General features: G+C 50.9%; 3 protein-coding genes across 4 annotated transcripts; 1 reads left to right on the top strand and 2 right to left on the bottom strand.

Moving 5' to 3' along the window:
- Window positions 1-13965: 13965 nt before the first annotated feature.
- On the bottom strand, window positions 13966-26423 carry Matn4 (matrilin 4). Its single transcript, XM_027954275.2, has 10 exons — window positions 26256-26423; window positions 23847-23956; window positions 22540-23109; window positions 19959-20081; window positions 19735-19857; window positions 19526-19648; window positions 16560-16973; window positions 16325-16477; window positions 14105-14212; window positions 13966-14024 (listed from the first exon to the last, which is right to left on the bottom strand). The coding sequence occupies exons 2-10, from the start codon at window positions 23923-23925 to the stop codon at window positions 13966-13968; spliced, it is 1752 nt and encodes a 583-aa protein (XP_027810076.2). The 5' UTR covers window positions 23926-23956; window positions 26256-26423.
- Window positions 25011-34614, top strand: Rbpjl (recombination signal binding protein for immunoglobulin kappa J region like). 2 transcript variants are annotated; one of them, XM_027954276.2, is made up of 12 exons: window positions 25011-25032; window positions 26224-26332; window positions 27606-27731; window positions 28786-28856; window positions 29041-29156; window positions 29401-29575; window positions 31931-32068; window positions 32454-32563; window positions 32812-32964; window positions 33887-34042; window positions 34137-34240; window positions 34344-34614. In XM_027954276.2, the coding sequence occupies exons 1-12, from the start codon at window positions 25011-25013 to the stop codon at window positions 34612-34614; spliced, it is 1551 nt and encodes a 516-aa protein (XP_027810077.2). The 2 variants fall into 2 exon arrangements, with proteins under 2 accessions (XP_027810077.2, XP_027810078.2); XM_027954277.2 differs by having other exon boundaries at window positions 34341-34614.
- Window positions 34615-42238: 7624 nt separating this feature from the next.
- On the bottom strand, window positions 42239-60868 carry Sdc4 (syndecan 4). The gene is made up of 5 exons (XM_027954345.2): window positions 60782-60868; window positions 48884-49022; window positions 47670-47716; window positions 46698-46890; window positions 42239-44317 (listed from the first exon to the last, which is right to left on the bottom strand). The coding sequence occupies exons 1-5, from the start codon at window positions 60851-60853 to the stop codon at window positions 44166-44168; spliced, it is 603 nt and encodes a 200-aa protein (XP_027810146.2). The 5' UTR covers window positions 60854-60868; the 3' UTR covers window positions 42239-44165.
- Between the last annotated feature and the right edge of the window lie 8706 nt (window positions 60869-69574).

Genomic DNA, 69574 nt, shown 5'->3' with positions numbered 1-69574 from the left:
CTGCTCTGCCCCTACTCCAAATGGGGTGACGTGTCTGTCGTGCCGGCAGGCCACTGGGCCTGTTCCGCTGGTCGGTCGCAGGTCTGCCTACCTTGCGGGCACGGGTGGCGGCTCTGCTCTGCCCCTACTCCAATTGGGGTGACGTGTGTACCACGCCGGCAGGCCGCTGGGTCTGATCCGCTGGTCTGTCGCAGGTCTGCCTACCTTGCGGGCGCGGGTGGCGGCTCTGCTCTGCCCCTACTCCAATTGGGGTTACGTGACTACCACGCCAGCGGGCCACTGGGCCTGTTCTGGGCACGGGTGGCGGCTCTACTCTGCCCCTCTGGCTTGATGACAAAGTGAGAGAGACTCGGGTGTTTGTGATTCACTTTCTTTACCAGGAGAACAACTGTTTCTGTCGCCGCTGGTATCGATGAAGTTCTCTCCTCCGCCGCTTTCTGATGACATCAGATCTCTGCCATGTTGGTATCCCATGTGAATGGCAGCATTTCGTTCCCTTTGCTGGGTGACCAAAGCAACGGGTGAGTCCTGACTGGCCCTCACAAGCCCCGTCTCAGTCCTGTTGCCACTGCCTATGAAGGCTCGGTTGGTATTTACCTCCACATTATTCAGCAGGACCCGGACCTAGAAGCAGTTTCCGCGGGTTCTTTATCCCTGGGCCAGAGCAGTTCCAGGAGCCGGAATTCGGCCGCTCTGTGCTCGGTGTATGTTCTGATAGGAGCAGGCTCCAAGAAGCAGTTTCCGCGGGTTATTTAGCACTGAGCCTGAGTAATTTGTCTGCGAGCCGCAGGCGAATGGCAGCCTGAAATTACCTGTTCTATGGCTGAATGAGCTGTGATCAGTTGAAAACAGGGATGGTGACGTCAGCTCTCCAAGATGGTGGCCGCTGGCTTCCTCTGTGGTCTGACCGGTGTGGGAGAACCGAATTGGACCGCTTCCTTCCCCCATCTCAAACCCAGAATTCAGCACTGAGTACGGTGATTGCACAGCTGGCAGAAGCCCACAGAAACTGCAGCGCTGTATGTTTGCGTTGCTATCTCCTCTCCTAGCTATTGTTTTAAGAGGGTCTTTTTGCAAGTGCTCTACTGCTGGGTTACATCCTCAGCCCTTTTTATATTTTTATTTTGAGACAGGGTCTCACTAAGTTGACCAGACTTACCTTGAACTTGCGATTTTCCTTCCACATCTTCCCCAATAGCTAGGATTACAGATAGCATGTGCCACCATTCCCAGCTTCAAGGAATTCTTAAAATGACATTTCTAAGTCTGCAACCTCCTAACACAATAAAATTATTTTTCTCTCTATTGGCTTCAATATAAAATTAATGGAGTATGATAATTAAGCAACTTATACCAAGATCAGAGCACATTTCCCAGAAACATAAAACCATTGCAATAAATAGAACATGAAATGATTACAAAGTACCCATGAGAAGTTTCTCTCTGGGCAGACATCATACTCCAGGGACTGTTTTGTTAAACACCCCAGAACAGAGAAGGACGCTTAGAGGATTAAGTGGCATTAAAGTAGGTTTCACCCCGAGAATCATTCATACTTCAAAGGAGATCAGGAGAGGGCACAGAAGAGTTCCCTTCTAAAAAATGAAGGTATAAGAAAAACCCTCTGTGCTCCCTCCCACCATTGCTATCCTCTCCCATAAATGTGGATATGTGTTTGGATTTTTGGAAAATAAAGAGAAATCAAACAGAGGATTGGAACCAATATGGTGTTGATTGAATAATGTTTGGGGAACAGACTTCAGGGCAGCAGAAAACTTTGTGATTAAACTTTAGGTATCTTGATTTCCTAAAACTTCAGCTTCCTGGCTTGTATTAAATTAACCAGAATTAGCTCTAGCTTGAGAAAAGAGAGACTCCCTTGTTTTTGTCAAATGGCTAAAATAGCCTGCCTTCCTTGTTCTGTATTATTTCTATGTGTATGCTTTCCCATTTTAGTTTGCAGGCTTACCTAGAATGGAAGTTAGTTTTGTTTTTTTTTCCTTGTCTCCTATTTCTGTGTCCACCCTCCCTGGGCCACCCATGGTTTAGTGGTCACCTCCCTCCAGTCCCCAAACACCCTCCAGACTAGAACCAGGTTTTATATGAGTAGCTCAGAGCCTTGCTGAGCAGGTTGTAATTGGTTTTAAAACTTTAGTACACTAGATGGGGCCTTGAAGATCCTCCAGGTCAAACCAACCATCTCTCAGAGGAGGAAAACCCAGACCCTGAGAGGAGAGCCTGCCCAAGTCACCTGCCAGGTTGTCACCCTGGGCACTTCCTGGGGTCTGTCCGGTGCTTCCATGCCCCTCCCGGAATCCAACTGAGCCTTCTCTAACCGGCCTCCATCACTTCCTCCTAAGTCTTGCTTAACTCACCGGATCCTGCAAAACTGTCCACTATGTCCCCAGCCCTGCGCTTGACACTGGTGACATCACGGGAATAAGAAACATGTACATGCATTCGCAGTTAAGGGGGAGACTGGGCTAAGCATGACCTGAACCAAAGCCCAAATCTGCACTTTGTTTCCTGAGTGACCTTGGCTCAAAATCAGGAGACCTCTGTTTTATTTGGGTCATCCATGTAAAGTAGAAGTGATCATGCGTGCCTTTGTGGGTGGGGTGGGGGGACTACCAGCAGGATTAAATGTCAGGACAGTCATAAAGCACCCAGCTCAGAGTCTGGCATTCAGTAAGTCTTAAACAGCACTTATCATTAGTTCAATTCCCTTCCCGCTCACCTGGAACTCAAGAGCAACATCAGAGTCTTCTGTCAACTCAGATCCTTATCTTTGGGGAGTTCTTGCTCAGGGTAGGTGACCACCATCCCCATCTGGTCCCATCCTTCTCTATCTAAGTCTACATTCTCTCTTGACTGGCCTCTACGCTGTGCCCCATCCTCTCTGAACTGGCTGCTCAGAGACCTCAGTGCTTAGAACCTTGCCCCTGACTCACTGTAGAATCCCCACCAGGCATTTCCCCCGTTTGAGCATCAGTTTCTCTATCTGTACAGAGTGTGTGCTGGGTTAGGTAAAGGTGAAGGTCTCCTCCTAGCACGGATATTCCTGGGATTTCAGGAAATAACCATGTTTTCTGTGTCCCTCCCCAAGTCCTAGAATCAGTCTGTGTATCTATTAATAAGAATAAGCCCTCCGTTGCTGGGTCTGTGCTAGCCAGCTCTGGGCAGGTTTCTCAGGGAGGGAGGATTCCTTCTCAGAGGGGGCATGATAGCTCTCCTGTGGTTCCACTTAACTCTAAGGCTGAGTCAAGCTCTGTACCTGAGGTCCATGGATCCTGCTGGATCACCAAATCCCAGGAAATGACGTGTGCATTTTTTTTTCAGAGGCGTGAATTCATCAATCTCCAAATGGTTTGGACCCCAAAAAGGTTAAGGCTCATTGCTGGGAGTCTCGTCCGTGCCTCTCTCTCTCTTAACCTCTCATCTCTTGTTCTGTATTGGATGCTCCTCTGCCATTCCCCAGCCTATCCCTTCTTTTTGGTTATAATCCCCTGTAAACCCATATCCCTCTACACTGGAATGAGAGCCCTTGAGAATAGGGACTGTGTCAGGTCCCAGCAACCTAACTCTGCACACAGGAAGCCCTCCATGGCTGTGGATGCTAGCTAGCCTGGTGAGTGCAGGAAATACTTACGCTTGCTCCATTAACTTTATCTTAAGTGCAAAGCACAGGAGATGACACATGGGCAGTGCTCAATAAACACTGGACACAGAAAATCATTGTGGAATGAATGAATGAATGAGAGAATCATAGCACTCAGAAAAGAGCCACCCCTTCTCCATGTCTGCCCACCCCTGGGGCCACTAGAATCTGTCTAGGGATTTATGGTTGTTCTTGTTCTTAATCAGAGAGGGTCCTTTACAATTTGTAACACACTAAGCTGGGCTAATGGATTGGAGGATCCCCAGGCTGAGTCAAGAGACCCAGTGAGCAGCCAGAGGTGCCCCTTTGACTGGGCCACAGTAGGCGAACCTCTGCAAACCGGATGAGAAAGGTGAGGAAAGGAGCAAGGAGCGGGAGCAAGGGAGATCAGGCTACTCAAACCCTCCCTGACAACCAGGGGTGGCAGGTGTGGCACAACTTCTCCTCCCACACAGACGGCCACGGGGTGGCCCTGCCACTCTCCCACTGGGGAAATCCCCACCCAAGCCTTCCTTCCAATTTGGCACTTTTGATCCCCCCCCCACACACACACACACACACACTCTGGTGAGACTTCCCAGGATGTGACTCTGGGTGAGCTGGTGAGGAGGGGCTTCTCCTCAGCTGGAAATCCCTACAGAGGGGGGCTTTGGTTTTCAGGAAGATGAGAATCTGGGGTGAAGGTAGCAAAGACCCACCTCTGTGGGAGAAGATGGGGAAGCAGACTGAGAATGGAACAGCTAGAACGCCTTCCCATCACCAGCGACCCCAGAAATGACGTGAAGTCGTCAGAGGTGCCCACGCATTTCTCAGTCCCTCCAGGGTGTTGTCAGAAAGAAGCAAGACCCGATCAAGCTTCCACAGTGACTCAGTGACAAGACACCGAGCACAGGACAAGACACCGAGCTGCCAGTGCAGATAGGAAGGGCCGGAGAGCAGAGGCACTCCAGCCAAAGTTAAAGACAGCATCTGCCAATCAGTGAAGAGTTCCTCCACCATCCACAGGGACTGAGAACACTTTCCCCCGAGTCTCAGGGACTGACTTTCATTTTCTTAACAGTTTCCTTTGGAAGCTCAGAAGTTTGAAATCATTCTTGAGGCTCCACTGCAGCCCAAAATATGAAAGCTCCTGAGACCATTTCACTGGCTTTCTACCCTAGTTTCAAAAACAAGACAGGCTCTAGCATCAGGCCAGGCTGGGGGCAGGGGACAATTCCCATGCTGACTCATTTCATCAAAGTGACCTTACGGATTAGGTTCTTTTACAGTCTCGTTACACAGACCAGAAACCTGAGGTGTGAGAGGTGTTCCCATGCCACGCTCCAAGATACCTCAGACTTTGAAGAAGTGAAGCTTTTGTGGCTTCATCTACAGTCAAAGGAGAGGACCACAGGGAGGACATGACTGGAGACTTCTGGAAGCCAATTGTGGAGAGCCATACCTGCCAGGTGTATTGTGCCGGAAAGAGCAACGGTGACAATAGTGGTCATCGGGGTCTGAGCGCTTGAGAGGTCCAAAGGAGCTTTAGATTCTTGTAGAATCCAGTGGAAATAGGAGAGTGGCTCAGCGATGTAAATTATTTATATCACACCAGCAAGAGGGGCGGGGTAAAATACCAGATTTAATTTAATTTAAAAAAAATAAGCAAATGAAACATTTCTTACACCCAGATATTCTAGGAAAAAAATTGTTATAAGTACTTTCCAAGTTAGGAACTCTTCATAAGCATCGTATCGGGTGAAAACGAGGGCTATGGTCTACTTAGCCAGTCTCCAATGTTGAAGGCCCAGGTTGTCTTCTGGTCTCTGTAATAAATCGCCCTGACATGAATGTCATCCCATGGCATACAAACATCCCCCATGTTTTATGTATTTCCATCAGTTCACATTTCCTGGGGAAGATGTTCAGAGTTGTGATCATGTCAGTAAATACCAAGAGATGTAAATTTCTTTGTTCTTATTGCAAGCTTCCTTTCCAGGAGTCATGTACTGATTTTTGCTCCCACCAGCATGTCTGAAAGGGACTGAGCAACATTCTCAGTGACTAATTGGGTTTTCCATCTGCTTAAATAGCAGGAAGGGCAGAGAATGAGCTCCAGACATCATACCTGAGTGCTGAGAATCTGGACAGGAAGAAACTCCCTGACATAAATGATCCCATTATCACCCAGACCGAGATCTGAATAGTAAGAGGGAAACTTCGAGGACTTGACTTAGACTGACCTTGATTCTAAGTCCTACTTTGTCACTGGCTAGTTGCGCACCTGAGCAAGTCACCTCCCACTCTTTCCACCTCTCTCATTTAGCTGCAAATTGGAGACAAGGCTACCTGTTTCTGCAGAGGATCATGAGAATCAGATGATCTCCTATGTGTTCTCACTGTGTTATGAGTCAAAGCTTTTATTTCACCTTCCCAATATAGGACCGAGTCTGGGAACCAGAAAAGTTGGAGACTCAACCCTAGACCCAGGGGTGACTTCTACACAGGCTCAACATTTTCAGCTCTGAGAACAAACATTTCAGAAGCCTAACCTCTGCTTTTTTTAACCCTCTCTTTCTTGGTGCAGAGAGCTCTGAGCACTGTCCCCCTCAACCCACCCAGGACACCCCTTCCATGGGGTTAGTATTTCTGTGCTTGTGCCTTTTAAAATGGGACGGGGGGATGAGACAGACCCTCTGCTGGGCCTTCAACTTTTCCCAGTAGCTGCCCCTTAGCCTCACTAGACATATCACAAAGGTTTTAAGTTACCTTTCTTAATGGTCTTCCTACTCATGATCCCAATCTGGCCATGAGAAAATATCAAGTGACCCAGGTTGATAAGGATCCTAGAGAACTCCTGATTAATACTCCTCAAAACCACCAAGGTGGGGGAAACTTTTGTCGGGAAGAACCTAAGAGACAGGAAAATGAAACCTGGTGTCCTGGATGAGCTCCTGGAATGTCAGGTAAAAACTAAGGAAATGGAGCCAGGCGCAGGGCCTCACATCTGGGACCCCAGCCACTCGGGAGGCAGAGGCAGGATTCCAAGCTCCAGGCCACCCTGAGCAACTTAGCAAGACCCTGTCCCAAAATACAGTGGAGTGGGGATGTAGCTTAGTGGTAGAATGCCCCTGGGATCAGTTCCCCAAACCACCCACAAAACACTAAAGAAATCTGAATGAAGTGTGGACTTATAATACTGTATCCATGTTGGTTCACTTGTTGTGACAATATGTCATACTGAAGTAAGATGTCAATAACAGAGTGAGGGATATACAGGAACACTGTATACTCCTCAGAAGTTTTCTGCAAATCTAAACCTATGCTTTAACAAAATGTTTTTTCATTTACCTCCATAATTGGGTTTCTTTTTCTAAATATTTATTCCTTAGTTATAAGTGGACACAATATCTTTATTTTATGTGGTGCTGAGGATCCAACCCAGGGCCTCGTGTATGCTAGGCGAGCGCTGTACCTCTGAGCCACAACCCCAGCCCCATAAATGGGTTTCTTGGTCAAAGAGAAAGAAAACTTAGTTGTAGCAAAACTCCTGAAAACAAACATTGATACCTGCTGGGTCTGATTCCTTTCTCTCTTACCCCTACAACAGGCAGCCCGCACCACCCCCAACTGTATTCTTGTCAGAGTCACCACGGACCTCCAGGTTGCTAAATCCAGTGGTCAGTTCTCACCACTCATCTTAATGACCCTTCAATGGCACTTGCTCTCATCAATCACCTCCTCTTCCCTCATTTCCTTCACTTGGCTCCCTGAGCTCCGTGACATCTTGGTTTACTTCGTCCTCTAGGTGACTCCTCAGGCTCCTTTGCCAACTCCTCTCTGAAGGCTGGGCTGGGGTGCAGAGGGTGGCCTAAATTCTTGTTCTTCCTTATTTATACTTCTTTCCTTTCTGAACTCATCCAGTCTTACAGCTTTATGCACCAGGTCAATGCTAACCTCTGTCCAGTTGCTCTCTCTGAGCCAGACCCCTCTCTGGAACTTCAAACTCATAAATCCCACAGACTTCCTGGTGTCTCAACTTGGACACCTCAAATGCATCTCAAACCTGATAGGCCTAAAACTGAACTCCTGATCGCACCTGCCAAAACGGCTTGCTCTCTCACCTCAGCAGGAGGCAACATTACCCTCCTGTCATTCAGACCAAACCTCTTGACCTCCTCTTTGACTCCTCACACCCATGACACTCTACATCCATTCATCAGCAAATCCAATTTGTCCTGCCTTCCTTTAGAATGCGAAACTGTGCACGAAGTACCACTGATTTCCCAAACTGAAATATTATTAACCCTCATGGTGGGATGCCACCCGGTGTAGGGATGCCTTACCCCACCACACACACTTTTTTTTTTTTTAAAGATGGACACAATATCTTTCTTTATTTTATTTATTTATTTTTTATGTGGTGCCAAGGATTGAACCTAGTACCTCACAAGTGTGAGACAAGCTCCCTACCACTGAGCTATAACCCCAGCCCCCCCTTCATTTTTTAAATTTATTTATTAGTTATTTATTATTAATTTATTTATCAGTTATACATGACAGCAGAAAGCTCATTTTCAATTCATTGTACACCTTTCCCGCCCCTTCTTAATATCAGGATCTACACAAACTGGCCCTGGAGACCTTTCCAGTTAGGATTCTGCTTTTCTAGGCACGTGGCTGCTAAGCATTATCCTTGAACCCACTGAAGATCTGGCTTTACTCCCCCTAAGTTCTATTTCCCACACTCAGTCTGACCCAGCCTGGCTTCCCTCCTCTCCTCCTGCCACCCCTCCTCACACCTTTACTCTGACCACCGAACCCCACAATATGTACCTCTTCCAAGAAACTTCATTTCTGATACAGGAAGAGTTCCCAGCTGCTCCCTCATCCAAGATGATATATTTGTCTGGACAAGTCTCCTTGACTCTTTCCCCATTGCCAGATCCCAGGAAATCCCTCTTTAAGATCTTACAAGTCCGCAGCCTCTTCCCTCCTATTCTGCCTCCATTTACTGAAGTCTTAACTTCACCCCTTTGTGGATGTTCAATGGGGAACATAACACCACCAACTTCCTGAGCCAGTTCTGAGGATTAACCAAGGCCATGAGCAAGGACCCCTACACAGCAGCCACACAAGTGTTTGTTGTTGTTACCTCTGCTGTTGCCACTGCCCTCTGAATAAGGTAGTAAATTATATGCTGTAATTTAATCCCTTTGGGGTTGAGATTTATAAACAGAGGTGTTCCAACCTTTATAAACAGAGGTGTTCAATCCCTTTGGGGTTGAGCTTTATAAACAGAGGTGTTCCTTAACTTATTTTACAGTTAAGGAAATGGAGACTCAGGGAGATTGCAAGGGATTTTTCCAACATCATACTGCTAGAAAGTGGCAGAGATGGGACTCAAATTTACCTGGGCCTGGTCCTGAAACCTTGACTCTTACTAGGTTAGTCATTGCATCCTTGAAATTACTTAAAGTACATATTGGTGAAACATGCACACATACACATTCTTAGAAAGTAATATGGAAGTGGGTATCCATTGTTTTAAAAGATGCTTATTCCTCTTATAAAATGTCTTAGTAGAATGGCTGATGTGATGCATAATCAATATTATCTGCTATCTTGGGTTGAGGAAAAGCAGATGAGACTTCATGCTAATTACTGATTTTATTTTTACTATTTCAAGAACACTCCTTTCTGGGTTGCAAAGCTGAAGACATTACAGTGGGAACAAAGAGATCTCAGCTCCCCTGCTCTCCTCCAACAGGCAACTTTGGAACAGATGTGACACCCTCTGTTTCTGTTGGGGAATGTGACTAGGGTCTTGATCTAGTTTCTATTGAATACTGTTGTCATCAGAATTCTTTCCAATAACTCATGGGCCTCTTTTGATTCACTCGCACTGTAAAAGGTGCTGTTTGCTTGATGTCTGTTTTTACTTTCTACTCTTCTGATCAACTTTGTGGTTTCCATATTTGATACAAATATTTAAATTAAACATGACAGAAGGATGGTATGCATTAGGTGTTGTGTTGCACTTGGCCCCAATACCCAGGGCCCAGGTGCAGTCCCCGTCCACAGCAACATGACCACATTCCAGCTAGTGAATTTTTATTTTAAAATAATAATATGAGAACGTCTGGTTAAAGATGGCAAATTGAGGTGACATAGTTCTGCTTCCCTCTCTGAAAGTCACAGCACTCCTTCCTTGTGGCATCCAGAAAGCAGCTTCAACCCTGAGCCACAACTCATTTCAAAAACAGAGAGGGGAAGGTACCGGGGAACATGAGCTGCACCTGGAAGGGTCCAAGTGTGGCTCAGATGGAAACGGAGCCAAGAGCTCCTGTGCGGAGCAGGCACAGGTGGGTGCTCACCAGGGAGGTCTGTTTCAGAGGTCTGAGCAGAGGGGCTGCACAGCTTGAGGCTGATTAGGAAGAAGGGAGTGTACAGGAACCAGCAAGGGAGACGGCCTTTGTCCGGAGAGATGGGCGCGCGCGCGCGCGCGCGCACACACACACACACACACACACACACACAATAGAGGGAAGGAGCCATGGAATGGGCTCCTGGGGTGGCAGCAGCCACAGGTCATGCAGCATGATGGGCCAAGGAAGCCTGGAGGACACACAGCTGATCCCCCCACTCCAACAAGCCTCCCTGTCCTCTGACATCCCAAACCTCCAGTCCAAACCCTCTGCGTGGCAGCCAACTTGAGGCTGGGGAAGGAGCGTGGCTGAGCTTCAGTCCCGCTAAAGGCCCCATTCTGTGCCCAGCCACATCTGTGGCCCATATGAGGCAGCAAGTCCCCGAGCTGGGAGCCAGGAGGTGGGTCCCATCCAGCACCGGGAGTATATCGACATGTAAACTTGAGTGAATCACAATCCCTCTGTGGCCCTGAATTTTCCCTTCTGTGAAAGAGCCGTAGCCACGTGGCCTTGTCTTCCTCCCAGGGTGGTTGTGTGGCTCCGCTATAAATGATGGGAAATCACCTTGTGCACTGCCCCAAACACTAGTCACCGTGACTGTAAGCATCATTATCCTCATTATTGTTCCTCAGCTCACACACCCACTGTCTCTGCCCTGCCCTCCTGGAATGCGGCTGAGTGGAGAGTGCACTCATGCCAGTCCTTCCCCAACTCCTCTCTCTTCTCCCAGAAGCTCAGCCTGTGGGCAGCTGGTGTCAAGTGAAGACCTCCATTTTTTCTTCAAACACTCTTCCCAGTTCTGACAACTCTGATCAAGTGGGAGGAGGCCTGGACATCCGGGAGCTGGCTGAATGAAAGTGATGGCACTAACCTCACAGTGTTGCCTTGAGGTCATGTAAGGAGCCCATACCTCTCCCTGTACGTGGCCTCAGCTGCCTAAAACCCACCATGACCAGTGCTCCCTTTGATCTACCTTGCTTGCTTCTTTCCTGGCTACTTTTGAAGTGCAAGTACCCTAGGAGAGGGACACACAGATGACTGGTCCTGCAAGGTATCCAAGGTCTACGTGAGGTTGTTTCCCATTCTGCAGTGAGATGACAAAGACCAGTAACTGGGAGGCTAGGCATGGATTTGGGGGAAAAGTCTTAGCATGAGGGAACCAAGCAGGCTTCCCCAGGCCTACCCTCCATCCCAGAATGCCCTGCAACTTCTGCCCTGGCCCACTGATATCCTTGTTATTCTCAACCTTTGGTGTACAGGTAGAAGATGGTCATAGGGAGAAGGACAGGTTCTTCAGGACCTGTTAGAGCTCTGGGATCCAGCTCCAAGTCAGAGCTCCAGGCACCATCCAGCGGCCACTAGGGAGATTGCAGGAGAACAGGGCAGGTGAGAAAAGAAACCTGAAAAGGCGGAGCAGTGGCAGCAGGGAGCAGGGAAGGGAGAAGCCCTGCTTTGGCCTCCTCCGTGAGCCCTGCTCAGCTCCAGCCCCCGCCATGCTCCAGCTGGCATCTTCTCACTGTAATCTTGAGAAGGCCGCTGACTTTGTCCTCTAGGACTCAGTTTCCCCAGCTGTAAACTGAAGGGGTTGGAGCCAGGTGTGGTGTTGTGCACCTGTGATCCCAGCTACTCTGAAGCCTGAGGAAGTAGGTTCACAAGTCCAAGAGCAGCTTGGGCAACTTAGCAAGACCCTGTCTCAAAATAAAATACGCAGAGTTGGACATGAGGCTGGGTGGTAGAGTGCTTATCTCGCATGTACGAAGCCCTGGCTTCAATCCCCAGCACCACAAAAGAAAAAGATAAAAAAAGGAAAAGAAAAAGAAAGAATTGGGCAGGGTGAGGTCTCATCAGGTGCTGTCCACAGGGTGCCAGCTCATCCAATCCTCATGGCCAGGTAAGAGTTCGATCACCCTCCTCTCCCATACTCCAGTCACTTCTGACCACACACATTCATGCTTCATGCACCTGGAAAATCTTCCATGGCTACCTGTGGAATTCCAGTCATCATTTAAGGTGTGGCCCAAAGGTCACCTCCCCCGAGGTGTCTCCCTCCTCACCTGCCCATTGCTCATCCGGAGCCCCCTCTTCCTGCTATAGCTGTAGTCAGCTGGACTTCATCCCCTTCAGCCCTGAGTCCTCCAGCCCAAGGGCTTTTCTCAACCATGTGTCTCCCTCTTCACCCAGAATGCACTGGACCAGGCACGGAGTGCTCCAAAGCACCTGCTCTGGAGTCAGTCAGCCTGGCTTCATCCCTGGGGGGAGGCAGAATCATGCCCCCCCAAAGATGTCCACGTCCTACTCCCAGGACCCTGCGATTAAATATGTGCTCTTACATACTAAAGAGCTCTAAGGGGGGTCACCTGTAATTTACCAGGATGGACCTCCTAAGACAGGCCGCCAGAGTCAGAGAAGGGAGCGTGATGATGGAAGCAGAGGTCAAAGGGGTGTGGGGCCATGAGCCAAGGAATTCGAAACCCACACCTCCAGAAGCAGTGTCGCCCTCCCTGCCAACCCATCAGACTTCTGACCTCCAGAACTGTAAGGCAGCGATTTGTTGCTTTAAGCCCCTCTGTTTGAGGTGATTTTTTACAGCAGCCATAGGAAACAGACACATCCTGGTTCAGCTTCTTCCTAGTTATGTGGCTTTGGGAAATAGCCTCCTTATGCCTCAACTTTCTCATCTGTAAAGTAGGAATGACAAAGGCAATAATTCTTATCCCACAAGGTCATTGTGAGCATAAAATAAAAATACCTGGAAACCCATTGAAATGTGCCCAAGACTAACTGTGCTATTAGCTACTACTATAGGTATAATTAATAGCTAGCTCTCATTAAAGGCCTGATATGTTCCAGACCCAGGGTCAACGTCTTAGAGGAATTTCCTGGAGTCTCATCACCTTTGGTGGGATAACAATTTCAATTCCCACTTTACTAAGGAGAAAACAAAGTGTCCAGGGTAAAATCACTCTAGAGCTGGGAGCACTTTAAACCTCGAAGTTTAAACTGCTGCTCAAAATGGTACCAGTTTGTGTTCGTTACTGATGGAGGGGCTTGCTTTGTTTCCTTTCTTGCAGGGAATGGCAAAGGGAGGGCCCCAGGTGGGGCCAGGATTTTTAGCTGATACCTCCTTCTCTTCTCACCTAGTGCAAGGGAGAGATAAAATCCAGGTAAAACCCATCTGTGGGTCCCCACTCTGCCCATCTAAGGGTTCAGTGACTGACTCCCACCTCCTCCCCAACCCCTCCCCCCCCCCCCCCGCCAGTCCTGGACTTTAAGCCAGATTTGGAAGCACCTGGAGATAGGCACAGGCCAGAGTGCTGCGTTAAGGCCGTGTTGGGAGGGGGTGCAGACTTGCTCAGACCCCAGCGGTTGCCATTGAGCCCCTTCCCTTCCCGCATCCTGCATAAGGAGCCATCTGTTCTGGGCTGAATAAACAAGTAGAGGGAAGTAGAGCCGGGTCCCCTGCCGCCCAGCCCGACCCCCGCACAATGCGCCTTTCTCCAAGGATGACGCCACCCGGGCGCCGTGCTCCGTCTGGCCTCCCCTCCTCCTGGCGGCACAGCAAGGCCCACAAACCGACCCCGTGGAAACCAGCTTTGTTTTTTTAAGAAAAAGAAAATAAAAAAGAAATACAACAAAGAACTGAGCGCAGCACACGGTTGAGGGCATGCGGTTTAGCACGCTCAGCTCCCCCTCACCTCCCGCCACCCCCTGGCCCCCAAAGTCTGGCTTCTGGTCCAGGCGAGGCCAGCTCGGGCACAGCGCTGGGAGCCCGCCAGCGCCTCCTACGGACGGTCCCCGCCCAAGGGGTCCGGATTCGGCCCGGCGCGGGCGCCCCGACGGCGCGCTAGGAGCACGGTCCGCAAGGCCGCGCCCCAGCCCGGCCCAGGCCACCAGCGGCCGTCACTTCTTGTTGGCCAGTTGATTCTCCAGATCCTCCAAGCGCGCTGTCAACTGGGCCAGTGAGCGGTTAAGGAAGCCTTCGGGGTTGCTGGGTCCCTTCACCTTCCCTCCAGCCCACGCCTCCGGCCCCAAAGGATATGATTCTGCGTCAGGCTCTCGAGCGCCCCCAGCGTGCGGCCCTGGAACTCCACGAGGCTCTCGCATTCGCAGAGGCTCCGCAGTTCGGTCCCAGCGCTGATGCCCTCCTCTGCAGGTAGGGCACAGAGTCAGGGGAAGGAGAAACTGCAGGAGGCCAAGCCGGCCCTGGCCCTGGCTCTCTGTTTACCTCCACTGGGCATATGGTTGAATATGGGCTTTGGATTCAGACAGACCTCGGCTGAGTTCCAGCCACACCGCTGTCAGGTGTTGGAAGACTCATTCAACCTCTCCAAGCTCGGTTAGCTCCTCTGTTATATGGATATAATGAGAAAACTGTTCATTGGCGGTTGTGAGGGTTCAATGATTTTAGAGTGGTGTGTGTGTGTGTGTGTGTGTGTGTGTGTACACACAACTTGCAATAGAGTTTCTCAAATTGTACTACTCGTTGGAATCATCAGGGGAGCTTGTGAAAACAGATTCTGATTCAGAATGGAGGAGGAACTGAGAATCTATATTTCTGATAAGCCCTCAAGTGATGCCAGTATTGCTGGTCCACAGGCCACACTTTGAGTGGAGAGTCCAGAGCAGTAAGCACTCTCCAATGAAACATTATGCAGTGATGGAAGTATTCCATATCTGTCCCGTTTGATGCAGTAGCCACAAGCCACATGTGGCTATTTAACATCTGAAATGTTTCTGGTGCCACTGAAGAACTAAAGTTTTTGTTTTGTTTATTTTTAATTAAATAGACACATGTAACTACTGGCTACTTTACTGGAAAGCACAACTCCTGACACAAGTCAACACTTCAGAGTGTATTTCAACTACACCAGTGGTCCTCAACTTGGACACCTAGGAAAGTGTCACAAATGCAAATGTTCAGACTCCAACCCAGACTTACTGCACCAGAAAATCTGGAATTGGAGCTCAGCAGTTTTTTTTTTACAAAACACTCCAGGGTGACTGATGTGCACTAATGCTTAATAACCACTGATCAAACCTATCTTCCTACACAGTCTTTCAGGGGCAGAGCCTTAGAATTAAAATTTGCACCTGTTTTTCTTAATAGTATATAAAAATGGTAAATCTTACCATAGTAAGATTCACTGAAACTTTGTCATTGTGTGCCATTTTCAATTTTACAGAATATGAAGTAGTAAGCAAAATGCTTGGCACTTAGATTTCATAAAGAGTTGCTTTGGTGATTTAAAGGTTATCTTTTAATCTCAGTTCTGTATCCTTAGAAAACTGCTATATGTCCTGTTATTGATGGAACTGATCATCATGCCATAAAACTTTGCATATGGGAAAACAAGGATCAGACAAGGGGAAGGTTAATACATCTAATGGTTAAAGAAACAGCCTCAACCACAGAGCCCAGACTTAGAACTTGAGAGCTGGAGGCAACCTGAAGGTGGGGAGTGGGGTGTAAGGGACCGTAGGAGTGTAAAAGTCAGGAATGGAAGGGGCGTAAAAGAGCAGCTAATTCAGTAGCTCTGCAATATTCCGTATAATTATTAGAATTAGCCGAGAGAGAGAGAGAGAGAAGAGAGAAATGTACACACATACTCGCCAGGCTCAGCCCTGCCCTCAGAACCTGATAATCTAAAAGAAGAATCACACCTTGTGCCTGGTTAGAGTCTAAAACCCCTGTGGTGACAGCTACCTCCAAGAAATTCTGTATACCATCTGTAAGGCATGCCCACAGGGTTCACCCGGCCCCTGCTCCCCCACAGGTAGAGTGGTCCCTTCTCCCTCTGCTGAGGACTGAATGAAGCAGATGGATTACATTTATGGGCTACGCCGTCCAAGAAGTACATGTCTTTGTGTACTTAAAACATTCAGTCCTGCCGCTTGGCCAAGTCCATAAAATTGAATTCCAACAAGTTCAAGGGATACGTGTTGTAGCTCCACTTACAAATGTTAAATTTGGCGTGCCTTTGAAAGTTTTCCCAAATTATTCTGAACACTGCTAATCTGGGGGAAAGGTGACCTAGTTTAGTGCTTCTTCGGCTTTGTCTTGTTAAAGGGCCAACGGTGATTCACTGGGTCTGGAGACTGCCTAGAATTACTGCGTTTCTAACAAGCCTTCAGGTGCCTGCCCTGCGGCGGTGGAGGGCCACGCTTTAAGGAGCCAGGCTGTGCCTGGTGAGCCCACCCCTTGCTGTCCCTCTGGTGTGGGGAAGAGTGAGGGGAGGGAAGAAGAGGTGGAGGTGCTCACCGGGGCACATGCTGCCTTTGAGGTACTCCAGCAGGTGCGTCATGGTGCTGAAGTCCGGGGAGTAGGACACGTGCAGCTCCGCGGGCTCCGAGGCGATCTCGCGCAGCTCCTCCTCCACGGCCTTGCCCACGCCCACGGCGTACATGACGATGCCTACCGGACCGGCGGACTCAGGGGGCGCCCCAGGCCTCGCGCCCTCCGCACCCCAGCCCAGTCTCCCCCGAGCCAAGCCCACCTTCTTCCTTGGCGCGCGCTGCCCACACTGAGATGTCATCCTGGGAGCGCCCGTCCGTGAAGACCAGGCCGACTCGAGGCACATTGAGGGCGCGAGGCCGGGCACCCTGGGCCTCCGAGAAGCTGTGCTCCACCATGTGGCGAAGCGCCAGGCCGGTCATGGTCCCGCGCTCCATGTACTCAACAGCCGTGACTGCCCGCTTCACCTCGGCGGCGGTGCCGTAGCGACCCAGCGGAAACTCGGTGCGCACGCGGCTGGAGAACTGAACCAGCCCGACGCGCGTGCCCTCAGGGGACACATCCAGGAAGTCCACGATCTGGTTCACGAAGCGCTTCACCAGCTCAAAGTTCTGTGGGCGCACACTCTTGGAGCCATCCACAAGCAGAACAAGGTCCACGTGGCCTTCCCGGCACCCTGCACAGCCAGAAGGCTTGGATGGAGAGGGCAGTCCTTGACTACCAATAGCAATCATGATAACAACCATGGCCACTACTGCCACCGCCACCACCACCCACCTGGCCATTCATTCACTTTATAACACATTGACCGAGTTCAGCTGTGCCTGACAGTACGGTAAATCACCAACATCATTTGGGTGGGGGGCGGTACTAGGGTTTGACCCCAGAGCCTCAGAAAGCTGGAGCTCTCTACCACTGGGCTAAGTTCCAGCCCCTCCTTTTCTGAGACAGAAATGCCGCCACTTCCTAGGCTGGCCTCAAACTTGGGATCCTTCTACTTCAACCTCCTGAGTAACTAGGAGTAAATTTTTTGTTTTCTTTTCTTTTTGATAGAGTCTAAGTTGCCAGGCTGACCTTGAACTTGTGATCTTCCTGCCTCAGCCTCCAGAGAAGCTGGGATGACAGCCATGCACCTCCATGCCCAGCAAAGCTTCTTTTTAAAAGATAATAATAATTACCACAATTGCTACCCTTTCCTGAGCATCTGCTATGTATCAGGCACAATTCTAAGCACCACACCAGTATTAATAAAAACATTATTTATTGACAGCTTACTGTGTACCAGGCACTTGGCTGATTGTGTGTGTGTGTGTGTCCTCAATACCATATGTATATTCTCAAACTTCCTGATCACCTTGAGTTTTATCCCCATTTTCTATAACCTGAGGTTCTGGAGGATAGAGTGGGATCTCCTCAGATTCCATAGCTAGCAGTCACTGAGCTGGGACTTGAAGCCAGGTCTGTCTGACCCCCAAACTCCTGCTCCTGATTGCTCTACAGTGTCGCCTACCCTGTCTATTCAGAACCAGGAACGTCACTGGACGCTGAGGAGGTTCAACAAAGAAAACGTAATCCCAATCCATGAGGCAATCAGGCTAGAGCAGAGCAACTCAGACGTGCCATCTGCTACGTTGAGGAAGGTTCTAGATAGAGGGGAAGGGCGGGGGCAATTCCTCCTTCCTGGGGGTTGAGGAAGGCTGCATGGAGGTGATGGCTTTTGACTTGATCTTTCTTCTGCCTTGAACCATTGTGTCTCCCCACCCACTAGTGTGATGACCTTAACAGCTGGGGTCTTCAGAAGGCAATCAGGATTAGATGAGGTCATGAGGGTAGAGCCCTCAGAAATGGAATCAGTGTCTGATAAGAGTCTCAGGGGAGCTTCCTTCTCCTCCACCATGTGAGGGCCTAGAGAGAAAATGTTATCTACCACCCAGGAAGCAGATCCTCACCAGACACTGCATCTGCCAGCGCCTTGGTCTTGAACTTCTCAGCCTCCAGAACTATGAGAAATAAATGTTGTTTAAGCCACTGCTGTGGGGTGGATATGGTTTTTCCCACAAAGTTCAGGTAAGGGAAGCTTGGCCTCCCAATATAACAATATTGGGAGGCAGTGGAACCCTGATGGGGTGTGGCTTAGTAGGAGGTAATGTGGTTACGGGGGCACCACCCTAGAAAGGGATGAATGCCCTCTCAACAGAATGAGTTAGGGTTTCAAGGGACTAGATTATCATTGACAGCAAATAGTTATAAAATAAGTCCACCCCATGTCTTTGATCTCCTCCACCTGCCCAACCAGCACTCTCATAAAAGCTCCTGACACATGATGCCATCAGTTGGAAGGCTCTCATCAGAAACCAAGCAGATGCCAGCACCATGTCTTGACTTTCCAGGACTGTCGGCTAAATAAACCTCTTTTCTTTATAAATTACCCAGCCATGGGTATTTTGTTATAGCAACACAAAGCAGATGAAGACAGCCACTCAGTCTATGGTACTTTGTTATAGCAGCCCATATGGACCAGGACAGTCTTGAAGGACTAGGAGGATGGAGTTTGCCAAGGCAGATAGAATAGTCTAGAAAGTGGGAACAGCAATGCAGAGGCATGATTGCTGAAAAGTTCTCAACACATTGAGGAAGGGGCAGGCCAGCATGACTAAAATGTCTGCATGTGGCAGGAGACAGGCTGATGGGCTTGGCTGAAGCCAGACTGTGATGACTTAAGTGGTAGTTTCAAAATTTTGACCACAACCCACGGTAAGAAAAAAAACAATAATAATAATACTACATCATGACGCACTTCATGTAACTAAAGTTTCGTGAAACAATACTTACTCTTTCTACATGCAGGGAACTCTCTTTTCCCATCCATTCTCCTTTTTAAATGCTGGTTTTAAACCACTAATTTGATTTCATCATCCACTAATGTGGTTGTACTCGCCATTTGAAAAGCTCAGGGGTAAGGTATTGCATCTTTATTCTGTAGGCACTGGCGAGCCACAGAGGGATTTTAAACCAAGGAAGAATTTGATCCAATACAGATTCCTAAGTTAACTTTGGCAGCAGGAAAGAAGACTGAGGAGAAGGCTGGGAGACAGGGCGCGGGAACCCCCACCCCCAACAGGCACACCACACGTCCTTGAACCCCAGCAGACGCAAAGCAACAGTGCTCAGGACGGGCAGGGGGCAGGGGGCAGAAGCAGACCAAGCTCTCTCACACCCTTGACTCACGGAGGCAGCTCCTGCCATCCGCCTGGAGTCGCCGTCCCTCTGGGCACAGGCAGCGGTAGGACAGCCCCTCGCTCACACACTGGAACTCGCAGCCGTGGTCGACACCATTGCAAAGGTCCCTGACTTAAAAGAGAGACAGACAGGATGAGTCAGGGTGCTGGCGCCAGATAAGGTCTCCTGCCCCTCCCCAAAATGCAGGACGCCCTCACCCTGACAGGTCCTCCCGTCGGGCAGCAGAACGTGGCCCTCTCTGCAGCGACACCGTGGCCCACCAAGAGTGCTGACACACTCGTGCTCACAGCTGTGGTTCCCAAAGCTGCAGTGGTCAATGACTGAAGGGGACAAAGAAACACCAGGATGTCCTTTCTGATCAGAGCCACCAGAGGCCTCGGTCCAGGGGGCCGGTGGGTGGCAGGAGCTGGGACTTACTCACCCCTGCAGCTCCTCTGGTCCTCTTGGAGAACAAAGCCTGCTCGGCAACGACAGAAATAGGAGCCCGGGGAACTGACACAGTGGTGGTCACAGCCATGGGTCCCTTCAGCACACAGGTCTATGGCTGAGGATGAGATGGGGTCAGCTTTGGCCCAGGACCGCACTCCTCAGCCCTAGCAGCATTAACACCAGGGAGCCTGTTAAGAATACCCATGCCTGGACCCCAACCCCAAAGACCTAGACCAGTTAGTCTCAGGGGCACCCAGGCACCTATAACTTCTATACGTATTAGCCTCCTTCCTTGGTGCCAGGCAACCCTCCCTACTGGACACATCCCAGAGCCAGTGTGCCCATTACTGAGCCAGTCTTGAGAATGAGAAGCCACAGTCATAGAAGGCAGGGCCCCTGTCCTCCAGATACTACTGACTTACAGGGGAGGACAAGGCATGGCCACTTGACCTCTCTGAGCCTCCATTTCCCCCTCTGCAAAATGGGAATATAATGGAGGATGGCAATTGTTGTGTACAGTTTCCTTCTGCTAAAAGAAGGCTCTTGCCCTGTTCAGCACCTGGATGGCTTGGAGGTGTGAGGATGGCAGATTAGCGCTGGAAAGGGGGAAAGTGCCTTGAAGAAAAAGAACACAAGAGATGGTTTGGAGATCAGCAGTTCTGTGGGCTGAAGGTGCCCGTGAAAAGTCCCTGCAGTGGGCTGTCTGAGGGCTTCTAGGAATAAGGGCATCACACATTCAATTATAAACAATGGAGTTTTTCTTTCTCATTTTTGACTTTATAAGTGTAATCACATCCCTGGCAGTCATTCTTTAGTAAAATGGATATACACATAGACGCGCGCGCACACACACACACACACACACACACACACACTTGCATGCCCACAAGCCTATAAACCAAAGAAGAGGCTGATTTAAATTCATGACACAAGAACAGTATGTACAGGGTCAAAAACTGAGAAAGGACCCAAAATCTAATGAATGCAGCAGAAGAATTTGAATGTTCACAGTCCTCAAATGGGGTGTTAAAACCAGACTTTAAAAAGTTTCTAGAAACCCAGGTGGCATCTGGGTTATTGGGATCACATGATCTCCTCTTCCAAGTCACTCTGAGGTTGAGAGCTAATGTTTAGAGTCCTCCTAGCATAATGCCTCATACTAACCTAGCAGTCAGGAAATAGCAACAGTTACCATCACAAGAGTAGACCCTTGAACGTGTCACAAAGAAAAACCCAATCGTGTAAGCAAGGAATCATGTGCCAGAGGTTTTCAGAAGACAAAAAAATGAAGAACAAAGTCGTGAAAGATGTGTAGACTCAGGAGGCTGAAGCAAGAGGATTACAAGTTCAAAGCCAGCCTCAGCAACTTAGTGAGACCTTGTCTCTAACTACAAAATAAAAAGGGCTGGGGAGGTGGCTCAGTGGTTAAGCACCTCTGGATTCAATCCCTGGTTCCAATGAAGAAAAGAAGAAAGGAAGGAAAGGTTTGTGGAAGCGGAGGGGAGCAGTAAAGGCTGCCCAGGTGAGCTCCACAGAAACAGCTGAGGTGCAGAGGCAGGAAGAGCAGCATGTGGGGGGACCCCTATCTAACTGTTAAGGACCCCAACAGTGTCTAAGTAACAGACATGGGGAGGAGACAGAAACACTTTTGGGAGGTGGAGTGAGGTAGGAGACTGGGCTAAAAGAAGGAAAAGAGGCTACAGAAAGTAGCTTATAACTGCAGGGTCAAGATTCTTAGCCCTGGTCCCACCAGGACCTGGTGATTTCCTCTTCCCTGGGCCTCTAAGGTGAAAGAGGCCAGTTTTTACTTCCCTTCAAACTCCTTCGTTCCCACCAATTCTGGAGCTACACAGAGCCAAAGAAGGCTCGGGAGTAGTGAGATGGCAGGCGGGGTAGTTCTCACCCGAACAGCTCTTGTTATCTGCTGCTAGCTTGTAGCCAAAGTTGCAGGCGCAGTAGAACGTTCCTGGAGCTCTGACACACTGGTGTTGGCAGATGTGTCCCCACTCAGCACACAGGTCCTTCCCTAAGGACACACAGCATTAGAATCAGCAGGAGCCAGAAGGGCAAAAGCCTCCAATGAGAGAGCTGGATGGGGTGCGGTCAGAGCAGCACCATCCTCAAGTAAGGCCTTGGGTGGGATGTGAGGGGGTCTGTCCAGGTGGGAGAGCTTAGGGAAAGAGGAGGGCTTGAGCAGCTCCTATGAACAGACACAGAGAGAGGCTCCGGACCCATGTGTCGGTAGGATAGGCAGGGCCACCCAGGGGTGAGGACGGCGCAGAGAAGCGCTTACAGTGGGCAGAACAACTCAGAATGCCCAGACCCCCGCAGCGTTAGTGGAAATAGTTAAACTGAGTGGGAGGGGCCAAAACCAGGTGGGCGGGGCAGGACTGCTGCCTGGCCTTGCTCTCAGCTTTGAGGGACAGTAATTCTTGTTGAAGGCATTTGGTGTTGGAGTTTGACCCTAAGGTCATGGTGAACCACTCCCCTCAGCCGGGATGGGAAAGGACTCCCTGTGAGGGAACAAGAATCCAAACAGAACTGGAGCCTCGCTCCAGCGCCCTCCCGCTCACCGCACAGCCGGCCCTGGAACTGCAGACCGAACTCCTGGATACGGTCAAAGGACTCGACCAGGAAGACGTGCTCGTCCAGCGGGGGCGACGCCATGGCGCGCAGGGAGCCCACGTCGGCGCGCTGTACCCCCACCGCGTAAATTTCAATGCCGCGAGCGCGCGCCTGCGCCGCCACCTCGGCCACGCGGTCCTGCGGCCGCCCGTCGGTCACGATGACAGCGACGCGCGGCACGCGCTCCTTCGGCGGGCGCGCCCCTTCTGCCTCGCTGAAGGCCACATTCATGGCGTACTGGATTGCCAGCCCAGTCATGGTACCCTGCGCCAGTGGCACCAGGGCGCGGATGGCGTGCTCCATGTCCTCGCGGCGCGAGAAGGCGCCCAGCGGGAAGACGCTCTGCACTTGACTCGAATACTGGATCACGCCGACACGCGTGGCGTTGAGCCCCACGTCGAGGCTGCGGAGGAGGCCCACTAGGAACTGCCGCATTGTCTCGAACTCAAAGGGGCGCACGCTGCGGGAGCTGTCGATCACAAAGACCAAGTCCAGAGGCCCAGTATGGCACTTGGGACCTACAGTGGAGATCAGGAAGGACTTTCTTAGGTTAGCAAAGTCTTACCTCCAAAAAGACACGTCCACCCCGGGAAACCCAAGAGAAATGCTGCTATTCCGGTGCAGCAGTGCCCAGCATAGCATTAACCTAGCAAAGGCAGGTTAAACACCCTCCTTCGTCCAGCATTTGCTGAGAAACTGGGCTAGGAGATTGCACACATTCCCATGGACACTTCTGAGGGCTACTCTGGGAAGGCATTATCTATTAAGGAAAGGGCGAGTAGGAGTGTTGAAAACTCAAATACCAATAAGGGTCAGGCAGGCAACAAAAAAATGAATGAACTGGCTGGCTTGGGGCCGTGGACACGCGGCTTTATCCCTCCTAAACCGAGCAGCTCCACCCAAAAGTTGCCATGTGCTCACGAGGATCGAATATTATCAGGTCCTTGGATTTTTTTAAAAAAGAAATCCCAAATCAGAATTTGTGTGTGAAATCTCCTGATTTTTCCATGTTTTCAATAAGTTTTTTAAAATCAAACCCTGAATGGACAGTTCTGCATGAACCCAAAACTAAGCCATATCCTAGAGGTGAGGCCCAGAGAGGCAGGCGAAGTGTGAATCTCAAACCCAGTGAGTGTTTCCCGGCTCAGGCTTCTCCCCCCACCCCTTCCCCTCCCCTCCACTCCCCACCCCCCAGTTGGCTGCAAAAGAAGCTTCTTCTCCTCCTCCCGCTGCTGAGGGCGGGGCACCCGCTCACCTGCGGGCTGCTGCTGGGTTTCCCAGGGCTGGAGAAGGAGCAGCAACGTGGCCAGTGGCCAGCAAAGAAGGCCTCTCATATTGCTTGGGGGACAGAGAAGATGTCAGAGCCTGGAGGGAGACAGTAAATAGAAAAGCAATAGTATTGACAGAGCTCTTATTCTGGGGAATGGATACTTGAAGGGGAGAGGAGAGGGGTCATGGGTTATTTTACTAATCTCTATTTTTGTGTATGGTCCAAACGTTTCTCTCGCTCTCTCTCTCTCTCTCTCTCTCACACACACACACACACACACACACACACACACGTCATCACACTGGGATTGCTGGGAAACACAAGAGATTCTTTGTAGAACTGTAGAAAGTTATACTTTGTAGGATAGCAGAATAATAAATAAATAGTAGCTTAAATATACAAAATTTTGAAAGAAAAAGGCCTTCCTAAATACCAGGTACAGCGTTAAATGCTTTTCACGCGCTGTAGCATGTAATCCTCTCTCCAGCTCTAACACCAAGGTTGCTGTTGACCCCACTGCACAGAGGACAAAACATAGGCATAGAGAAGTCAAGCCCGGGTACCCAAAGTCATGCGGCAAGGAAGTGGCTGCGCTAGGATAGTACCCTAGTCTGTCTGGTTCTGGGAGCCAGCCGGAGGGCTCCGTGCCTCTTTTCCCAAGAGGCGAACCTCGGCAGACAGAAACCATTCACCTCCTCGGCCCTCCCCTCCGCACACAGGAGCTTCTGTATGGCCGTCTTTGCAAACCCGAGTCCTTTTCCCTACACCGCCCAACCGCAGGTGGCGCCGGAAGGGCCGCCCCTTTCTCAGGCTCGAGTGTGGGGGTGGTGGGCAGTGATCCGGCCAAAGCCCACCACGCACAACCAGGGCCTCCGTGCCTCGGTTCCCCGCCTGCTCTCAGGAGAGGCCGCCAGGGGGCGTCGGGCCTGGCTGCGGCGGTCTAGTGGCCGTGGGAAGCCCACATCTGCCCAGCAGGTGTCCCTGCCCAGAGCAAACAGCCGGCCAGGAGCCCGAGCCTTGGAGATAAGACCTGCCTGGATTATATCCCGCACGAGGCTCAGGGAGCAGAGTTGTGCAGAGTTCCGGGGACGGTGGCACTGGACGTGCCCAAGGGCAGCGAGAGATCAGCCCGGGCCTTGCAGAGTGGCCATGGACCCTATGGGGGCAGCAGGTGAGCCCTCGCCCTCCAGTGGCCCCCGACGACATCCCTTGAGAATAACGGAAGGACCCCCCACCCCCTTGAACCCATGGAAAAATTGAGTCCCAGGAAGACAGCCCGCTGAGCTGCAAGGCAGGACTAGAATCCAGGGATCCTGGCTCCCGGCTGGCTCCTAAGCTGCCTAGCTCCCCGAGGCCTAGGAGTCGTTACACCTCTTTCCGTTCCTTTCTCTATCCCACCCCTGCGCCCCAAGTTGAGACTGCAGTAGCCATTTTTCTGTTGCTGTTTCTTGGCAGAGAGGGCCACCCCCCCTAATCCAACTCCCCACCCCCCAATTCCATGAATGGGCCTATTCTGAGCAAGGCCAGGGCCTGAGGATCGCTCCAGAAGGCTTTCCCGCCTGGGATTCTTCTCCCCCTTCGCCTTCCAGGCCTAGTGGAGGAACAACAATCTCTCTGGCAGGGCCCACCGTGACAGGGTGACTAAGCTAAATGTGCCCCTTGGATCTGCAGCTGCTGGTGGAGATGAGAGGGTGGGGAGTGCCTTCTCTTGCTTGGGTCACAGCAGAGGATAGGATCTCTGGGTAGCATGTGGGTAAAAGCGGGAGGGCCCTTTGCCATTCTCCAACCCTTCCTACCTGCCTCTGGAGCCCCAAATCCTGATGAGGGTCCCCTTATCCTACTCTTGACCTGAGCCAACATACACTTGGCTCTGCCTCAACCCCAGGAATCCTAGAAAGTCCAAATAGGGACTGTGGAGAAGCCCATCACTCACCCAGCCCCCTACCCCCAGCCTACAGAAAGAACTAAGCCCAGAGAGGACCATGGGGGTCTTCACCCAATGTCACAGAAACGTGGTCACCTGGATGACACTAGAGCCCAGGACTCCTCTGAAGAGTTAATCCTTGGTTAAAGGGAAAGTTTGGCTGATGCACTTAGATTGGGGAAAGTGGACTTGCAAGGGAGGAAGGTCTGTGCAAACTCTTTCAAGGTCCCAAGATTGAACACCTCGGTGCCTGGGCCTGGAGGTGGAAGATTAGGGAAAGGGTGCTCCCCTTTTGTCGGCTTTTCTCGTGGAGACTCGATTTGGAAAGGACCCTACCGAAGAGAGAAAGGTCACTGCAGGTCAGATTTAGGCACCGTGGAGGTGCCTCCTGGGTTAATTGCGGTCTCGGGGTCGGGCTCGACACCCGCTCCCCTGCAGAACCCTCAGTGCCCCCGGGCCCTCTGACTCACCTGAGCCTGCCGGACAGCTCGGAGGCGCGGCCGCAGATCGGAGCCGACGGGCGGAGCCTCGCGGGCAGTTGGACCAGGTAACGACGTGGGCAGCGCGCCCTAGGTGGGACTGCCAGGCAGCTGGAGCGAGCAGAGGCGGCGGCCGCATTTAACCCAAGGCTGGCGGGTGGGGAGGGGGAGCGCGGGTGGCGACCCTCCCACTGGCAGGGAGCGATCCCCCCTTCCCCTGACGACTGGGGCGGGGCAAGCGCAGCGTCCCCTGTCCCTGCCGGGTTGGAGCTGCAGGCGCGAGCTGCCGGGCCGGAATTCCGCTGCAGCTGGAGACGGGCGGCGACACTCGCAGCCGGAATGCGCTGGAAGCCTACGAGGCACTTCCCCGAGGAGAGCCCCAAGAGGCGGAGCGGTCCTGGCTTTGGCCGCCCGACTGCCTGGCCCGACGTCCGAGGGCCCGCCCGACTCTTGCCCTCCGTTGTCCCTTCCAGGAGTGAGGAAAGGCCTTGACTCGGGTCCCACCAAGAGGGTAAAAAGGCTCAAACGCACAGCTTCAGGGATAGTGGCTCTCTGGGCCCCAGCTTGCTAGTTCTCAAATTCTCTCCCACCAGAGACTCCTTTACATGCGCCCTGCAATGGGGCAGGTTTTGGGTGCACCCACCCTCACCCATTCAAACCCCCATGCTGCGAAGCCACCAGAAACCCCTGGCTCTGACCTGGCTTATCCTGCAGCGCCAATGTAATCGACTTTGATTCCCTGTAATCAAGGAAAGGAAAGCCCGCATGGCATTAGGCCCCTTCTCATGGGAGAAAGAGAGGAATGTTGCTTTGGGCATAGAAGATCTCAGCTGGCCCCCATCCCGGGACAGAGTTGGGGGTGCTTTTCATGTTTGTGGAGTCTGCTGGCAGGAGGTGAGAGAGCAGCACTCTGGGCCCAGTTCCAGTATTTCCCTTTGGCATTCTCTTGGAATGGGGAGGCTTAACGACCAGTCCCACATACCCCATCTCAAGGCCAGCATAAGTGGGGCCTTTGTGTCACAGCTGTGTCTCTCTGAGGCCCCAGAATGCCAAGGGGCAGGCAGGAAGCCAGACTCATAGAGTGGAACCTGGGTGGTCCCAGTGGGCCCCATGCATGCTTCATTGAGTATCTCAAAGTCCAAAAAGTTAGCCCACAAGTTGCATCCAAGTCCTCTCCTTGGCCTAACACTCCCCCCCAACACCTTGATCCCTAGGAAGCAGAATGTATAGTAGCCCCATCCCAATCCCACCCCTGCCCTGCTTCATTTTACTCAACCGGAGTGGTGGGCTATGTGCCACCCACCCATGACTCTCCCTGCTGTGGGCCTGTCCCACTCCTAGGTCCTCCCCGGAGTGCACCACCATCCTGAGGGAAGGCGTGTGCAGGTGTCTGCAGCAAGGATGCGAACAGACAGTGCGGATCCTACATGCCAAGGTGGCCCAGAAATCATACGGAAATGAGAAGCGGTAGGTGCCTCAGTGGCCCTCCCAGCTCCCTGTGGCTATCAGCCCCATGCACCCTTCTGCCCTCCTGCCAGGGGACTTAGGGCTGAGACCTCAGCTATTGACTGATCAGGGGACCTGTCCCTCCGCCAGCATGCCCCCGACTTTGGTCTATAGCAGAACCTCGTGACTCTCCCATCTGCACTCTCTCACTCCACTCTTCATCCATTCAGCCACTTTTGGAGTGCCTGTCATGTGCCAGACTCTGCTGGGCACTGGGCACACAGTGGAACAAGACACAGTCCCTGCTTCATGGTATTTTCCTTCTAATGTGAAGAGACAAACTATAACCTCCCCACAAGTCAGCAAATAAGATATTTCCAGATCACGGGGAAAGTGAAAAGGAAAATAAAACAAAGTAATGTCACAGAAATTGAAGCGAGGGTACTTTAGCTTGGAAGATGAAGGAGGAGACTCGAATGTTAAGATGGAACCAGCCATGAGGAAATCCAAGGGAAGAATGTTCCAACTACAAAGAACAAAATAATGCAAAGACCCTATGGCTGTACCAACTATGTTCGAGGCACAAAAGAAGGCAGAATGGCTGGAGGTAGAGGAAGAGGGGGGGAGTTATAGGAAAGAGTTGGAGAGGTAAGCAGGGGCCAGATCGTGTGAGGACTTAGCATTTTAAGCCACTGGCGGATTTCAAGAAGAGGAGTAACATGATTTGACTCATGTTTTTTTTAAAAAGCACTCTGTCTGCTGTATGAAAAATAAGTTGAAGGGTGCAGGAGGACAGCAGAGAGGCTGGCTGGAAGGCAGATGCGTGGTGCAGGCAGAGCAGGGGTGGGAGGTGGTAAGAAGCCTGTGGATTCCGGAGGTTTTGAAGGTGGAGTGGGGGTACTTGCAGATGGATTGGGTAAGGGGTGTAAATAAAAGAAAGTTCCGACCTTAATGGGGTTCAAGGAATGGAGGAGCCTAGGGGAGAAAGGGAGGCAGAATCAAGGGCTGGGTGGGTTGGTGATGCTTACCAGACAGGCAAGCGGAGATAGAACCCGGCACTCTCCTGTCTCCGTAGGTTCTTCTGCCCCCCGCCCTGTGTCTACCTCACGGGTCCCGGCTGGAGGGTGAAGCCAGTGCAGGGTCAAGGTGAGGGCGCCCTCCGGGGACGCGGGTTGCTCTGTCTCTGCAGGGAGGACTGCGCTCTGGGCCTGGGAACGGGACGGTTCGCCGGCGCAGCCTCGCTGCGCCCTCTGGCGGTGAAAGCTAAGGTTGCCGGGCGCCTGAGTCGGGATCCTGAGGCCTTTTAGAGCCGGTTCGCGTCCCTGTCCAGCCCACCAGGCGGGGGAGACCGGGCCTACAGTGTGTGGTTACATGGGACTGGACGGCGCGTCCGGCAGCGCGGCCGAGACGCAGAAGCTGAATTTCGAGGAGCAGCCGGACTCCAGGGTGAGAGTGCACAGGAGGGAGCCCGGTTCCTGCTCCTGCTCCATCCCCGCCTTTCTGGAGAGGAGCCCCTGAGCCTCCTTCCTAACCAAGAGATAGGCGGGAGGTCTGGAGGTCGGGAGGTCAGAGGCCGAGCTCCTGGAGCCTCTTGTCACCTCCGATGGGCCGGACGTCAGATAACGGGGGGGGGGGGGGGGGGTTGTGCTGGAGGGCTGGGATGTGACGGCCCCATGCCTCGAGCCTGTAGGAATTCGGTTGTGCCAAGACCCTGTACATCTCCGACGCCGACAAGAGGAAGCACTTCCGGCTGGTGCTGCGGCTGGTGCTGCGAGGGGGCCGCGAGCTGGGCACCTTCCACAGTCGCCTCATCAAGGTCATCTCCAAGCCGTCGCAAAAGAAGCAGTCGCTGAAAAACACCGACCGTGAGCCGAGGAGGGGCCCGACGGCGAGGCAGGGCGGGAGGTGCCACCAAGTCAAGAGCCGCTGAATTGGGAGAGGGACGTGATGGGGGGCGTGGGGCGAGATGTAGGTGTGGGATCCGAGTGACCAGGGCGGAGTCCAGGCGAGAGGGGGTCTGGTCTGGATGAGTGGGTGCCGCTTAGGCCTGGAGATGTAGGGAGCAAAGGCTGAGGAAAGGGGACGGACGCATAAGCTTTGGGAGTGGGATGAGAGCGGTGCTCAGAACAGACAAAACCCACTGCGGCTGGCAATCTAGGGACAGATTCAAAGTGAGATAGGAAGGTTTGGGGTGTACTCAGTGCTTACCTGTGCTAGGCCCCTCAGTTCCCAGCACTGGGAGCCAGGGAGATGGCAATAAAGTGACAGAGAAAATTCAGTTAATAGTATTTGTGGAGCAGGGTGTGGCGTGTGCCTATAATCCCAATTACTCAGGAGGCTGAGGCAGGAGGGTGGTTTGAGTCCAGGAGTTAGAGACTAGCCTAGGCAACATAGTGGAGACCCTATCTTAAAAAATAAGTATGGAGTGCCTGCTGTCTGCCTGACTTTGTGCTGAGTAGTGCTGGATAGTATATAATAAGACAGGTGTCTTTTTCTAGAGGAAAGATAGCCTTGCAGGGGAGACACGCACCGTGGATCACAGAGGCAATTTGAGATACATACTGTCCTGATGGCAAGTGGCAAATCCCAGGCAGGAGCTCTAAGAAAAGGCTGGGAGGGGCGTGTCTGAATAACCATGACACCCTACTCCCATGGCTGGGAGGGAAGGGAGTGAGAGGGGCTTTCTGAGCTAGTGACTACTGACCTCACCCTGTCTGATGCTCACCGTGTCCCTGTGAAGTAGTTCCTATCATTGTTCCTATATGGAAAATGAAGAACATTGGGTTTGGAATATTTACCCATTCACTTAAGAAATAGTTGGAGCTGGGTGCTGTGGCGCATATCGGTAACCCAGCTACTCAGGAGGATTGCAAGTTTGAGGCCAGCCTGGGAAACAATGTGAGACCTTGTCTCAAAACAAAACAAAAATGTGCTGGGGGGGTTTACTTCAGGGGTACAGTGCTGGCCTAGCCTGCATGAGGTCCTGGGTTCAATCCCCAGCACCAGAAAACATCAGCACAACAAAGCCTGCAGAATGCCCAGATCCAGGCAGTGTTCTGGCAGGCCCTTGGCATCATGGGAGAGCCAGGGAGGGTGGTGGCACAGTGTGATGGTTGACAGTGCAGCAGATTCCAGCCAGGCACGGTGACGCCTGCCTGTAATCCCAGTGGCTGGGGAGGCTGAGGCAGGAGGATCTTGAGTTCAAAGCCAACCCCAGAAATTTAGTGAGGTGCCAAGCAACTCAGTGAAACCCTGTCTCTAAATAAAATACAAAAAAGGGCTGGGGGTGTGGCTCGGTGGTTAAGTTCCCCTGGGTTCCATCCCCAGTACCAAAAATAAATAAATAAATAAATAAAGATCCCAAAGCGTGCAGATTCCAGGGCTCAGCAGCCTGGGTTTCCAACAAGCTGTCGTACAGCTTGTGAGCTACATGATCTTGAGCAGGTTGCTGCCTGTAGCAGGGCTAGTGGTGTCTACCTCAGAAAGTCGTTAAGAGAATCAAATGAGCTAATACATGTTAAAACATTTGGAAAAGTACTGGCTCACAATAAACACTGCCTCTTATTCTGAGGAGGGCTTGGACAAAGTATAAACGGACCACCTGCAGTCTGTCCAGCACTGTAAGAAGAAACTGGCCAAGGACCCACCTGTGCCTTCTCTCCAGGTGGTCAAAGTCCAACAGGAAAGTAAAGCTTGGCTCTGAGCATGTGCGATAGGCTGCAAGAGAGAAATGTCAAGCCCCAGAAGCTTCGTGCCCCTGTTTCACACCACGTGGTCTTTGCCTCTGTGTAACTCCACCTGCTTCACGCTCCCTGGCTACAAGTGTAACCTCCTCCAAGAAGATCCATAACTCAGCCCTCGTCACATCATATTGCCATTGTATAATTATGACCTTGAGATGGTGAACTCTTCCAAAGCAAAGCCAGGACTAGTTGACATGTTGGTACCCAGTACCCAGCACAGTGCCTGCCACAAAGTAGGCCCTGAGTGACTTGATGAGATGCCCAGGGAGCACAAGGGAGAGGACAAAGGCCAGAGGCTGGACTGCAGCAAGCCCTAGATAAATAGCTGTGAAATATGAATGCAGTGTGTCCAGGCCAGGGGCTGGGTGCTGCGGCACATACCGGTAACCCAGGGCAAAGGATGGCACAGGGACAAGGGACAGGAGATTGAGTGGCAAGTCCAAGGAACCAGGGCACTGATTCTACCTCCCTTCACAGTGTGCATATCCTCAGGCTCAAAGGTCTCCCTCTTCAACCGCCTGCGCTCCCAGACGGTGTCCACGCGCTACCTCTCTGTGGAGGATGGGGCCTTTGTGGCCAGTGCAAGACAGTGGGCTGCCTTCACGCTCCACCTGGGTAATTATGTCAGCAGGCCCAGGGCCAGGCCCTCCATGTGCATTCACTTGTTCAACCTTCACCCCAACCCCTCAAGGAAAGTAAACCTGGCCCTGTGTATCCCATCTTGGAAATAAAAAGGCTTGCCGGGGTCCCGGTGAGTCAGTGACTGATCCAAGCTATTCTGATTCCAATGTCCATGCCCAAGTCTGCCCCAGGAGCAGACATTTATAATGATGGCCACATGTGACCTCCCCAGGAGCAGAACCTTCAGTTTAGCAGCTTCCCTGAGAGACCAGCAAGGCCCAGTGTGATGTGAGATGGGGTCAGGGGTGAAAAAGGCAGGGTTTGGAGCACAAGCTTGGGGCCCCTGAAACCCTTCTTCCTTCCTTCCTTTCACTCCCAGCTGATGAGCACTCCACGCAAGGGGACTTCCCACCTCGAGAGGGCTACGTCCGCTATGGCTCCCTGGTGCAGCTTGTCTGCACAGTCACCGGCATCACGCTACCTCCTATGGTATGAGGAAGGAGGGTGTACCTGAAGGGGTCCCCAGATTCATGGAGAGGAAGTGCCCACATGGGCAGGGTGGGGGTGGTGAGACCCCAAGGATGAAGGCACCTATTCTCACTCTGGAAACAGTGGGTGGTTGGTGGGTATCTGCCAATGACACCATGGCAATCAGAGGAGCAGAAACTGTCTGGGACGACAGCCTCTGGTCACCTGGACACCTTGCTGCCACTCTCCCTACCACCCATGTGTTGCAGATCATCCGCAAAGTAGCCAAACAGTGTGCTCTCCTCGACGTAGATGAGCCTATCTCTCAACTGCACAAGTGTGCCTTCCAGTTTCCAGGTGGCCCTCCGGAAGGGGGTGGCACCTACTTATGCCTTGCCACAGAGAAGGTGGTGCAATTCCAGGTGAGCAGAGAATACCACAGAGCATCAAAAGGGAGAATGCGGGGAGGTGATCTAAGCTATCGTCACCGCGGATGCTGCTTACTGAAGGCCTGCCATGGGAGGTCAGAATCGTAGACTATCAGGACAGAATCATAGAATGTAGAAAAATAATAGTTACTGTTATTAGCAATGCTCCTTCCCTAAGAATATTAAGATCATAGTGATAGGATATAAAATTATAGAATATAAATAAAAATCAAAATTGATAATAGTATTAATTATTGTTGAGTAAAGTCTATTAGAATCACAGAATGTTAAGAGAGAATTGCAAAGTATGGAATATAATAATTACTATTCAGCAATATTATTCCCAAAAGAATGTCATCATAGATTATTGGGAGATACAATCATAATTTGTAGAGAATAACTATTATTATTATTATTATTGAACAATATTCCTTTCCAATTAATATTTAAGTCATCATAGTTTGTTAGGGTATAAAATTGAATAATGTTTAAAAAATGAAATTATAGGCTGGGCTTGGTGGTACACACTTGTAACCCCAGCCACTTGCGAGGCTGAGACAGAAGGATCCCAAGTTTGAAGTCAGCCTGGGTGATTTAGCCAGACCCTGTCTCAAAGAAAAAACAAAGAGGGCTGGGGATGTGGCTCCGTGGTAGTGTTCCTGGGTTCAATCTCCAGTACCAAAATAGATAAATAAGCTAATTAATTAGACTAAGATTATAGAATCCCACGAAAATAAGGCCATTAGAGACCAGCGGGTGCAGTGAACTTATTTAACTCTAAGTGAGAGGACTCCAGGGCTTCCTCCAGGGCGTGTAGACCCGTTGGACCTGGCGGGGCCCAGGCCCTATGTTGGCTCCTGGTGAGGGTGGCCACCATGGACAGAAGCTTCCGCCACACCCTCGGGTCTCCTCCCAGGCCTCTCCGTGCCCCAAGGAGGCCAACAGGGCGCTGCTCAACGACAGCTCTTGCTGGACGATCATCGGCACCGAGTCGGTGGAGTTCTCCTTCAGCACCAGCCTGGCGTGTCCGCGGGAGCCGGTCACTCCGGTGCCGCTCATCAGCACCCTGGAGGTGGCCTGGCACTGGGGGCACCGTGGGGGAGCTGGTGAGGGGGGGCAGCGACTTCCGTCCCCTTCCTCATCCCACCTGTGGCGCTCTACCCCAGCTCAGCGGCGGGGGTGACGTGGCCACGCTGGAGCTGCATGGAGAGAACTTCCACGCGGGGCTCAAGGTGTGGTTCGGGGACGTGGAGTCAGAAACCATGTACAGGTGCGGGGCGGGCAGGCGGCCCCCCGGGCTCGAGGGAGCAGGGACGGGAGCGCACGGGCCATCAAAGTCCCTGTAGTCCTGACCCTTTGGCCCACCCCAGGAGCCCGAGGTCCCTGGTGTGCGTGGTGCCCGACGTGGCGGCCTTCGGCAGCGACTGGCGCTGGCTGCGCACTCCCATCACGGTGCCCGTGAGCCTGGTGCGCGCCGACGGGCTGCTCTACCCCAGCGCCTTCACCTTCACCTACACCCCGGAGTACAGCGCCAGGCCCGGCTCTGCCGGCGCCGCGGAACCTGCCACGGACGCCGACGCGCTCCTGGAGAGCATCCACCACGAGTTCACGCGCACCAACTTCCACCTCTTCATCCAGACGTAGGCGAGGTGGGGCACGGCTGCCGCCGCCGAGGCCTGTGCCGGCGACTGCTCCAGCTGTCAAGTCCTGCTCCCTGGCCCCTAGGCTGTGAAAGGGCAAGAAAGCTGGCCAGGGAACCTCAGTCTTAAGTGTCACTTGCTTGTCCTTCGGCATGTAGGAAGACACGACCTGAGTGATGCTGTCCATATTCAGTGTGCGTGTTTCTCCCGATCTTTATTTCTTCTTCCTGCCTCTGAATCACCCTGTCTCTATCATTTATCTGTTATCTGTCTATTTATCTATCTCTGCCTCAGTAACTTTGTCTGGTCCCTGTCCCCTCTGTCCAAGTCTCTCCTTTCTCTCACAATTTCACACGCTGGGTGGAGGGATCCGAGCCAAGCCTGTGTCATTTGCCCTCCAGGCATCTGTGTCCCGACTTGAAGAGAAAACACATAATTTCACAAACCCTGCCATGAGGCGAGTCATCTGAATCGCGGCCAGCATGCCCTGGAGCACTGGTTTTGCTCAGAGTACCAGATCTGATCGGCAGCGCCAAGTCCCAGAGAACTCAAAGTCGCATGTGAACACTGGATCCACTGGGAGCACTGGTCCTGTTATGGGGCACCAGAATATGCCACTCCCTGTACTCCCCCAGGGCTGGAGCCACCTCTGTACCCTTGCCTGTGTTTGCTCTCTGGCCCACAGCTGTGGTGGCCGAGCAGTGCCCGGGGCAGCAGGCCGGCTTTGCCATCTTAACCACCTCCCCAGTTATTTCTCCTGCAGGCCCGATAGGATGCAGCCCCGAGGATCAGGGATTCCTCTGCTGTTCTAGAATCAGTCTCTGTCCAGAGCAGATTCTGTGGTGCAGAGAGCCTGCCATTTTGATCTTTTCTAGAGGTAACTGGCATCCCTGAGCCCATGTCACTGCCCTGGGAGGCCACCTATCAGCTCCAGTGACTAATTACAGCTACATCCACATCTCAGGCAAGAATGTACCCCAGGCACAGAGACAAACACGGGAGCCCTTCAGATAACCAGACAGAGCCCTTGGGATAAGTGGGCAATAACACAGCCCAAAGAGGGCACAATCCATTCCTGACCAGGCTGCCCACATTCTTCTCAGGGAAGGAAAAATGAACAAACGTCAGGCAGGACCCTGGCTTAGGCTATGGGTGCCAAGGACATGGGTGGTGCCAGTTACCTGTACCAGCCCTGGTGGTCTAACAGGGACACCTGGTCTGAAATGGGCTCAGCACCCAAACCCAGGAGCCCTTCCTTGACCTCTGAGGAAAAGCTCATTTCTTATAAAACCCCTCCCCCCGCATGTGGAAGTTCCCAAAAGACTCTATGGGAAATCCCTTTATGAGCAAATCTCTATTAGGTTTGCTTTTTAGACTCACTGGAGTCCTGAGTAATTCTGTGATCCACCATCAGCAAACCCACTGTGAGGGGCAAGGGAGAATCTTGCTCATATCCCATGTGGCCCCTGAAGCTGAATCCTAGTTGAGGAACACAGGATGCACTGGGTCAAAAAGAAAGTCTCCAAAATGAGTGCCTGCCTTGAAGGGTTTATATTGCATCTCATGGTGGTGTTGAAGCCGGAAGGAAGCTAAGAGGGCTTTTGTAGCACACCCCGTGGGGAGCGAGGCTCAAGGGCCCATTCATCCCGGCCCTCAAGGGCTTCCTCTGCCACTCCTCAAGAAAGGAGCCTTGGGAGTCAAGAACCTCCGTGGGCCTGCAAGCCCAGGCCTGGCCACGCAGCAGTGTCCTCCTCTTCTGTCTTCTCAGGGGATCCTACAAGCCTTGATCCCACCTGTAAGTCTGTGACCCCCAAAGCTCCGTCCCTGGCCTGGGCCTCCTGGAGCACTTCCTTACACCTGGGCCTCCATCATCTAACAGCCAATTTTCTTTCCTCTCCACCTCCTCTGCAGCACCAGACTTTCTATCTCCTTCCCCCAGCACACTCTGTCACCAAGGCCCGAGGACTCTGCTTCTCCTTCCTCACCAAAATAGCCTTTCTCCCTTGTTTTCCCTCCGCTACTGCCCTGCCTTCCAGAGCCAGGTCAGATGTCACCTCCTCCAAAAATTCCTCAACTACTTGAGGTAGAGTACCAACTCCATAATTTGTGGGGCCTAAAAAAAAAAGATGAAAATACTTGCCTCCTAGTTCAAATAACTTTAAGACAGAGACAGGAAATGATGAAATCAAGCACAGAGCTCTTCTAAGCACAGGTCACACTCCAGCAAAAGCCTGGCCCCAGGCTTGTATTCCATCCCGTTGCCTCTTGACCTCAGGTCAAAGGGCTTTATGTACCTGGATTGTGAGCTTCATGTTCAAGTAACTTTCATCTCTGCGTGTTCTGATGTCCAAGGCACATCACAATGCCTCCTACAGTGAATTGGTATTCAACAAGTAAATATATTGCATTGCATGGCAGATGATTTGGATATTGCAAGTGCAAAATAAAACCACAAGGTGGCACTGTTCCCCTCCCTACCATGGAGTTTTCATTTAGAGTAGTGAAAAACTGTTGGGAGTCAAAGATGACCTAAAAATTTTCTATTGTTGGGATTTTTTGGTGGGGGGGGGGGCTATATGCACAATTCTGCATACTTCTAAGGAATTTCCAAATACTCTACAACCCGTTTATCAGCTGGAGGCCTGTAATCCTAGCAGCTCCAGAGGCTAAGGACAGGAGAATTGGGAGTTCAAAGACAATCCTAGCAACTTAACAAGGCCCTAAACAACTCAGCAAGATCCTGTCTCTAAATAAAATATTAAAAGGGCTAGGGATGTGGCTCAGTGGGTAAAAAGTGAGTACCAAAGAGGAAAAATTATGGATTAATTCAGTCCATTTCACATTAGAATCAGTTACAAAGCTATAAAAATTAGCTCTCTAAGCCACACCACAGATCAACCTTGGGGGTGGGGGATGGACGTCTGTGTTGTTGGCACACTTTTCTGTGTGGTTTGAGTGAGCAGCTCAAACTGAGAATCATTGCTCTAGCCCACATTTCCTCCTCATCTTGTAGATGGGGAAACTGAGCCTCCAAGGAAAGCCAGGTCACAGCAGGTGGATGACGGAGTCTGCTGTTGATTGGAACCCTGCAACCCTGACTCTGAGGTCTTCTTAATTCTCATTCTTGCATGTGGCAAAATGTAGGTGGAGAGTGTGTGGAGCAGAGTGTGGGTGTGGGGGCGTGGGTTATGAAAGGATGGGGCACATAGTGAGGATAAAGCCAAAATGTCTGTCCCCAAACCTTCCCGATTGCCATCTCTCAAGCTGCTGAAATCCCACCATTAGCAGACTAGTCTCAGCTGGGCGCAGTGGAACACACCTGTAATCCCAGTGGCTCAGGAGGATCAGGAGTTCAAAGCCAGCCTCAGGCACTTAGCAAGTCACTTAGTAACTCAGCAAGACCCTGTCTCTAAATAAAATATAAAAAAGGGCTGGAGATGTGGCTCAGTAGTTAAGCTCCCCTGGGTTCAATCCCGTACCAAAAAAAAAAAAAAAAAAACCTCTAAAGACTAGACACTCTTTGTGGTTTGTAGCTTTCCTTTTGTTTGTTAATTGGGTTCTCTGCAAAGAGAACTACAGTGTGGGAAGAATTCTCAGACATCTTCCTCCTTGGGGAGGATGTGGACTGCTGAGGGCACGGACCATGAAGATGACAAGGGGGGGAGGAAGTGGCTTTAAGGGAAGTGAAATCCATGTGACATCTACAAGGGTTTGCCAAGTGCCAGTCCTAAGCAAACTCAGACACACACACCAAAAGCCCCCCCCCTAGCTGGGTCTGGCTCTGTTCCAGACCCCAAGAGACAAAGGCAGGTGGTGGTGCCACAATGATTCTTTCAGTGGGTGAAGTGGTCAACACCTGCCGCAGCTGGCTGCTTGCCATGGGGCGGGGCGGGGCAAAGTTCTGGGGCAGGCTGAGCCTTGGGTCAGTTCTTAACGGACTCACCTGGTTAAAGAATATCAGGTGGGGCCCATCCCATCAAGCTCACCCCTGAGCCCTGTCTAGTCCAAAAGATCATCTCTGCGCCTGCCCCTGGCTAAGCCTGTAAAGGGGCATTACCTTAGCACCTGGCCCTGGGTAGGGGTGTCCTGGACTTGGCTGGGTTTGTCCTGAGTGTGTGTGTGTGTGGGCGGTCATCTTAAAGGAAGGAAGGTAGATCTAATGTAGACAGCAGCCATCTTAGAATCACAGTTGTGTGTCCTAGTTGGGTGAGTTTGGCAAGTTCAAGTCACTCAACCACTCTGTGCCTCAGTTTCCTCATCTGTAAATGCAGCTGGCTTTATGTATGTATGTATTTATTTGTTGGTACAGGGGATTTAACCCAGGGTGCTTTACCACTGAGTCATCTCCCAGCCCTTTTATTTTCAGACAGTCTCACTAAGTTGCTTAGGGCCTTGCTAAGCTGCAGAGGCTGGTCTCAAACTTGTGATCTTCCTGCCTCAGCCTCCTAAGTTGTTGGGATTACAGGCATAGGCCACTGTACCTGGCTGTTAATGTGGATCTTAATCGTAGATGTTATGAGGAATAAGGGCTGGGGTTGTGGCTCAGAGATAGAGTGCTCGGCCAGCATGCACGAGGCACTGGGTTCGATCCTCAGCACCACATAAAAAATACATAAATAAATAAAGGTATTGTGTCCACCTATAGCTAAAATATAAGTGTGAAATAAAAAGATGTTATGAGGAATGACATAATCGATGAATGTAAAGCGCTTTCAATAGGTCCTGACCCACAGCAGTCACTTTATATAGGCTAGTTGCTGTCACTGTTGTTACTCCAAAACCACTTTTTAGAAATGATCCACACCCTACACACCTCCTCCATTTAACAGGTGAGGAAATTGAGGGTCCAAGAGGTGAGTGACCTTCGAGTGTTTGTTTTCCAGGTTGCGTGACAAATTACCACAGTAGCAGGTCACAACTGCACATTTATTGTCCCAGAGTCTCCACGGGGGCCTAAGCACTGTTTGGCTGCTCTGCTCCGGATCTTCCTAGGCTGTGATCAAGGTGCCTGTCAGGGAGGCGTAGAGTTCTCTTCCACACTCACAGGCTTGTTAGCAAAACTTTTTTCCTCATATCCGAAGAACTCAGGGCAACATGCTTCTTCAAGCCCCACCCAGGATGATCTCCCTTTTAACTAAGTCAAAAATCAACTAATTTGGGACACTAAATACATCGACAAAATCTCTTCACCTTTGCTTTCTAATGTAACCTAACTATAAACCTAGTGGCATCCTATATTTACAGGTCCTATCATCCGTAGAAGGAAGGGATTATACAGATTATATACACCAGGTGGGGATCAGGATCCTGAGAATAATCTTGGAATTCTGCGTACTCCCCAAAACCATGTAGCAAATTATTGACAGTGGAGATCTGTGGAGCACACAGGGCTGCCATGCCCCGTGCAAGAAATGCTGCATGCAGGGGTCAGTTCTGCAGCCTCAGATGATTGGCAGATCATGAAGAAAATGGTCCAATATTGTCCAGAATCCACTTTGCATTCCTTGCTCAATTCTCATAATAATATTGTGCCCTATCAGAGTTAGCTCTCCACATAACTAACCGCTGTCCAGTACTGACCAAAATGGAGCCATGACCACCAACCTTAATCATGGTTTCCAAAGAGTGCTGCTTCCTGGTGTTCTAGCCTTTTGGAGTCTACTCTCACAATGAATAGGGTTGACTCATGTTACCAATAAGATTTTACAGGGCTGGGGAAATAGCTCTGTTGGTAGAGTGCTTGCCCCCTGGGTTCAATCTCCAGCACCACCAAAAAAAAAAAAAGATTTTCAAAAGAAGAGTGTGTAACTTCCAAAGCCAGTTCATAAAAGGCATCATAACATCTACCCAGATCACTGACTCTGGAAGAGGTCAGGTGACATGTCATGAGGACACTTCACTCCACCTTATGTAAGTTCACAGGGCAAGGAACTAAGGCCTCCTGCCAACAAGTTGCCAGACACGTGAGTGCACCATCTTGGATCCTCCCAGAACCAAACAACGAAGCTGCCCCTTAATTTGATTCACAGACACTATGTGAAATAATGCTTGGGTTATTATAAGCCCCTTAGTTTGGGGATAACTTTACATAGCAAGAGATAATACAGGAGCCTTCTGAAGCTAATATCTCACCCACAGATGGCACCAATGAAGAGGGTACCACTTAGTGCTCACTTACTCTGTGCCAGCCTCTGACCTCCTTCCCCATAGGTTGTGTGAGCCCAGGGTAACAGCTGGTAGGAGTTGAAATCAGAATCAGAGGTTTTGACTCACACCACCCAACACAGGGATTCCTGGGACAACTGGACAGTTCTGTACCTGCACTCTCCATACAGTGGCCACTAGCCACATGTACTACTGAAACTCTGAAGATGAGGCTAGTGGTGGGATATACTTGTATCCCAGCAACTAGGAGTGCTGAGGTGGGAAGCAACTTAGAGCCTGTCTCAAAAGAAAATTAAACAGGGCTGGGGATGCAGCTCAGTGGTACAGCATGTGTGAGGCCCTCTCTGGGTTTGATCCTCAGATTGCAAAAAAAAAAGATGAAGCTAGTGAAATTGAAGAACTTTTTTTTTTTTTTTTTTTTTTTTGGTACTGAGGATTGGACCCAGCTCTACCCCTGAGCTATATCCCCAGCTCTTTTTAAATTTTGCAACAAGGTCTTGCTGAGTTAAAGGGGCAGTGGGCAACACAGCCCTCTAGTAGGCAGTGTGTTTATAAGCAGACTCCAGAGCCTGTGGTTCACATCCCACCGCTATCCCTGGCAAGATGTGTAGCTTTTTTTTTTTTTTTTAATATTTATTTTTTAGGTGTAGATGGACACAACACAATGCCTTTATTTTTATGTGGTGCTGAGGATCGAACCCGGGTCCCGCCCGTGCTAGGGGAGCGCTCTACCGCTGAGCCACAATCCCAGGCCCAGACGTGTAGCTTTGAGCAAGTTATTTAACTCCTTAGATGAGTCCTTCCACCTGTAAAATGGGCCTACAAAGATGTCTACTTTGTGGTGTTGTGATGATTAATGAGTTCAAGTGTAAAGCAAGGCTCCAGGCACATGGTATGTGTGCTGTTGAATTTGCCATGACGACTACCAGTTCCTCTTGGTGTCCTCCCCTACCCAACCAAGCAGCATAGTGTCAAGGGAAAAGAATCACCAGTGTCCAAGGACTTGGAATTAAGGTTCAACTCTGCATGACAAGCTAAGGGCAGACTATCCCCTTGGTAAAAAGGTTCTCACCACCTCAGAGGGTTGTCCTGAGGATCTCAGAGGTTGTCAGTGGTATTTCCAGAGGCTTCCAACTAGAGCAGAGCCCAGGTCTAGCAGGTGGCCCTTCCCAGCAGCACAGCCCCTGGTTGTTGCCATGCAGGCTGACCTCTGCCATTACACATTTTTTTCCCCCAAAGAAAAGGAGGAATCTGGAGAAAGAGACTGATTTGCACCACCCAGACAAACACCCAGCAGCGAGAAGCTAAGCTCACCCCTGCCCTGGAGTCCTCCCCCCCCACCTCTCCCTGGCGCCTGGCATGGGCCGGGGCGGGGTGCGGGTTCTCAGGCTCCACTGAGTTCAACAGGTACAGAGCACAAGAATGACTTGGGACTGACATTAAAATGACAGAGGCAGGCAATCTAGAAAGTACCAGGCTTTATTATCTTTTTATCAAAAAAATCAGTAACAGACAACAGTGTGTAGGGGACAAGAGGGGGCAGGCTGCAGAAAAACGGGCTCACTCCAACACAGCAAGAGGAAAGGGCCCTGAGGCTAGAAGGGGACCCAGCCCGCTGGGACCCTGGGTTGGGGTGGAGACGGCAGGGAACAGCCACAGGGCACAGCCAGGGAGGGCGATTCTCCCCACCCCAGCCAGTGGGGTCAGAAGAAACCCCTACCTGGGCTAAGCCACCTGGACTCTCCTCTTTAAGAGGGAGAGCCCCAGATAACAGACCCCGCTGGGCCCGTGGGCTTTCCTCCCTGTCCCTCCCCCTTGCCCAGGGAGACAAGGGTCATCCTAGCCAAGCTGGGCACTAACTCACCAAGCCAGAACAGCTCTCTAGAGCAGCATGTGGCACCCCAGAGACGGAAGGGCTCGCTCTCTGCAGGGTCAGTACCATAGCCAGGAGTCCCATGTGGTGACTGGATGGTCAAGATGTGATTAGTGCAACTGACAGATGAATTTCTAACTTTACATGATTTGAACTGACCTAATTTAAACAGCCACCTGTGGTCACTGCATCGTCTCGCACAGCCCTGGAGCCTGGAGAACGCACACCCTCGAGCTTGGGCTAGGCCCCGAGCGAAGGCAGAAAGGTGGGGATCACCTGCCCTCCACCATCCCAGCCTGGTCGGAAGGCACCAGGAACAGGGCAAGAGAAAGGCAGAAACCCGCTCGCGCAGCCACCGGGCCAACGGGAAACTAAATATCACACTATATCCTGAAAAAATATATTTATCCATTTTTCTAAAACCAAGGGCAAACAATAATACATTACAGGAACACAGACACAAATACCACACCATCCCTATATTATATTTTGGAATCTGCTATAAAACTATGTTTCAGCAAAAGTTACTTCTTAGATGAAGCAGCTTCAGAAAGGGCCAAGGTCATGGGCAGGGGAGCAGGAAGTTGTTTAAATGGGGAGGGGGTTTTTAAAGAAAAAAAAAAGGGTGGGGGGAGAGGCCCTGTATGAAGCTATAAATAATAAAAAAAAAAAGTTAATAAAAATCACATCTCCGGCTCTTCTCTTGTTTTCAAGAAACAAACAAACATAAAATCCATTAAATACAAACTTAGCAGGTGCTGTGAAATGTGGGGGTTAAGAACATCCTCACATCTCCGCACTCCTGCCCAGGAGGACACGCTCTGCACAAAGGAATGAACTGTTTTAAAAAAATAATAATAACAACAAAAACACCCTAAAGATGCCTTACAAATACTCTGCAGATCCACTTCAGGGTGCACGTTCAGGACTTCTCCCACCCTCCCTGGCCAAATGAAAGAAGGTGGATTTCCACAAGTCGCTTGAAAGAGCCCAGGATGGCCCCAGGTGGACCACAAACACTCCCACGGTCCACTGCAAGGACCCATGGGTGGACACTCTTGGGGGTGCTGGGGACTCTGGTTCTTCCTCCCGAGTCCCAGCCGAGGGATGGGCTGTGAAAGGGGAGGAGGCAGCCAGGGCAGACCTCCAGGCAGGACCCCCCACAATAAATACCCCTTCGTCCCTGGCTCCAGGGGCCTCTGATGAGGCATGTTCAGAACAGGCTCGAAACTGGTCCTAGATTCTAATCTGGAAATTTAAAGAAATGACGCAATCCCAGGCTTGCTTCAGAAAGGCCACACGTAACCCCCACTTTCCTTCAGGGGCAACCTTGGCCCAAAGAACCAAGGAGAGCTAGGCAGCGCGTAGAAGATGATGTCGCTTCTGACCCAGGGCGGGGTCAGAGCTGGAGATAGGGACAGGGAGGTGTCCAGGTGCCTCCCCTACTCTAACGCCCACCGTCCACAATCCTTCGGCTCCCTTCCCCCGCAAGTCCAGGCCGGTGGCCGCGGGAAGCTTCAGGCGTAGAACTCGTTGGTGGGGGCCTTTTTGTAGATGGGCTTCTTGCCCAGGTCGTAGCTGCCTTCGTCCTTCTTCTTCATGCGGTACACCAGCAGCAGGACCAGGAACACGGCGAACAGGATGCCCACGATGCCGCCCACAGTCAGCGCTGCAGAGCAGGAGAGATGGGAGCCAGTGAGAGCTGCTCAGCCGGCCCCCTGCACCACGGGCACTTCCCACGGCCTGGGCCAGGCGAGCTGAACGCCTCATTAAGCTGACCCTCACGACCCCGGTTATAACAAGGGACACTAGGCATTGTAAGTCACCGAAGACCTTCAGATTCAAATGGCGAAGTCATCCGGGCAGACTCCCCAGCAACAGCCAGGAGAAGAGCAACGGGAGCTGCAGAACCCCCCGGCACATCCGCAGGGAACTCTGGAGCTCCCCTGAGCGCCCACGGGTCCACCTGCCTAGGCCTGCTCAGGTGTATGTGGGCAGACACTGTACACCATGTGGAACCACCAGTGTCCACCCCGGGGTGTCACAGCTAATCGCCTACTGTGGTGCAGGTCCACAGGGCCCAGGGCTTGGGCAGTTTCCGCTTCCGCCTACTAACTGTGTGATTCCAGGCAAGTGGCTTAGTCTCTTTCATTGCAGAACAGATTTGCCTTAAAGATTAAATAAATTATCTAGTGGCTTAGAACAGTGCCTAGGGCAGAGCATATGCTCAAGGCTCAGGAACTGTAAACCTCGGGGATTTATCTCTCTGTGTCCCCAACACCCTGAACTGGGCCTGCTTAATAAATGGCGCTCACAGTTAGGCTCAGCGAGGAGCGCCTGGCCAGTGTCAGGCAGAGGTGAGCATCTGTTCTGTCCACCACGCCAGGTGGCCTGAATGACTCATTCCTGTTTGTTAGGGGTAGGGATGGCTCACAGAAGCCTTTCTGTGGCAGATTGAGTCCACTAATTCAGTCTTACTTGGGCTAAGAAGATTAATTTTCCATCACTGCACACCCTACTGATCTGGGCACAGAATGGGATGGAGCAGCACAGGAGCCACAGGAGGTTCCATCTTGACCAAAATGCCATAAAAAGCAGCAACGAAGCGCGCCCCACCCCCCCAGGTGCCAGAAAGAGCACATGGAACCTGAGGCAGCCACCCCATTCCCAATTCTATCACCTCCCCCTGGAAAAGCCCACTGAGACTCCTCCCCACAGGGTCAAGGTCCAAGCACAGGCTCAGAAGTCAACTGTGCTCCTAGGTCCAAACACCAGCTCCACTCTTTCTGGCTTTGTGACTTTCAGATTGTTGGAGGGACTCCCTCAGGGGCACAGGAATCACGCCGCATACAGCAAACACTTAAAGCCCCTGGGGACTGTTTTAAACTACTAGAATGGAGGATCCCACATACGCCATTTATTAAGCAGGCCCAGTTCAGGGTGTTGGGGACACAGAGAGATAAATCCCCGAGGTTTACAGAATAGGAGAATACTGGCTAATGCTCAAATGGAAGAGCCAACAGCTGGCTTCAGTTCTTCTCCTGCCTTGTGCCCCAAAGCCTGGGCCTGTCTCTCCATGAATAAGAAACGGGGCTTGGACTAGATCCCTGACTTTTATGTTTTCCTTTAGAAACAGTAGCACCTTTAGTTGCTCTAAGCAAAACCTAATCAACAGATCTAGAATCTGTAAATGTGCTGGGCTGGTGAGGCACACTTACAATCCTGGCTACCAGGGAGTCAGGGTAGGAGGATCTCAAGTTCAGCCAGGGGGAGAATCTGGGCTGAACCTCCAAAACATTCCCACAAAACAGTTTGGAATATGGAAGACTCAATGGTCCCTTTCCCTGGGACAGAGCTTAGCCACACCAGCATGTTGCAGTCAAAAGAGGTGTCATTTGCAACCAAATATTTAACCTCTCTTGGTCTCAGTGTCCTGTTCTGTCACATGAAGATATCCTATGCCTCACTTTCTGAGGGGACAATGAAGATTCAGTGATGTCACACAAACTCAAGGAGTAATCATCATATCCATTTTACAGATGAGAAAAGTGGGGGTTCATTCTGTTCAAAAAGCTTCTCAGCAAGGTCACAAGGTGCTAAACCAGAGAGCAGGGGAAAGGGAAGCCAACCCAGTCCTAAGGAATCTCAGACTTTCAAGGGAACTTAATGATTAACTCCCAGATGCCACACCCAGGCTGTGAAAGAGCTTTGAAAAATACCCCAGAGGGGCGTAGAGACAGGGGAAGTCACAAGGCCTATTCTTTTTTTTTTTTTAGTATTTATTTTTGAGTTATAGGTGGACACAATATCTTTTATTTTTATGTGGTGCTGAGGATGGAACCCAGTGCCTCTATCCCAGCCCACAAGGCCTATTCTTTAGAAGACTTTGGTATGCAATTCCTCAAATCCCCCACCAGGCTGCAGGGGTTAAAGTTCTTCAACCCCCAGGGCAAGCTGAAGGGCCTGGAGGCGTCCCTGCCTACAGGCCCTCTGTCCTTCAAGGCATGTCAGGAAGAGCCGCCCGGGGCCTTACCTATCAGGGGACTTACCTATCAGGACCTCGGTTCTCTCAAAGATGTTGCTGCTCTGGGCAGTGCTGGACATGGACACCTTATTGGACACATCCTCCTCAAAGGGCGAGCTCCTCTTGGGGATGACTTCGTTCTCTTCTAGCTCCTTAGTTTCAGAGGGGGCCCGGTTCCCAGGCCCTGCCCGCTCAGGGATGTGGTTATCTAGAGGCACCTGAATGTGGGGGAAAGAAAGAAAGATAAACAAAAATTCAGTGAGCTTGTGGAGGAACCCAACCAGGGTTGGGACATGAAGCCAGGTGGAGAATCTGGGCTGAACCATGTGGTCCTGGAATAGGACCTCACAACCACCTCTCAAAATCATGCTGCTCAAACCCTTACCTTGGACTTTTCTAGTACATCTGACCCAAATGGGAAATGAACCTGACCAAGAGAAAAGGGAGATGGGAGATGGATGTTCCCACACCTGTTGATAGGTGGGTGTTCTGGAGTGGCCGCTCTGGAGGCAGTGTGGTAAAAACCCTAGAAATCAGTTGCCCTTTAAGGCAGCCATTTTGCCTCTGAGGCTCTATCCTAAAGAGCTTACCATAGTGTTTTAATTTTAGGATATTAGAAAATTATACGCAGTTTTTCCATCAGTAAGCAGAACCAAGTGAACTATTATGCAGCCTGTAAAAGTGACGAGAACAGTTGATTACACAGGGGAAACATTCAGGGCCACTGTGGTGACAAATGTAGTAGACAGAACTGTGTATGCTATTTGGAAACAGTTGAGAACAGCCCTAAGTGATGGAAAAGGAGCTGGCGTGGACAGTGACTACCCCCGCAGGCAGCGTGTGGCCTACCGGTGACCCACAGTTGTGCCTGTCCCGAAATAAGCCCAGGACCCCAGATGAAAAGGCTTCTTGCAGAAAGGAGTCAGGCCCCTGGGAGCTGCTTTCTGCCCCTCAGTGGGTGTGTGACAGGGGTGGGCGCCAAGGCTGCAGCACTTACCAAGGGATGGATCACTTCAGGGAAGGTCCTGGGGTCCCCCAAGTCATCTGTAAGGTCAGAATAGCTCTGTGAGCACAAGGTCCGCTTCCCCCAAGTAAGTGATCCCTGAGGCCATGGCTGGTGGGAGTCCTAACTTACAATCACAGCCCCTAAATCTCCAGGCCCAGCAAGTGAGCTTGGTCACCTCAATCTCAGTCACCTAGTCTGAAAAACGGAACTCCTGAGACCTGCCTCCCTGGCTCTCTTACAGTGTGCTGGTGGCTAGGTAGCCAGGCAGAGCCAGTCAGCTCCAAACCCTTGTTCAGAACAAGGGACCAGCAGCAACTCCTGGGAGCTGGCTAGAAGTGCTGAATTTCAGGGCTGACTGAATCAGAATCTGCATTTGAACAAGACCCCTGGGAATTAAAGTGTAAGAAAGAAGACTAATTGTAATATTAAATACCATATATTGCACCTTAAAACATGTACTGAGAAGATGGATATTTCACTACAGAACCTTTCACTATGTGTATGTATCCCATAACATCTTGTTGTATACCTTGTTGTAAATCTACAACAAACACACAGTCACCTGGGTGCTTGGTCCATGCCAAGACCTCTAACTCAGTTCAGTTCCACAACACTGATGTACGGTCATTATTATTCCCATTTTACAGAATAGGAAACCAAGACTCAGAGGTGACAGAGAGTCAAGGTTTGAAGTCAGGACTATGTGACTTCAAACTTGGAATACTGACATGTCCCTGAACATAAGAGGGATGATTCTCAGCAGTGGTCCACCCTGGAGGTCAGGGCCAGGACACGACCATGAAGGGCATGGCCCCTGGTATGGTCCCAGGAAGCCTCTGTCCACTCATGCCCCTCCCACCCCACCTCCATTTCTCAGCTAGTACTCTCCTTTCCAAAGGAAGAACACCACAAGGATCCTTCTTCCCCCACCCTGCCCCACCCTTGGCCACAGGGAGGAGCCTACGGGACAGGTTCAGACTAGTGCCTGAAAACACAAAGCTACCGTGAATTCAGAGCAACACACCACTTGCCTCAGAAGGTCTCAGGGATAGAAAAGGCTACTACAGTTACTTGTTTCTCCTTTTGAGGAGGAAGAGGAGCTCTGTGGGAAAATCCCAGGCTCCACGGTCTACTTCTCATTGGCTGGGCTACCTACCATTCCCTCCAGCCCTGTGACCCAAGCTTGCCCAGCACGTCCTCCATACCCAGATCTCCAGAGCCGGACAGCTCAAAGTCATCAGGTTCCTGCCCAGGCCCCCCAACGTCCTCATCATCAGGTAGGTCTCCAGAGAAGTATTGGCCTTCCAGGAGGTCCTGGGGGTCGATGACCTCAGTTTCTCGGATCTAGGATGAAGAAAGGAGAAGCCTCAGCCGGTGGTCCCCAGTGATCTACAACACTATTTTTATTCAAGCGCTGGCTACCAGGAACCCGAAATCAGGCTGGGTAGCGCAGGCTGTGACTCCAGCCACTCGGGAGGATGGCAAGTTTGAAGCCAGCCTCAGCAACTTAGTGAGACCCCGTCTCAAAATAAAAAACAAAGGGGCTGGAGATATAGCTCAGTTGGTAGAGTGCTGGTCTCGCATGCACAAGGCCCTGGGTTCCAATACCCAGCACCACATTAAAAATCTGCCCCTGGGGTGGATTCAGTAACACATTGAAGACAATAAATGAAGAAAAATAAATAAAATTAAAAAATAAAAAGGGCTTGAAGTATATCCAGTGTCAAAGTGCCCTCCCAGTTCAATCCCAGTACCAAAAGTAAAAAATAAGTAAAGTGGGCATTCAGGTGCCAGCAGGGGACAGAGCCAGGGTCTGGAGACCCAGGTCCTAGATCATACTCTGTCTCCTACTTGCTGTGTGATCTTAGGTAAGTCTCTTTCCCATTCTGTTAATAAAAATGATAAAAGTGGTAATAATGAAGTCATTATTATTAGGTACCCTTTACTGAGCGCTTGCTAAGTGCCAGCCCGGTTTTTAATAATTCTGATGGCATGTTGTTAACTTATTTTACAACCAAGGAGACTGGGTATTAAAGACTTCATAAATTATTTTCTTTTGGTGACAGAGTTGGAAGGAAGAGGAGACAGGATGGGGCTGCCTGGTTTCAGAGCCAGCGGGTCCTGTGTGCAATGGCAGCCCCAGCCTGGGGGTGCCATGCTGCAGGGTCCTGTGAGGCAGTGGCAGCTGATTCACACATGGCAGGGAGTGGACTCCTGGCTCTGATCTTGCCCAATCGGGGACACCTTTCCCAGCTGAGTCAAGCTGGCTGGGACAGGCTCACTCACACCAAGACCTCTCAGGTCAGAGTGTTGCTCAGCTGGTGACTCAAGCGCAGGCTCCTGAATTCAGCCTTGATTTCTAAACATCTCCCACCAAGCTGTTCTGCTGCCAGCACTGTGCAGGGCATAGGGAGGCACAGTCCCGGCCCCCACAGACCATCCAATCCAGCATCCCACCCCATGGAGACCCCTGGTCATAGCAGTCTGAGGGCCACCCCTACCAAGCAGCTTTCAAAGGGAAAGTACCCAAGGTCCAGGGGGGCAAGGACCCCATAACTGCAGGAGGCAGGGGAGGGGTCTGCTTAGAACCACAGAATATAAGCCAAACACCCCGGGAAGTCCCGTTCCCTTTTCCCAGAATTTGAGAACAGAACAGGATAGTGACTTGGCCAAGGAGGCACAGTGTTAGCAACACAGCTCAGGGTAGAAAGGCGCCAGAGCCCTCTCGCTGCCCTGTGCCTAGCTGAGGCTGCCAGGGGCACAGCAGGGATTCTGAGAAAGGAACTTCCTCCAGTTGGGTTCCCAGGACAAAGCTGGACAGCAGCAGAGGTCTAGGAAAGCCTCTTCGGAAACCAGCCTCCTCTTCACCCTCCCGCGGGCTTCCGGGGAGAGGCGCGGAATCTGCGCCCTCCTCCACCCGCGCGGGGCAGGAGGCTGGGTTCCCGGAAGGCAGCGGGGTCAGGCGGGAAGAAGGCAGGGACGGCATCCCTCGCTCCCCGGGTGGGGAGCCTCCGCTGGGACGGCACCCGCGGGCTGGGAGTCCGAAGGGGTTAAGCCCCGGCTAGGGATGACCTCACGACTCGGGAATCAGGAGCTGCTGAGCTGCCGGCCCTGGAATTCCAGCCCCCGCACTCCCGGCCTGCGCCTGTGGCTTCGGTTTGGCAGCGCAGGGAAAGGCTCCACAGGGTTGCGTAAGGGCTGCACCTAGGGCGGTTCCGCCTCTCCGGCTCCCGCTCCCGCTCCTGCAAATGCCCTGGGGCTCAGGTCTGAAACAGCGCGGCCTCCACGGTCTACCGGGTCCGGTTTTAGAACGAAGCACTTGACATGATGTTGGCCCTCTTAGTAGACCTTTCTGCGGAGATGGAAATGAGGGCTATGAAAAGTAGTCACTTGTCTAAGGCCACACAGGCAGAAAGTGGCCATGCTGAACCAGAAGCCAGGCATGAGTCTCCTGGGCTTTTAACCACATACACAGGAACACATGTGTTCACACATGAGTCCTGGTCATGTGTGAACACATGTGTGCGTCAAATCCAGCGGGGACAAAGACGGTTGGCCACTTGTTGACCTGGCCTGAAAACCAGCCTGCTGTCGGGTGTCGGAGTTCCAAGTCTGCAGGGCAGAAGTGAGATTCCAACAATGGGGCCGGGATTCCTGCAGTCTCCAGTCCAGAGACCTGTCCTGCTCCCTGGTCACCAGGAGCCATGGAATGCTGTTTATGCACTAGGCCTTTCCTTTAGTATGTGAAAACGCTATGGAGTGTTTCAAAACCACCCATGGGACCAACATGCTGACTGGCTGCTAAGAATTCCTCCATCCTCCACTGAAGATGACAGCAGGTGTGAAGATCTGGCAGCCAAGACAGCCCCCAAACAGGCTGAAACCAAGCTTCCTCCCTGGTGAGCCCTCCTGGCGGGCAACTGGCCACCCCTAACCCTTCGTTTCAATAGCAGGTTCCCAGAAGATGGAGTTAGTCCAAGGTCACACTGGGGACCAGTGGCATGGCCAGGCCCAGACCTGGTTCCTGGGCTCTGACAGGACAGATTCTTCATCAGCTGCATTGGAGGAGCCTAGGAGGCATCCCTCCTCAGTAAGTAAGAGCACGTGAAGTGGTCTGACCAAGGACACAAGGAATTCAGTCCTCCTTGAGCTCTGGGGGCCCCTCTCTGCCCCTTCTCTGCCTACCAAGAGGGAAACTCCCAAGTGAGCAGGGGTCATTTAGGACAAGCCGGAACCAAGCCCCATGGGATTGTGGGTAACTGTCCCTCTTTTTTGTGGCAGCTGGGAAGGCACCAACAGCCCTCCCCCACCACCTCCCTCCTTTCAGACAAGGCCCATTCAGTCTGGGGTGGCTTTGAAGAGCCAGGCCACCCAGCAGCCAGGCCCAATCCTGACCAGAGAGGGACCCCGCCCTGCTCCTGGCTAAGGATGGTCTGTTCTCCTCAGCTCACCCCACCCCTGCCCAGGCACGTGTGTTCACGTGTGTGTGCATGCACAGGCACCCTCTGTGGGGCCCCCGGCCTCTCTGCATCTTTGTCTTTTCACAGATGCACAACAGAATCACCAGCTTACAACGGCCGGTGGCTGGCCCTGCGGCTGCTGGGCACCTGCATTGGTACCTGGGGAGTTAGGGGTCCTGTATTCTTTCCCAAGCCATCCAGGGAAAAGAAGATGGGGGAAGGCAGGTACGCTCTCACTTTATAGCAACTACCACCTGCCAACAGAAAGTATCTGAGGCCGTGGAGCCCAACCGTCTCATTTTATGACCTCTCCAACAGATTGGGACAAGGGACTTTGCCAAGGTCACATAAGCAGCTGGCAGCAGAGCGGGACTTGGAAGTGGGTCTCCCAGCTCCCAGGCTGGAGCTGTCTTCCTCCCTGTCAAGAGTCCTGGCTGCGCCGAGGGTCTCAGCAAATCCATGGGCAGCAGCTGTCACTTTGGTTGTGCTCCCCATATAGTTTTCAGACTGTGGCAAGAAACTAGGAAAAGGTCACCAACCCTATTCAAAGTCCAACAGCTTCTGTCACCCCAGGAAAGGCATGGAGTGTCCACCACGTGCCTGGCACCCTACTCGGCTCCCTCTACACCTGAGCTCACTGAGTTGGTCCAGCGGTTTTGTGAGGGGCTCCACCTGAGGCTTGGTGGGGCTGTGGATCCAGAGTCACAGCAAGAAAGCAACAGAGCTGGGGTTGGGACCTAGATCTTCCTCAAGACCTCCTGCTAACCACAACCAGGCTCCTCACTGCCACACGCTCTTCACCTCCCCACCCTAACCTGACCTCCCACACACTGCCCAGACCAAGGCTCCAGGGTACCCCTTCCCTGGGCCAGGAGTAAACGAAGGTGAAAGTGATATTGCTCCAACAAAGAAACAGAAACTTGGCAGGCGCGTACCAGGGAGTTCAGGGTCAGGGCTTGGTTAACTGTGATCTAATGAGAGCCTCCCCCACCTGCCTCCTCCTCAGGGAAGGCAGGGTCAGGGCCACACTTGATCCTTCCTTCGGGAGGCAAGACCAGGAGAGCAGTAACTGGGCAACGCCAATGCAGAGTGGGCCGGTGGGTGAGCGCCTTGGGCTCCAAAGCTGGGCCACCAGAGTGATTCTGGCAGGAGATACAGAGTCTATGGCAGGCACCCCCCCCCCCCATTCTATTCTGAAGGATCAGATATTTCCCAGAATGGGCATGTCGAACTACACGAACCCAACAGTTTATTTGGGCTTTTGATTCCTCAGTTTCCTCACTTGTAACCTGGCTCCTTAGCACCTTGCAGAGTGATAATGATTAAGGGAAATGCATATTGTATACAAGCAACCCAGCTCAGGCAGGGTACACAGCAGGTACTCAATGAGTGGTGCTATTATTAATTCCCACCTGCCTTCCTTTTTGGCTAAGGGGGATTATTAATACTCAAAAGGTCAGAGGCCTGAGAAAATTTGTAGAAGCAGCTCCTGTGCTGCAAAGAAGCTGGCCAGTGGATGGAGCAGTACTTCTGCAAACTCCAAAAGGACTTAACCTACCGTGGGTTATTATTTTGCTTCTGAGACCAGAGACTTTCAATAACCAAACAGATTCCTTCAGACTATGCAAGAGGGAAAGACCAGAGATGGGTAGAGTAACACAGTTGTGGGTCCTAAGCGAATGGAGAGAGAAATTTTGTGAAGGAGTAGAGCGTTGACCAGAGACATGTGATATTCTGCTTGGGACCTGGATCACCAAAGTATTTCCTGACACGCCTTGGGTACCAAACAAACAAACAAACAAAAACCCTAGAAGGCAAAAAGAAATCACATGCAGTCTGCAGTTTGGTGCTCCGGTACCTGAAGGGTTAAGCAAGGTCTGGGGGTGGGGGTGGAGCGAAGGTTCAAATGTCAGCTCTGCCCACTTCAAGGTCAGGTTACTCTGAACACAATCACTATGAAGAGAGCCAGGCCTGGCACTGCCAGCAGCCAGCTTTTCACCAAGCTCCAGGGCAGCCCATTCCCAAGCAAGAACTCCAGGATCCTGGGAAGGGGGAGGTGATTCTGGAGCTTCTGGACAACCTCCTACCAGGAGCCAATCCAGCACCCTTGTCACTGACTCCCTAGGTGGTCTCGGGTGATTCCCTCTCTGGGCCTCGGTTTCCCCACCTATAAAAGACGGGTCTCAAAGAAACAAACCTCTCTCTGTCCTGAGGCCTGGTAACCAAACTGGGCATTGCTCCGATTACCAGTGGAGACAGCAGGGAGGGGCTGGCTCCCCAGGGCCCCGGAGACAGAGGTGCATTGAAGCTGGGGCTTGTAATCTAGGCAGCCGATCCGAATTCCCTGCTGGATCTGTGGCAGAGAGGCTCTCAGGGCGCACACAAGCCTCTTGTGTTCTGAGAGCACCGTTGAGAGCCTCCTCTGCGCCTTGTCGCAGCAGATTAGATCGACCAGGGTGCTGGCTTCCTGCCCCTTTCCCGCTTCCCCCGCCACCCAGGGAAGCCACTGCTCCAGAGCAGCTCAGTCTGTTCCCTAATCATCTCCTGGTGGCTGGGCTTCCCCGAGGCAAGGAGCGTCCCCACTCGGGTGCCCAGCCCAGCCATTTGCAGCCGGGAGGACTGAGTGGTGCAGCCAGTCCCCTGCCGGCCTGGCTGCCACCACCCAGCTTCACCCAGTCACTATTTCCACACATGCCAGCCCCTCCTACCCGCCTTTCCATTACCCCAGGTGTCACCTGACAGTCTCTCCTCTGCCAGAGAAAACTGGGGCAGCTGAGCTCCCTGGCACGAAAGACCGGGGAGGGACTGAGTGAGACGGTGTGGCCCAGATGGGGTGAGAAGCAGGGGTGCCAGAGAGTGTGTTGGGGGTGGGGAGACTGTAGGAAGTCGAAGCTGGAACAAACTGGTAAGATCAGAGTCATCTTTTGAGGGAGTCCCAAGCCCTTTGAAAAGGATGAAAGGTGAACCCTGAGAACTGGAAGAAGCCATTTACATTTTCATTTTCACTGTGTACAGACACCACCTACCCAAGGCCAAGCCCTGGCCGGCCCAGGCTCCCTTGTCTAGCCGCTAATGATAAACTCAACTGCAGCCAGCACTTTACAAGTTTGCCAAACACCGATTATGACCCTTGAGTGACACAGGTGTTTTACAGAGGACACTAGGGCTCTCAAACAAAGTGACTTATTAACCAACTCTGTGTCCCTGGGTGAGTGGCAGAGGTGGGACAGAGATGGGTTTTCTGGCTGTAAAATGTACCCACTTTTACAGTTACCCAGCCTCTAGCAGATAGAGCCAGAGAGACCTCCAGGGCCAGGAATATGCCCAAAGGTCACCAGTGAGTTAATGACAAACCAGCTCAAGAAGCCAGGCTTCTTATTCTCCTGGGGTTAAATCAGAACCCAATATTGACATATGTCCTCCCCTCTCCAGGGCACCATGCATCAAAACTCGGGCTAGCTGCCTTCTCAGAACACTGCCTTTTTCTGTCCATCATCACTTTGCCCCCTCCAAAGCCCAGAGTGTTATATGCAATCATTCAGCCACCCTCACACGAGAATTTGCTGGGCACCATGGCAGGACATGGGAGGCTGAGATAGGAGGATCAAAAGTTTGAGATCAGCCTCAGCAACTTAGTGAGGCCCTAAGCAACTCTGGGAGACCCTGTCTCAAAAACAAAAAGGGCTGGGACATGGCTCAGTGGTAAAGTACCTCTGGGTTCAATCCCTGGTACCAAAAAAAAAAAAAGCCTAGAATTCTGTCCCTCCAACACAGGAGAGTGACATGAGACCTGGGCAATGTCCTGAGTGTCCAGTACCCTTAGGAAACACCCTGCCCCCTCTCTCTGCAGGCTGCAGAGTTGCTCAAGTTGCTCAGCAATAGGCTCCTACAGGACAGGTGTGGCTGCTAAGAACTGGTTCTTGTTTAAATATAAACCCATCCAATAATTAGCAAACAGCCCACTTCTAAGATAAACAAATAGGAGATTTGGACTCCATCAGCCCCACAGGGGACTCCTCCCTTTCCAGCCACCAGCTGTGGGGTTAGATGTGGGGGAGGGGAGAAAGCTTTCTAGAGGCCCTGGCAAGGAAGGGACAGTCACCAGGGAATGCCTCCGTCTCCTCTCGGCTAAGCGGCTAAGCGCTGTACTAGTGCCTTTATTTGCAGCCTTGTTATCTTTAAGCTCTCCAGAAAGCACGGTGATTTGGGGGGGTGGGTGCTGGGCATGAACCCTGGTGTCTACTCCTTACCTACTGCTTCAGTCCCCCTTTTTTCCTGTTTTGCAGAGGATGGAACCCACCTGGAGCAGGCGAGGCAGCTCCCACTGAGCTACACTCCAGCATGACCAGCCTTCTTAACAGACTGGGAAGCTGGCCGAGAGGCTGCCCAGCATGTCCACAGTCGGGTCACTAGTAAGACGGAGACAGAATACATCTGGAGTTGGGTCTGCCTCACACCAAACCAACGCTTCCAGGCCTCCCAACAGCCCCAGCAGCAAGGAGGAGGCCTCAGAAGTGTCCCAGAACCCTGGGTCAAGTCACATCTGCACGGTGCCACCAGCTTTGTTCTGAGCTCACATTCAGTTTTGCTGTGTGTGGGGGATGTGCCCCCAGTTCTGCAGAGGTCTAAAGACCCATTTTGAGGACTGGATGAACTCTGACCAGTGTCAAAGTCCTCACACAGGGCTTGGTACAAGTACTTCCTGTTGGACTCCTGGACACTAAGATGCTGACCCCCCAAAGGACAAGGTAAAAGCCTTCATATCCATTCCACACCCCTACCACAGAGCCATCCTATTAGCCAAGATGTTGAAAGGAAATGGGGGCTCAGGCAGGTAACAGTAGCCCACAGAGACTCACAGAGCCCCATCCACCCCTTCCCCCCATTTTAAGGGTTCATTTGGAAATCACTCCCACCCATCCAGCCCAGGAGGCCGCAGGACAACTAGAAGCCAATTCCTTTCAACAGGGAGCTGGGGCTGGAGCCCAGCCTGGCCTCTCTAGCTCCTCATTCAAGGCGGCTCAGCACTCCAAGTCCTTGGAAGAGCCTTCTGTTTCCAGGAGCTGGAGATGGCAGGAGCTGAATGTCCATCCCCACTTCTCTTTGAGTCGGGCTCTTGTTTGGACTCTCTACTAAGGGGGCCAAGAAGCTCCCCCCTTCTCATCAATGGGCTCTGGGGTGGGGGGAGGAAGGACCTGTAGCAAGCAAAGGGCTCTAACCCCTTATTTTAGAGGTGGGGACACTGAGACCCAGACACAGGGCATATTTGCTCAAGGACATCCAACAATGTAGAAGTAGGACCCAAGGCATTTACCATCAAACCCAGCAAATCTCCTTATCTGGAATGTTCTGAGAATGATCAAACCAGACATCTTGCACTATCAGTCGACCTGATTTTGACCTTGGCAAGCCACTACATTCCTCTGAGCATTAGTTTCCTATAAAAAATGGAGATAAAAATACCTCACAGTATTACTGGGAGACATTCATACTAGTAATATATAACCTCAATGCACCTTTTAGAATGAAGTTACATGCATGAATTTATTCATTCATACAAACATTTCCTGAGAACTAACTATGGGACAGGTATTTAACCAAAATAAATGAAGCAAAGTTCCTGCCCTAGGGTTGTGTGTGGGAGGGGCTTCCCCCATTCCAGAATCTGGGGCAGCATATTAAGTCCCTAGAGGGAATGTCTTGGATGTCTTTGTGGCTCCACAACCCCTTCTGGATAGTTGGTACTTAGCTGTTAATGAAATATCAGTGCTGGAAAGGGCTCTTGAAGCTATCCAGCTCAAACTCCTCATTTCACAGATGGGGGTCATCTATTCAACAGGGCAAGGGACCTCCCTCTAACCTCATGAAGCCCTCCACAGCCCAGCCCAAATATTTCCCCAGATGTTTCGTAACTCTCTGGGCTCCCACAGAGTCCCAAGGGTTCTCACTGGATACTCAAGGGTCCTAGAATCCACTGGGCTTCCTCCCCACCCTCACTTCTGTGCAATCAAGGAAAGAATTCTCAAGAAGACCAGAAATGTCTTTAAGTTGAAGTACACCTGGTGGCTGGGGAACACTTCCCCAGAACGGCCTGGGCTTGGTGCCAAGTCAGTGGACTGTGCCCCCGGGCAGCAACACCTTTGCCCCCCTTCCATCCCTCCCCACTCCCCAAACAAGGTTGCCTTTAATTGGCCAAGGAGGGAGTGGCAGGAAGGCAGACCAGGAGAATACTCCCAGCTGGACAGGAAGAACTGGTTTAGGATGGCAAACCCTGCAGACAGAGGAGAGAGCAGCTGGGTGTTCGCTCTGGGGTTCCTTCCCAAAACCTGTGGCACCAAGGTAGGGGATGCACCATCCCAGGAAAGAGCTGGCTTTGGATCAAACCTAAAATTGAAAAAGGACTAGTAGTTAGACAAGAACTCTGATGGCCTCAAGTTGGATGCTCTGGACTACCCCAAGGTGCTACCATCTTACCTCTCTCTCAGTTCCCTCATCTGGAAAGTGGGTATAATACAATATAATCGCCACATACTGGGCTTTTTGTGAAGATAAAATGCACTAGATGACATTGGAAAGCACTCAACAAATCATAACTGCTAGCAAACTCCTTCTTCCTGGGCCTCATTTTTCTCCACCAAAAAAGGAAGGCTGGTTCGTCTCTATGACTAAGCCAACTGAGACTTGGTCTGATCTTTTGGGCCACAACATGGGAGAAGGAAAGTCAAATGGGGAAGACCTGTGCCCCAGTTAGAGGCAAGAGGTCTGACATTAGCCAGGAAGGGGAGAGCAAAGGTCAAGTTGAGAGACTGATACCTCTCTCAGGAAGCAGCTGCCCAAGTTGATGGGTCGGTCATCCTGGGTCACCCTACACAGGATAGACACAACCCCTCCCCCAAACCACATCCTTCTGACTGTCCCAGGACACAGCAGTCTGCTCCTCCTGTGAAGTACCTGCAGGCTCAGCAGACCCAGAGCTGAGACCGACACGTGACTGTCCACATGGTGACCTCAGCCACCTCTGGGTCCTTTCCTTTTATCCCACAAGGCCCAGCTAATGTTCCTTCAGATGCCTCCCTAACTGCTGATCCCAACCCCTTAAGGCCCCACTAGCACTGCAATGGGGCAGAAGGCTGGTTCCAGTCTTGGCTCTAACCTCTCTCCAAGTGCCCCACTCTGGGCTTCTGTGTACTTGCACTGTAAAATCCCTTGAGGCTTTCCAGCCCCCCAATTTCAACAGATTCTAGATCAAACCCAGCAAATCTCAGTCTTGAGTTATTCCAGGATGGGACACAGCAACAGCCCCTCAGAATAAGATAAAAGCAGGAACTTGGAAGCCTGGCTGTCTAATTTGAATCTGACTCAACCTCTTACTAGCTGTGTGACCTTAGGCAAGTTACTTAACCTCTCTAGCCTCAGGACCAGTTTAAGAACAGTAAACAGTAGGGTTGTTGAAATTAAGTTAGTTGATAGAGCCATTAGAAAACTGTTAGAACAGGACCAGACACACCAAAAGCACTAAATCTTTGCAGTATGCAAGGTGAGCCTGGAATTGTGCTGGGGGGATGTGGAGAAGAGGGGGTATTGCTAGGGTCTCACTCACTCCACAACTAGAGACTGATAGAATCAACTTACCCCTAAGTAGAGAGGAAAAGGAGACTCAGGGCTTTCAAAGGAATTGACATTAATGATTAAACCCCAGGAACTCACTCCCCCAACACTGGGGCTAAAGGGCACACAGTTCAAGCTCCTGGAGGTAGATCACCACTCCAGCCATTCCTGTGCCCCCAACTTCCCAGAGGAGATACCTCCCTCCTCCCCAGCTGGCTGCGGCCATGCAGCTTCTGGTGGCCCAGGGCTATGTAACCTGTCCTGGGGACCTGCAGAAGGTGGAAAGGAAATATCTCTCTAGGCTCACGGAGGCCTTCCCCACTCCAGTCCCCTGTAACCCCGCTGGAGGTGGGTGCCTCAGTTTCCCCCTGTGCGGTCAACACTTGGAGAAAACGGAAGCTCAGCTGCCTCTAAACCACCGCTCCTGTGTGCCCTTGAAAGATCGAGGTCCCCACTTTCTAGGAACCCCAAAGAAGCAGTAGTCGCCCCATTTCTCCGTAGCCTTGTGCAGCCGGGAAGGTGGGACTAGAAGGGGCAGGCCTGGCCTCCTCCAAGTCAACGGTAAGGCGGGCGCCAGAACTGAGGTCCGGCTCAGCCGTCCACTCCCCGCGCGTAACACAGAGGACTGCACGACCTCCAGCCCCGGCACGACCTCCAGCACACGCTGCCCCTCGTCCCCAGGCCATGTCCGCCTCTCAAAGCTGTCCCCTCTGGGAGCCCGGGAGCGGGATTCAGCGCTCAGAGCCTGCGCCAGGATCACAGCGAGGGGCGAGGGTGTGGGAGGTGTGACACGGGCTTAGTCACGTCTGAGCGGGAGCCCGCGGGAGCGCAGAAACCAGGCGAGCGGGAAGAGCAACAGGCTGCGGCGCGGCGCGCGGCGGGGCCACCGAGCCTCCCGGCGACCCGGGGGCCAAGTTCCCCACAAACTCTCTCCGACCTGGGGATCCGGCTGGGAGCGGCGCCCCGCGCGCAGCACCGGACCCGGCTCGGTAACAAAGGGGCGCCGGCCCGCCCCCGGGACCCGCGAGCACCTACCGACTCGGCCGAGGCTGCGGAGACGCCTACGCAGAGGAGCAGCCAGAGCGCGAGCGCGCGGGCGGGCGACATGTTCGCGGGGCCCAGGGCAGCGGCGAGTGGCCCCGGCCGGCGCGGGCCCCTCTTATAGGCGGCGGCCCCGCCCCGGCCCGCCCCCGCCCCGCCCGGAATTCCCCGCCGCGGCCCGGCCCGGGGCGCTGCGCCGCCCGCCGAGCTGGAAACCCCGGGGACCGCCCCCGCGCGCAGCCCGCCTCCGGGACCTCCACCGCCCGGTCACCCGGGGCACCGCCAGGCGGGACCCCGGGGAGCACTGTCTCTGTCCCCATTTCATAACTGGGGAAACCGAGGCCCAGGAACGGAGGACCTGGCCAAGGTCTTTCATGAGGGCCACCCGATGCGTCGTCGGTCGGAGGCTGCGGGACGAGGACGCGGGTAGCTTGGGGACAGCAAACTTTCGTAAAGGACTATATCAATCCCCATCCAAGCCATCCGAACCTGGTGGCTCCAAAGCAGCCATAAAGTGTTAGAGGACTGAGCCTGCCTGTGTCCTGATCAAACATCACCGATGGACACTGAAATCAGAATTTTGAACAATTTTCCACGAGTTACGAAATAATATTCTTTTGACCCCGCCCCCCCACCACCACCATTTAAGACTGTAAAAATCATTCTTAGCTGGACAAAACAGGCAACCGGCAGCAGACCTCGGTCACAAAGTGACTGACCTCTGTTTTAAGGGATTAATTTTTCAAATTAGGGACTTCTTAAAAAGCTAGATCAGGCATGGTGGTGTGGCGGCCATTTTTTGTGATCCTAACGACTCCAGAGGCTGAGGCAGCAGGATCATAAGTTAGAGGCCAGCCGGCAGGTCTCAAAATTTAATTCCGGGTGGGGTGGGATGGGCTAGGGGTGTAGCTCAGTGATAAAGCGCTTTCCTAACTTGCTTGAGGGCCTGGGTTTGATTCCCCAAATAAAAGAAAATCTGATCTTTCTAAAAACTTGTTTGCAAATTTATCTCCCTTCTCAGCTTTCATGCTTCATAAAAGGCAGTTGTTTGTCCCCTTATCACTCATCCTCCTAACTGACAGAGCATTGTGTTCTGCGGTGGGTGGAAGTGATAAAATTCTCAACCCCATGCACCAGCACTGTTTGGGATTATTGGGACCATCCTATGATGGTAAAGTTTCCTAGTCCTGTCTGTCTGTCTACCTCTCTATCTATTTATTGGTGGTGGGGGGGGGGGGGGGTGAAGAACTGGAAATGACTTCCCTTCTATTCCTTAATTATTATCATAAACACAAAGTCTCTTGTGGCAAAAATCCTTGAGAGTAAAGCAAGCTTCAAATACAGTGTTTTCCCTACTGAGCAACATCCTCATCCCTTTTCATTTTTATTTTGAGACAGGGTCTTGCCCAGGCTGCCCTCAAACTTTCGATTCTCCTGCCTCAGCCTCTATTCTTAATATGCCTTCCTAGGATTTGGAAAGAAACTTAGAAAATGAACAATCCTCATGCCACAATAAAAAATCCTTTCACATGTGAAATGGCTGATGAACTTTGCTTTCCACAGAGCTGAAGGAGGGCCTAATTTAGTCGGTAGTAGATAGATCATTAAAAATAGTTTTTGATGATAGTTTACTATGTGGTTTTAGTTATCTGTCATCGCACTGCTATAACAAAATTCCTTCCGTTCCCACCAACTTCTTTAAGGGAAAATTTCTCAGCATTTACAGCCAGCAGGATGCTGGTAAATGTTTGGCAATAGGCCTGGGACGGTGGGAGTGCTAAACTGCACCATTTGCCAATTTCTGTGATGTAAATAATCTTACCCTGGTTGATTTGACACTGCCAATGAGCTGTCACTGAACACGGAGTTGGAAAGAGACAAGCAGTATTTCTATCCATGGATAAAATAGTATACATAATTTCAAGAGCATAAATAATGAAGTGTAGTAAAAGAATTAGGAAAAATGAGTTTTAAATACTTATTTTCTTTGTATTTATTTATTTCTGCTGTGCTGAGGTCTGAGCCCAGGCTGCACATGCTAAGCAAGTGTCCTACCTCTGAGCCATACTCCCAGCCCTTCTTTGTTTTTAATATAACTTATTTAATTGTAAGTTTATATTATTTAGCTTTTAATAATTAGTTATGCTTAAGGGCTGGGCTTGTGGCTCAGGGGTAGAGCGCTTGCCTAGCATGCATGAGGCCCTGGGTTCGATCCTCAACACCACATAAAAACAAACAAAATAAAGGTATTGTGTACAACTAAAAACTAAACATTTTAAAAAATAGTTATGCTTAACAACAAATTTGCAACGTTCATACCACTGCGTGACATCTATAAAAAATAGAAAATAGGAATAAAGTTACTGCTAAAACTTATCCCATTCCAGAGTGCCCGATACTCACCCAGGACTTACGTTTTGTTTCAGTACTGGGAACTGAATCCAGGGGTGCTTCACCACTGAGGTACATTCCCAGCCCTTTTCATTTTTTATTTTGAGACATGCTCTTACTAAGATGCTGAGAATCTTGCTAGGTATCCGAGGCTGGCCTCAAACTTTTGTGATTCTCCTGCCTCAGCCTTCCAAGTCACCAGGATCACAGTAGTACATCACCATGCTGAGCTCAAATTGTTTATTTTAAATGTGTATAGTTTACTTCATGACAGATCTAGCTCAAAAAAGGTGTTTAAATTGCTGTAGGACTTTAAAAATTATCATATATTCGTATTATTTTGATTGAGTGCATTCTAATAATAATTGTAATAGTAGAAAAAGTTGAGAACCTAGTCTTATGATAGAAAATAAGATAATAATTCATTTTTACACTTATATTTTCAAGCAGATAAGTATAATACAGTCATCAATAAATCTCTTAGGCATTTTTTTTTGAGAGAAAGAGAGAATTTTTAACATTTATTTTTTAGTTTTCGGCGGACACAACATCTTTGTTTATATGTGGTGCTGAGGATCGAACCCAGGCCGCACGCATGTCAGGCGAGCATGCTACCGCTTGAGCCACATCCCCAGCCCTCTTAGGCATTTTTAAAACCTAATAAAAATTTATGATAGAATATGGAGCAGAAATTTGAGTTCAAGTAGGAAAATACCGCAAAATTTCTGACACTTAGAGAAGAATCCGATCATGTATTATTGTTATTACTATTATTGTTGTTATTATTATTGGTACTGGGGATTGAAACCAGGGGTGCTCAACAACTGAGCCACATTCACAACTCTTTATTTATCTATTTGTTTTTGAGACAGGATCTCACTAAGTTGTTTAGGGCCTCACTAATTTGCTGAGGCTGGCTTTGAACTTGCTATCCTCCTGCCTCAGCCTCCCAAGTTGTCATGTATTTTTAAAATGGATGGTTGCAAATGTCAATTGTTAGGGTATTTAATTCATTTAAAAGAATGATGTGAACTTTTTATTTTTGAGTGTATGAACTTACAATATGCCAGAAATTACAGCCTTTGCAACTATTTAAACTTTTGACGAAAAAATGCTAGCTATCAACTAAAAAAAATATGCCAGGGAGTACATAGTGCTTAAATAATAATTTGAGAGCACACTAGCAGAAAAGACTGAAAACAGCTAGTTTACAGTTAGCAGAAGGTCTTGGATAATACTGTCCCTGGGATTAAGGGATTAATTTCCTCTTCCCCAAGTTCTGAGACTCTCTCTGAAGGGGGCAACATGTTTGAATATAGTTATCTATGGATTTATGAGTTTTAAACCTGGGCTTCTTGGATTGGCGGGGGGCATGAATGATCAGTCTTCCTGTAGAGTATGTATCTAACACAAATTATTCTGGGGCAAGAAACTTCACATTCCTCCTTTAGGTACTCAAAGAATTTCTGACCCTTAAAGAAGTTTCAAAGATTTGACCAAACTCTGAGGTTAGAGCCAGGTGTGGTGGCGCACTCCTGTAATCTCAGCAGCTTGGGAGGCTGAGACAGGAGGATGGTGAGTTCAAAGCCAGTCTCAGAAACAGCGAAGTGCTAAGTAACTCAGGGAGACCCTGTCTCTAAATAAAATACAAAATAGGGCTGGGGATGTGGCTCAGTGGTCGAGTGCCCCTGAGTTCAATCCCCGGCACCCTAAACAAACAAACAAACAAACAAATAAATAAATCTATCTGAGGTTACTTGAGAAACTCTATTGAGTTCTTCTTTGGCCCCCAGAAAACAAAGGCAGTAGTTAAAGATTTGTTGTACTGAATTGAAGTCCCCAATTTCCTGTATGGAGCTAAAGTAAAACAAACAAAAACAAAAACAGACAACAGAACCAACATAGTTTCTAGGGTCCTAAGGTCTTGATTAAGATCCTGGTTTTGAGCCGGGCTTGGAGGTTCACACCTGTAATCCCAGTGGCTCAGGAGGCTGAGGCAGGAGGAATGTGAGTTCAAAGTCAGTCTCAGCAGTTTGGTGAGGCCCTAAGCAACTCAGCGAGACCCTGCCTCAACATAATATGTATAAAAGGGCTGGGGATGTGGCTCAGTGGTTGAGTGACCCTGGGTTCAATTCCTGGTTAAAAAAAAAAAAAAAAAAAACATCCTGGTTCTGGGAATTGCAGATTAGAAGAAAATTCCCCAGTGGCTTTGCTGCTCTGTAAAATAGGGATCATTCTCAAGGTGGTTAGAGAAGGAAGAAAGGTGAGTAGAGGTGTGTGGTACCTATCCACCTAGGTTGGTCCCCTCCCTTTTCCTTGTTTTCTGTTCCTGACATGGAGTGGGTCCAAGGGAAGTCAGGAGCCAGGCACTTCCTGTCCTCCCCCTCGCTCCCTAGCATCCAGTTTAAAAAGGAGTGAGACCCTGCTACAACAGGGATGGAGGTGTCTTTCCCCTGTTCCCAGATCCCAGGGCCAGAGGTAACTGAGGATGGGTGCAGACCTGCCACTCCAGAAACACCAGGCCCAGAGTGCAGTGACCAACCCTGTCTTCAACCGCCCCTTCAACTTCCTGCAAGTCTGGAATCTACCACTTCCTTCTGGCTTCCCTCCCTCCCTCGGAGTCTTCTAGTATTCCATCCATCCCCTCCTTGGGCAGGTGTCCCTTTATTGTTCGTGTTAGTTAGGTTAAGAGCCTAGGCTTCAGAGTCAGACCTGAATTGTGATCCTGGCTGTGTGACCTTGAGTAAGACACCTTACTTCTCTGTGACTCATTTTCCTCACTTGTAACTTAGGGGCCATTGTAGTTCTTAGCATCATAAGAACATTGACAGTATGGTGCTTACCATAATATCCAGCATACCAATGTTGTTGTTATTGTTGTTGTTGTTATTCATACTGAGAACTGAACCCAGGGGTGCTGTACCACTGAGCCACATCCCAATCCCTTTCTATTTTTTGAGATAGTGTCTCACTAAGTTGCTCGGGGCCTCATTAAATTTCTGAGGCTGGCCTCAAACTTGTAATCTTTCTGTCTTAGCCTCCCAAATTGCTGGGATTACAAGCATGTGCAACAGTGCCCTGTAATGTTATCTACTTTTATAGATTAAAAAGAAACCGATAAATGATCAAAGATGTCTCCCTTATAAGAGTCTTGCTAGGGATACAGCTCAGTTGGTAGAGTGCTTGCCTTGCATGCACAAGGCCCTGGGTTCAATCCCCAGCACCACAAAATAAATAAATAAATAAGAGTTAGTCTTGAGCCAGGTGTGTTGGTGCACACCTGTAATCCCAGCGATTTAGAAGCCTGAGGCAGGAGGATTGCAAGTTCAAGGTCAGCCTCAGTAACTTAGTGAGGCCCTAAGCAATTTTGTGAGAACCTGTAACATAATAAAAACAATCAAAGGACTAGGGATGTGACTCAGTGTTCAAGCACCCCTGGGTTCAATCCCCAGTAACACACACACACACAAAAGTGTTACTCTCCTCCCCAACAGCTTCTCCCACACAGTAGTAAACAGATAACCATTTTCAAAACAGCTGAGGGACTGGGTGGTGGGGTTCTTTCTCCCAGAGAGGTGCCAACCCTTTCTGGTCTTCCTCACTCTATGCAAATCTCTCCCCAGCTAAAGATAGAGATGCCAGTGCCCCTGGAATGTCCAGCCACTGCCTTGCATAACCACAGAAACTGGGAACATCAGGGTCAGAAGGGTCCTCCCGGACCACTCAGCACAACAGTACCCCCATTGTGAGACACGCAAAACACGGCCCTCCCAGTGAGTCAGTACCCACCCAAGGTATTTTGAGGAATTCTAAAAATAGCCCCTTTGGTTACTCTTTCTATTTGGTTTTCTAGATTTCCTCGCACAACATTTTCCTTACCTGCCATCTCCTAGCTGTTCTTTCCCATGTGTATCCTTTCTGTCCCCCAGCAGAAGGAAGTCTCACGAGGGCGGACATTGTCTTGTTCAGAGTTGTGACCCTAGTGCCTTGCCCAAGGTCTGCACAGGCTAAGGATCAGCCGAGCTGCGCTCTGTGGGGAGTGGTGATGCCATTTGGCTAATTTTCCCAAGAGGCTCGGACAGAGCAATTCATTCTCATTTGTTGGTCATTTTTCCAACAAACATTTGATAAGCATCTTGTATGTAACAGGCTTTTTGATAAATCCTGGTAAACGAGTCACTGTCCTTGCTCATTCGCAGGTCTCTGACCAGTGGACCATAGCCTGGTTCCATAGTGGGCTAAGGATCTATGATGGCCCAGCTCAGGACTGGAAGCTTTATGTGCATCTTCTCTGTCTTAGCCCAGCTCCTGCAGTCACAAGAAAACATGCCTCGCTCAGAGCCCCTCAGTCAAAAGGGCCTTAGCTGCAGTGGCCCACACCTGTATTCCCAGCAGCTCAGGAAGCTGAGGCAGGAGGATCCTGAGTTCAAAGCCAGCCTCAGCAAAAAGCGAGGCGCTAAGCAACTCAGTGATATATATAAAATAAAATACAGAATAGGGCTGGGGATGTGGCTCAGTGGTTGAGTGCCCCTGAGTTCAATCCCCTGTACCCCACCCCCCCACCAAAAAAAGGGGGGGACTTAGAAGGTATTAAGAGGATCAGGAGGACTGAAGAGAAAAACTGAAAAGAAGACGTCAAGTGCTGGCAGACTTGTCCCCACATCTTTAAGCCTGCACAGTCTTTATTTGTGTGTCATCGTTCACTCTCTCCCCACCATCCAGAATGTAAGCTCTCTCTTACTGACTTACTGCGTCTCTCATCAAGTCCAAATTCAGGGGGCAGACAGTCTGATTGACATGGCCAATGGCCTTCCTGTCCCTTGAATGAACACCTGCAGGCCAGACTACTTCTTGGACTACTAACTGGTCTAGATGGGGAACATCTAGAACATACCATATCCTGAGAAGAGGGTATGATCAGTTAGAAGGGAATATCCAACATCATTCTCACCTTGGCCGTGCAAAATCAGCAGTATTATCCCTAAATTACAGATGAGAAAATAGTCTAAGAAATGATAATAAAGTGGTAATAAAGCTACCCTAGCTGTCCTGCTAACCCACTGGGGTTCTGGGGATGTTTGTTATGTAGTAAAAGCTAACTAGTACAGGATTCAATCCCAGGTCTCTTTGGTTTTTATGCCTTTCCATGTTGTCCCACTGAACTTACAGCCCAGATTCCCTTTGCATTTATATACCCCAAACAATCCTGGCAGGGAGTGGGGAAGGTAGGAAAGGGGCCTGTTGCAAACAGCTTATTTACAGTTGAGGAGACTAAATTTGGGAAAGGTGCAGGGAGTTGTCCAGACTAACAAGGCTTCATAGAAACTCAGTTCCCTTGGTTTCTAGCCCTGGGCTCTTTCCACAGAGTCTTTGATGGAGGCCATCATCTACTTACCATGTGGTAGACACAGTGCCACATGATTCTCGAGCCATAGCTCGTGGAGCTGCATTGCAGGGAGAACCAGAGGACACTCTGAACCAGACATTCAGCTGAACTTTCCTTTTCTTTGCAGTTTTCTCTGATCCCTAGTTGCTCTTCCCTAATCCAACATCTGATCAAGGTGGAGGCAGTGGACTTCTGGTCCAGGTGCCACAGAAGTTGGAACCTGCTCTTTGCGAACAGTAAGAATTATTGTTGCTGTGAAAAGGTAGCAGGGCAGCAAGATAAAGAGCACAGACTGAGCTGTGTGTAACCATGCCTGTAATCCCAGTTACCCAGGAGGTCGAAGCAGGAGGGTGGCAAGTTTGAGGCCAGCCTCTGTCTCAAAATAAAGGGCTGGGGATGTAGCTCAGTGGTAAAATGGCCCTGGGTTTAACCCCAGCCAAAAATAAAGAGAGAATGAAAGAATACACACAGAAGCCTGGTCCTACCATTTGACTTAGGTGCGTCCATAGTGAGTCACCTCCCATATCACCTCTTTGTTTCCTCCTCCTAAGAGAGCCATCATGTTATGACCCAAGGCTTCAAACAGGATGTCTCCCTAGCACCTTACATTCTTGCCCTGGCTCAGTTTACTAATCTTTCAGGACTTTGTCGAAATGCTACTTTCTCAGAGATGTTTCCCCCTGAGGCCAAGTTATTTTCCTGTCCAAATTCTTTTCTATAGCATCCTTCGCAGCATTCACTAAAATTCGTATGCACACAATTCATTGATTTCTTGCTGATTGTGTATATTCTCTACTAGACCATGAAGTTCTCCACAGGGAGGGACTGTTTCTGTTGCCATCACTGAGCCCAGCACCAGGGCCAGCTTCAAAGTGAACACTCAGTAACTATTTGCAGGACCCGGTGAATGATGAGTGAACCAACTTGCTTCCTCACGTTCCCTTCTCGAGAACTCCCTCCACACCTCCCCTCCGCTTGCCTCTCAGGAGTGTTATAAGCTGGTGATTGTA

This window comes from Marmota flaviventris, chromosome 2 (genome assembly GCF_047511675.1).
Source record: "Marmota flaviventris isolate mMarFla1 chromosome 2, mMarFla1.hap1, whole genome shotgun sequence".
In the NCBI taxonomy this organism is placed as follows: Eukaryota; Metazoa; Chordata; class Mammalia; order Rodentia; family Sciuridae; genus Marmota; species Marmota flaviventris.
Note: the sequence above shows the minus strand (reverse complement) of the source record. Positions and strands in the feature narration are given on the sequence as shown.

Coding starts and splice junctions, on each gene's coding strand:
- Matn4 (XM_027954275.2), bottom strand. CDS start 23,925: ATGAGAGGCCTTCTTTGCTGGCCACTGGCCACGTTGCTGCTCCTTCTC. Junction 20,082..22,539: donor GTTCCAGGGCCGGCTGTGCG/GTGAGCGGGAGG, acceptor TCTCATCCTCAG/CCATAGACCTGTGTGCTGAA. Junction 14,025..14,104: donor CGAGAGCCTGACGCAGAATC/ATATCCTTTGGG, acceptor TTAACCGCTCAC/TGGCCCAGTTGACAGCGCGC.
- Rbpjl (XM_027954277.2), top strand. CDS start 25,011: ATGGACCCTATGGGGGCAGCAG. Junction 32,069..32,453: donor TGCCTTCACGCTCCACCTGG/GTAATTATGTCA, acceptor TTTCACTCCCAG/CTGATGAGCACTCCACGCAA. Junction 32,965..33,886: donor AGAAGGTGGTGCAATTCCAG/GTGAGCAGAGAA, acceptor GTCTCCTCCCAG/GCCTCTCCGTGCCCCAAGGA.
- Sdc4 (XM_027954345.2), bottom strand. CDS start 60,853: ATGTCGCCCGCCCGCGCGCTCGCGCTCTGGCTGCTCCTCTGCGTAGGC. Junction 49,023..60,781: donor CCGCAGCCTCGGCCGAGTCG/GTAGGTGCTCGC, acceptor TCTTCATCCTAG/ATCCGAGAAACTGAGGTCAT. Junction 44,318..46,697: donor GAGAACCGAGGTCCTGATAG/GTAAGTCCCCTG, acceptor CCTGCTCTGCAG/CGCTGACTGTGGGCGGCATC.